General features: G+C 38.1%; 3 protein-coding genes and 1 pseudogene across 3 annotated transcripts; 3 read left to right on the top strand and 1 right to left on the bottom strand.

Moving 5' to 3' along the window:
* The first annotated feature begins 30,821 nt into the window (after window positions 1-30,821).
* Window positions 30,822-32,994, top strand: LOC114303123 (karrikin insensitive 2 receptor CA). Its single transcript, XM_028248272.2, has 2 exons — window positions 30,822-31,320; window positions 32,182-32,994. The coding sequence occupies exons 1-2, from the start codon at window positions 30,950-30,952 to the stop codon at window positions 32,624-32,626; spliced, it is 816 nt and encodes a 271-aa protein (XP_028104073.1). The 5' UTR covers window positions 30,822-30,949; the 3' UTR covers window positions 32,627-32,994.
* Window positions 32,995-41,623: 8,629 nt separating this feature from the next.
* On the top strand, window positions 41,624-41,962 carry LOC145824358 (uncharacterized). Its single transcript, XM_082924000.1, has one exon. It carries the CDS (start codon window positions 41,624-41,626, stop codon window positions 41,960-41,962), a length of 339 nt encoding a protein of 112 aa, XP_082780126.1.
* Window positions 41,963-57,587: 15,625 nt separating this feature from the next.
* Window positions 57,588-66,309, bottom strand: LOC145824357 (3-hydroxy-3-methylglutaryl coenzyme A reductase 1 pseudogene; annotated as a pseudogene).
* An 867-nt stretch (window positions 66,310-67,176) lies between these two features.
* LOC114303136 (uncharacterized) lies at window positions 67,177-71,627 on the top strand. The gene is made up of 6 exons (XM_082923999.1): window positions 67,177-67,593; window positions 67,712-67,886; window positions 67,986-70,643; window positions 71,157-71,245; window positions 71,356-71,465; window positions 71,546-71,627. Exons 1-6 carry the CDS (start codon window positions 67,177-67,179, stop codon window positions 71,625-71,627), a joined length of 3,531 nt encoding a protein of 1,176 aa, XP_082780125.1.
* Window positions 71,628-72,089: the final 462 nt, after the last annotated feature.

The raw sequence follows: 72,089 nt of genomic DNA, 5'->3' as shown, positions 1-72,089 counted from the left end.
CAATCTCATTTGGGTTATTGAAAAATAATAGAATTGGCTCATGCATTGAAATGAATTAAAAGAGAATGAAATGAAATGTGGATTTGGTATTCTATGACTATATAAAAATATGAATGTTTTATCCTTAGCATTGTATGTGCACATTGCACTTATATCTTCGTCAAATCTCATATATTGTGTTAGATTATTCTTATTGGGCTGTGGCTCACCCTATTTGGGAAAAAATATTTTCAGGTATTGATGGCATGCCTCCACTAAGGCAATAGCAGTGGAGAGACTTTTGGAAAGTAAGAGCTTCTTTGTTTTGTTTCACTTTTGTATAGCCTAGGGCTTAAATTGTATGAGTTAGTCTCACTTTTGTTGTAACCAAGCCAAGGCTTGGAAAGGTATAAGCCTAAAGGGCATTTATTTATGCTGAACTCTTTTATACTATTTGAGAGGGTAATTTATGATCTGGGGTTGGGCCGAGATATTGACCGATCAGGTTGAGAGCCCAGCAGCGCACTGGGCCGAGATGATCCACTGTTCGCCCAGAGAAGGGGAGCCAAAACTTGGGCCGGGCAGAGTTTGGACCGAGCGTGTGCCACCCCGGACCGTACAGAAATTGCTCGGCCGGGAAGCGACCGGTCAGACCGGGATGTTCGGTCCGAGGATGGTCGAAGCCAGGCATGCTGAGAGACCGGCGCCCGGAAAGGCGCGGTCAGCCGAGGTAGTTGATTGACCGGCAAGAAGGCCGATCAAAGTAAGTATCCGGGCTAGGCTCGGCCGGGATGCCACTTAGCCCGGTCCTCCGTTTGTTTATCCGGATAGGCGCTTAGGGTATGAAGCATGGTACGACCCGAGGTAGGGCAGCTCGGCTGCCGAGCTCCAGCTGTGCTGACAGGCAGTTGAGGGCAGGTGATGAATGGCATGGCTTATGCTGACAGATGGGATAGCAGAGCCACGTGTCAGGAGATGACAGGGAGTGGATATGGGGCTCAGAAGGTATATAAGCATGTCTGCGCCCCCCATACGCAATACACGAACATATCTGTAAGAAATCCTTACACTAAAACACTCTCTCCATTCTCTCTATTCCCTCTAAGGTGTGTGCTAACTTGACCGTCGGAGGGTTTTTCCGGCCACACACCGCCGGGTAGCTCATCATTATTTGCTCGCAGGTGATCGGACATCGACGGAGCTCGGAAGAAAGGAATACGGGCACGCCGGAATATTTGCTCCCCGTACAATTGGCGCCGTCTGTGGGAATCTTGACAGACAAAACCTTGTCTTCCAGGTTCATCTGATCGCCGTCCATGGCGAACAACGACGAGTTCCCGTTGTCCGCCATCGATGGAGCCACCCCGGAGTATACCCGAAGGAGAGAGGGACCACCTGCCGTCCATCCAATGGCTGACTTGGGGACGCCCACTGGAGGACAGTCAGGAGACGCGCGGGATAAGCGCGGAAGGAGTCATGGGCATTCACGGAGTCCAGACGGTCACCGGCGGAGAGACTCACACGCCAGGCGACTGGAAAGCAAGTTAAGGGACCAAGACGCTGTCATCAGGCGAATGGCGGCGGAGATGGAGGATCTTAAGCGGCATGTCAAAGGGAAAGGTGTAGCTGGAGTGGGAGACCACAGTGAGCGCACCCCATCCCGCCGGTCAGGCGATCAGAGTCAGCGACGTACTCAGTCCATTTCCATCACCAAGAGTTACCAGGTTGGTGATTCCGACATGCGTGCAGAAAAGTCTAGCGCGCAAGACAGCACTTACAAACCCTCACGTCCGGCGACGACGTCGAGGTACTCTTATTCTGCTCAGTCACAGGACCTACGGGCAGTGTTAAGGGAGCGGGCTCGCCGGCGCGAAGCTCAGAGAATACCTGCTTTCCAGCGGCTCTCCTACGGGGTTCACGGCAGCGAGGAGGTCGGAATGCCTCCACCCCGCCAAGCAATGCCAATATTCGAAGATACAGACTTGGCAAGGCTGAGTGCCACTCCTTTTTCCCTGGAAATAGAAACAACGCCGCTTCCGGCAGGCTTCCACCAGCCTAAGTTCACACTTTACGACGGAAAAACCGATCCGTACATGCATGTGAGCCACTTCCGACAGGTTATGGCCGGACATCGGCGCAATGACGGACTTATGTGCCTAATCTTCCCGTCAAGTTTAGGCAAGCTAGGCCTAAAGTGGTTCGAGAGGCTGCCGGAAGGGAGCATACAAAGGTGGCATCAGTTGGCCGAGGCGTTTGTTACGCGCTTCAAAACCAACACAAAAACACCAAAGGAAGTCGATCACTTGCTAAGTGTCAAGATGGAACCGTGCGACACACTGAAGGCGTATAATTCAAGGTATTGGGAAACCTTCAACGAGATCTTAGACTGCCCGGTCAACCTTGCTATCACGCAATATAAGCGCGGTCTCCCGGTCGGACATAGACTGCGGGACTCGCTTACCATGCACCAACCGACCTCCATGGGCCAGCTCATGCAGCGCATCAATGAGCACATCCGAGTAGAGGATGATGCGTCGGCTTCCACCGTGACGGCCACTCCGGTCGGAACAGACAAGAAGACAGCAGGCAAGGTGCACGCAGTTGGGCAAGAGTCCAACCGCTCAAATGACCGAGCAGAGGAATCAGACCGAGGTTCAAATCGAAAAAATCGGGGTAGAGGACGTCGGACAGACCGGGATGATTACCCCCGAGATGACGTTGAGGACGCAAACAGAAGAATGAAGGCAAGGACTGGCATAACCACGGTCTTCAAGATTCCAATCTATCGCATACTTAGTGAAATCCGAGACGAGGAGTATGTCCGGTTTCCTGCTAAGTTGGGCGATGGACAAAAGGGCTACAATCCGGGGTATCGTTGTACGTTTCACCGAGAGAGAGGCCACCGGACTGAGGATTGTTTGCCTTTGCGACAACATTTGGAAGAATTGGTCGCGGCCGGGCATCTGGACCTTTACATTGATGGCGGCGTGAAACCAAATCAGGCTCCGGTCGATCCCAGGGGACAGGATGACCGAGATGCACCACCACAAGGAGTTATTAATGTCATCTACGGCATCGTGGAACCGGAGCGCGTTTGCGAACTCCGGGGCATGATCAAGAAGGCAGAGCATATGAGGGAAGTTTTGTCAGTACAGCCTGCCATCAAAAGGGGGAAGACAGAGGAGAAAGATGTGATTAGTTTCACCTCAAGGGATTTAGAGCGTATCCAGACGCCGCACAACGATGCTCTTGTAGTAACATTACGCGTCAAAGAATTTGATGTTAGACGGATCTTGATCGATCAGGGAAGCTCGGTCGAGATCATGTATTATGATGCGTTCAAACAACTCAAACTCCGTGAGACAGACTTGGCTCCGGCCACTTCGCCACTGGTTGGATTTAACTCGCAGCCGGAGTGGCCATTGGGAAAGATTATCCTGCCGGTCAAAGCGGGATCCGTGGTTAAGCAAGTGGAGTTTTGGGTGCTACAAGTGCCTTCAACGTACAACCTTATCCTTGGAAGAGGATGGCTTCACGCCATGCAAGCCGTAGCATCGACCTACCACCAGGTGATGAGATTCCCCTCGGCTATGGGGGCAATCGAGGAGATTTGGGGTGATCAGGTCATGTCCAAGCAGTGCTTCGTGGCGGTCAACGGGAGCCGGGCTGCCAAAGGATTCATTCAAATGATCGAGGGACCGGAGGACCGGAGTGTCTTGGATGATGTTGGCACCAAAGCAGAAGACAAGGCTGTTGAAGAACTGGTTGAGGTGCGGATTGATGCCGAGCAGCCGGACAGATTCTTCTTGCTCGGTTCAAGTCTCTCGGCCATGGAGAGATCCGAGATGATTGAGTTTTTGATGGCGAACATCGAAGTCTTTGCATGGTCGCCCTACGACATGCCTGGTCTTGACCCAAGCTTTATCTGTCATCACCTCAATGTCTTCCCTGGAGCAAAGCCAGTCATCCAGCGAACAAGGAGATCGGCGCTGCATCACGCCGAGGTAGTAACAGAGGAGGTAAAGAACTTGCTTGAGGCACGAGCAATACAGGAAGTGCACTACCCTCAGTGGATTTCCAACACGGTAGTGGTGCCCAAGAAAAATGGAAAGTGGCGAGTTTGTGTCGACTACAAGACAGTCAACCGCGCTTGTCCGAAAGACAGCTTCCCTTTACCGCGCATTGACCAGCTAGTGGATTTGACGGCTGGACACAATCGGCTCAGTTTCTTGGATGCGTACCGCGGCTATCACCAGATTGCCATGCATGGGCCTGACCAAGAGATAACCTCTTTCACGACTCCAAGGGGACTCTTCTGCTATCGAGTTATGCCCTTTGGTTTGAAAAACGCCGGGGCAACCTTTCAGAGGATGGTGACCAAAATGTTCGCTCCTTTGCTCGGCCGGACAATGGAGGCTTACATCGATGATATGGTGGTAAAGAGTCGACATGAGGCACACCATTTGTCCGACTTAGCCGAGATGTTCGCCATTCTGAAGAAGCACAAGCTGCGCTTGAACGCCTCGAAGTGTGCCTTTGGCGTGGGATCCGGGAAATTTTTGGGATTCTTAGTCACGAACCGAGGCATCGAAGCAGACCCTACTCAGATCAGAGCCGTGCAAGAATTGAAACAACCCAGCTCGGCTAAGGACGTGCAGCATTTGGCCGGGATGGCCGCCGCGCTTAATCGATTTATAAGCCGGTCATCAGATCGCTGCCGCCCTTTCTTTCAAGCATTGAAGTCAAAGTTCTCATGGGATGACGAGTATGACCGAGCTTTGGCCGAGCTCAAAGATTATTTGTCTTCTCCGCCGCTGTTGGTTACACCAGAGCCCGGTGAGGAACTCTACCTTTACCTTGCCGTCTCCCAGCACGCAGTTAGTGCGGTGTTAGTCCGGGCTGAAGGAATTAAGCACCTCCCAATTTTTTACGTAAGTAAGACCCTTCTGCCGGCTGAGACGAGGTACTTGCCGCTGGAAAAGCTTGCGTTGGCACTGATGATGGCTTCGAGGAAATTGGCACATTATTTTCACGCCCATACCATCGTCGTACTGACCGAGTTCCCCCTCAAGGCCTTGTTTGAGCGCGCAGACTTTTCAAGCCGAATATTAAAATGGGCGGTCGAGTTGGGACAGTTCGATGTGAAGTTCCAGCCGCGCACCGCAATCAAAGCCCAAACCTTGGCCGATTTTGTTGCCGAGTTCTCACCTGGCACTCATCCGGTATGCCCGGTCGACATTGCCGAGGCAGATGATGAGACGCCCACAATGCCAACCGAGGAACTACCAGCGGCAGAAGGTCGCGCCGCGGAGTTAGCGCGCACCATCTCAATTCCCTCAGTTTGCACGGTAATACCTCTCGGTGCTGCGATGACGGAGTTGTGTATCACCAACCCATCCACTCTGTCCGGTACCGCATCACCAAGGGGGGAAGGAATGGTTCCACACAGCTCAAAACTTGATGATTCGCCTACGAACTTGGGCATTCTGAACCAACTTGCTGAGTCCGGTGCCGAATCCTCAAGGGGAGGAGTAATGGTTCCAGGCAGCTCAGACCTTGCGGCCGGCTTTACACCGCAACCTGGTGATTCGCCTACGGACTTGGGCATTACGGACCAACTTGCTGAGTCCGGTGTCGAATCACCAAGGGGCACTGAATTTGAACCGGTCAACACCAAACTTGACACCGCACAGCCGAGCAGTTGTGATCCCATTGCCCTTCGCAACTCTCAGGACCCATCTGACTGCTGGAAGCTTTTTGTGGGGGACATGTGGAAGCTTTTTGTTGATGGAGCGTCCAACCGTCATGGTGCCGGCCTAGGTATCGTTCTTATATCCCCGGACGGCCTAACCATTGAGCATTCTATCACACTCGGCTTCCCGGCGTCTAACAACGAGGCTGAGTACGAGGCGCTTCTTGCTGGGCTCAAGAGCGCAATTCAAATGAAGGCTGCCGAGCTTCTGGTATATAGTGATTCCCAACTTGTGGTTAACCAAGTTTCAGGGATTTATGAAGCGAAGGACGACAGGATGGCGAAGTACCAAGCTCTGGTCAGGGACCATATCAAGCAGTTTGAGGCAATCAGAGTCCAGCGAATTGGCCGGGAAGAAAACAGCCGGGCTGATGAACTCGCCGGCCTCGCTTCCATGGTAGATAGCACGTCTCCAAACCCCCTGTTGATTGACTTTCTTCCGCGGCCAAGCATTGAAAACGCCGGGCAGACGGATGTACTCTGCGCCGAGCTAGGTCCTTCATGGATGGACCCTTTGATCTTGTTCCTCAGAGACCGGACTCTTCCAGTGGACAAGAAAGAAGCACACAAAATCCGGGTGAAGTCAGAGCGGTTTTGGCTCTCTCCATCAGGCGCGTTGTATAAGAAGTCCTTCACCGGTCCGTATCTCAAGTGCGTGCACCCGAACAGTGTGGAGGCCTTCTTGTTTGAAATTCATGAAGGCATTTGTGGCAGCCACATCGGGGGCAGGTCCTTGGCCTACCGAGCTATTTCGCAGGGATACTGGTGGCCGTGCATGCAGGCCGACGCGCAAAAATATGTCCGCAAGTGCGAGAAATGCCAGAAATTCGCCCATCAGATCCACCAGCCTGCCAGGGAACTTCTTCCCCTCACCAGTCCTTGGCCTTTCGCCATGTGGGGGCTAGATATAGTGGGACCATTGCCAACAGCACCGGGCAACCGGAAATTCTTCATCGCGGCCACAGATTACTTCACAAAGTGGGTTGAAGCTGAGCCCTTGGCAACCATCAAAGAGAAAGACGTGAAGCGATTTGTCTGGCAGAACGTTGTCACGCGGTTTGGCGTCCCCAAAATTTTGATCTCTGACAACGGCACCCAGTTTGACGGTCGCCTATTCAGAGGATTTTGTGAAGATCTGAAGATAGAATTCTACAACTCCACCCCGGCCTACCCGCAGTCCAATGGTCAAGCCGAAGCATCGAACAAGACTATCCTGGATGGGTTGAAGAAACGGCTGGAAAAGGCCAAGGGAAAGTGGGCTGAGGAATTGCCCAGTGTACTTTGGGCATACCGAACAACCCCGCGACGTTCAACCGGGGAAACTCCATTTGCTTTGGCTTACGGCATGGAGGCGGTCATACCCTTGGAAGTTGAAATACCTACCCTCAGAACCAAGAGTTTTGAGCCCGAGCTAAATGCCGAGGCTATTGCCTTGGAGCTGGACCTAGCGGAAGAGCGCCGGGAGAAAGCCCTCATCCATGTGGCCGCCTACCAACAAGAGCTCTCCCAGAAGTATAACAAGACAGTGCACCCCAGACCGTTCAAAGTTGGGGATTGGGTTTTGAGGAAGATTATGGGCAACACCCTGGTGCCAGGAGAAGGCAAACTAGGGGCAAATTGGGAAGGACCCTACAAGATCACTGGTCTGGCTGGCAAGGGGGCTTATCACTTGGAGGATCTAGAGGGAAGAGCCATACCCCGGCCATGGAATGCGGCTAACTTGAAATTGTATTATTTTTAAGCTTTTTACTTTCCTCTTTTTGTAAAGCAATTTTTTGGCTTGCAAAGCAGAATGTAATTCTTTTTGTCAAATTATAGGAGTCATTTTGCATTAGCACTTGGATTATTATTTTTATGTTACGGACCGAGATGATGTACTCCGGTTGGAAGAGTTGGTGTCTTGCCCAACTTTGGATTCCCAACCGAGATGTTGTACTCCGGTTGGAAGAGTTGGTGTCTTGCCCAACTTTGGATGCCCAACCGAGATGTTGTACTCCGGTTGGAAGAGTTGGTGTCTTGCCCAACTTTGGATGCCCAACCGAGATGTTGTACTCCGGTTGGAAGAGTTGGTGTTTTGCCCAACTTTGGATTCCCAACCGAGATGATGTACTCCGGTTGGAAGAGTTGGTGTTTTGCCCAACTTTGGATTCCCAACCGAGATGTTGTACTCCGGTTGGAAGAGTTGGTGTCTTGCCCAACTTTGGATGCCCAACCGAGATGTTGTACTCCGGTTGGAAGAGTTGGTGTCTTGCCCAACTTTGGATGCCCAACCGAGATGTTGTACTCCGGTTGGAAGAGTTGGTGTTTTGCCCAACTTTGGATTCCCAACCGAGATGATGTACTCCGGTTGGAAGAGTTGGTGTTTTGCCCAACTTTGGATTCCCAACCGAGATGATGTACTCCGGTTGGAAGAGTTGGTGTCTTGTCCAACTTTGGATTCCCAACCGAGATGGTGTATTCCGGTTGGAAGTGTTGATTTGTTCAACTTTGTTACAGCCGAGATGGCTATTTCGGTTCATGAATTGGTCTTGTTCTGCTAAAGTACTTAGACCGTGTTATGTATTCCGGTTCGATGAGTTATACCGAGATGTTTTGCTGAAGACAGAACTGATTACAACCGTGCATACACTTGCAAAAATTTGAATTTTCATTGATAAGAAATTCATTACAAAAAGTGGGGACCAAGCCCGGTTACATCAGCAGTGTTGAAAGCAAAAATACAAAAAAGAAGAAAATTAAACTAGAGGGGATAGATGAGTGAATTCGTCCTCGCCGGCTTCAAGGTCAACGGTTGGACCGGTATCTTGTTCACCGGGCTCCTCATTGCCGGGCTGCTCTTGCACTTCGGCCTCTTCTTCCTCAGAATCTGCCTCCCCGTCCCCATCTTCAAGTCCCTCCTCGGCCTCAGTCTGTAAAGCGCTGAAAACATCGTTGGCATATGGCACGAGATAGACCGGTAGTGAAGCTTTGGGAGGATTGGCAAAAACGTCGGTGTCAGAGCCCTGGCCGAGCTGTTCGCAAGCGGATTTCCAGCCAGCCTTGAAGTATATGTCTTGTGTTGCAAAGACTTGCTTCTGGTAATTCTTCTCGGCCTCGTTGAAACCCGCGTTGTTGGCAGCCCGGCAAGCCTTCCTCTTCTCCTTCTTCAGAGTGTCAACCTCGGCCTGGAGCTCGCTATGTTTTTTCTCGGCTGCATTCAGTTGACCGAACAGCCTGTTATTATCATTGTTGGCCATCTCGAGAGAAGCTTTAGCCCGGCCGAGCTCGGCTTGAAGGCTTTCAACCTGGCTGGCAGTGTCATTGGCTTTCTGCCTAAGCCGGTGGATGCGCTCCAAGACCAAATGTTGTTTCTGAATGGCCTGCACAAAGAAGCAAAGTACATCAGAAAGGGGACCGAGCAAGAAGGACCGAGCAAACACTTGTGAAATGTTAAAAAGAACGTCGACTTACCCTGGCCATGGACTTCACGGAAGATTTTACCAGCCGGGTGTCAGGGACGTGGTCACTGCCTACCACGTCGCCCGGTAGGAGAAATGCTTTGGAGAGATCGAAGGCGAGCAAGTGTTCTTTGTCAGCCTTGATCGAAGCAGTCGCCGGGATGTCCTGTCCCCGGTGCTTCAGCTGAGGACGCCAAGCGGGCACGGGAGCAGGGGTTTCAGCTGGATGTTCCGTTGTCAGCTCGGCGACGAGCTCGGCGGAGGGATCTACCCTTGGTCTTTTTCCAGCCCGGCGCGCTTCTCTGGCAGATTGCCCGGCAGCTGGAACTGGAGAAGCAAGGGCTACCACGGCTGCACTCGATTGACCGGCAGCCGGGGAGCGGGCGGTTACGCTCGGTATCTCGGCTGAGGTCGCGGTTAGAAGGTTTTTGATCCGAGATCTTTTGGCCATTTCTTGCTCGTCGGTTAACCGGATTAATGGGACGTCTGGTAGGGTTGGATCTGGAGGAGGCGAAGGAGCTCTGAGGAAGTCGGTTACTCTACTCCGGCGCGGAGCAGAATATCTGTAAGTCGGTGTGTAGCCGAGCAACTCGTTGCAGTCTCGGTGACGGTACCTAAGCACGGCCCGAATTGCCTCGACGTTGGGGAATTGGTAGTTGGCTTGCAAGGCTTGGATAGCTGCAAAAGAAACAGGGAAACCGGTTAGTTAAACTAAAGAATTAAGTTCACCGAGCAAGTTTGAGTGGCTTACATGAAGAACCGAAGTCCTTGCTTATGAACCAGCCCGGCACCTCGGCTGTTTCGTAATTACCGGACACCCAAAAAAAATCATCGTCATGCATATCTTTGTCAGGGGTGCCGGTTACGATTTTTTCCTTGCCCGGTCGTATTTTCAAGTAGTAAGCTAGGCCGTCACCGGTGTGGACCATTGTGTATTGCCTCAATATCTCGGCTAGGCCTAAGTTGGTGCCTAGCCGTAGGTTCAATTCGTGAACGCCGTTGATTATTCTATAAGTGTTGGTGGACACCTGTGTGGGTGCTAGCCCGGTGCGGCGGAGGAACTCGGTTATAAGAGGGTTGAGCGGGAAACGAAGACCCCCTTCAACGATGGATAGCACGGTGAAGGGGCACTCCTCCCTACCCCAAGGTGTGGTCTCCTCTTCTGCGAGCTGCAGGTGGACATCGGCCGGGACGCCGTAGTCCTCCCTGAACGTAGCCAGCGCAGCCGGAGTATCCACTAGGAAGCGGAACTTCCCCATTTTTGGCCGGCTTAGTGTATCCCGGCTGAGGGGTTTGGCTCTGGGTATTGGATGTTGCCCGGTCCTGAGAGCCTCAGGAATGACAGTGGTCCCCTTGGACTCTGCAGGAAAAGGATGGCAAGTGTTAGCGCGGTCGCGCGAAGGTGCTGGATTTAGCTCGGTCATTAAGTGTGCCAAACCACCTCGGTTTTCTATTCTATCTAAGGAGCCCGGTCGCCCAAGCGGACCAGATGTTAGCCCGGTTGAACGGCCAAGTCCTTTTGTTATCTCGGTTTTCATCTTGGTTGAAACAAACATGTTGTTATCCCGGTTTGGTCGGTTTTTTGGATCAAAAGAAGGCCCAAAGCCCGGTTCACCCCAGTTCTTCAGTGTTCTTCAGGAAGACGAAGAACACCAAGAACAGTTGGGGCGTTTGGGACGGATTCCATGGCCTTTGCCCTAAATGCTACGTTTTTGTGCCCTAATGTGTGTAAAGTAAAAGAAAATAGCAACATAAGAGGGATTGAGTATCTTACCTGTGAAGGGCTGAAGGTGTTCTTCCTCAATACGAAGAATGGGAGAATGGCAGTCGAGCTTGAGCTTCAGAATCGTCAGAGATGGAGGCAGCAGTAGGAAAAAAAAAAGTGGAACGATGGGGGGGAGTTTGTATAGGCGAAAGAGACCGCCCAAATTCAAAATCTGACAAGAACGGCGGGTTGGCTTCTCGATGACCAATGGGAGCACGCCACGTGTCCCCATTTATGGCTACGTCAGGATTGAAGCGACGGGATGAAGAGACGAAGAGCCAGCCGAGCTACTTTCGACGAAAAGGCTGTAAGCCGAGGAACATGACCGGGGAAGGATAGCAGATTAGCTCGGTGAAGGCTTGGCGTCTTGACGACCGGAGAGATGTTATCTCGGTCGAAGTGAATAATCCCAGTCACGCTTCCGCGGACGGAATTAAGGGGCAATTGAGAGGGTAATTTATGATCTGGGGTTGGGCCCGAGATATTGACCGATCAGGTTGAGAGCCCAGCAGCGCACTGGGCCGAGATGATCCACTGTTCGCCCAGAGAAGGGGAGCCAAAACTTGGGCCGGGCAGAGTTTGGACCGAGCGTGTGCCACCCCGGACCGTACAGAAATTGCTCGGCCGGGAAGCGACCGGTCAGACCGGGATGTTCGGTCCGAGGATGGTCGAAGCCAGGCATGCTGAGAGACCGGCGCCCGGAAAGGCGCGGTCAGCCGAGGTAGTTGATTGACCGGCAAGAAGGCCGATCAAAGTAAGTATCCGGGCTAGGCTCGGCCGGGATGCCACTTAGCCCGGTCCTCCGTTTGTTTATCCGGATAGGCGCTTAGGGTATGAAGCATGGTACGACCGAGGTAGGGTAGCTCGGCTGCCGAGCTCCAGCTGTGCTGACAGGCAGTTGAGGGCAGGTGATGAATGGCATGGCTTATGCTGACAAATGGGATAGCAGAGCCACGTGTCAGGAGATGACAGGGAGTGGATATGGGGCTCAGAAGGTATATAAGCATGTCTGCGCCCCCCATACGCAATACACGAACATATCTGTAAGAAATCCTTACACTAAAACACTCTCTCCCTTCTCTCTATTCCCTCTAAGGTGTGTGCTAACTTGACCGTCGGAGGGTTTTTCCGGCCACACACCGCCGGGTAGCTCATCATTATTTGCTCGCAGGTGATCGGACATCGACGGAGCTCGGAAGAAAGGAATACGGGCACGCCGGAATATTTGCTCCCCGTACACTATTAATATTATGAAATAAAAGAACTTTACACTCTGATTCATGCTGTTATTTATATATATTTAGGTTGAACTTATGGTTATATTTTGGGGGCGTTACACAGAAAGGAATCTATACTCGCCCCAAAATTCGGACAATTAAATATTATATTAGGACTAACCACAATCAATATTCCATCATCCAAATCCTAGGGGTGAAACAAAAACAACTAAACGCAAACCAAACCATCCACCATAAATTCATAACTAACCAATACCTCAACTTCAAGGTAACAATAAATAGTTAAAACAACTTAAATAAAGTACGGTTACAAACCATGCCAAATTATTCCAATACTAAAGTCATTAAAAAAAAAATTACATAAATTAGTATCAGCCCTAAGCTCAAGAAAAATAAAAGAACTCCAAACGACATGCCCTACGATCACAGTAAAGCCTCTACTAATCCTGCAAAGGAAGCTCAGTTGCGCTCAAACAGAACGCACCCGAGTTGCCAAGAGACAAAACGGGTCAGTATACAGGTATACTAGTATGAGTACAAGAATTGACACCCACGTGTCCACCAGACACAAACAAAAAGTACATTATTTCTTGTTACGGAACAAGACAAGTAGTTCCAACCGTACCGAGACAAATGTGTAGTTTCTCGAGATACGGTGGCATTTAATTTCTTGTCCATACACAACGAAATATAAATTGATTATAAAATAGACAAAATAGAAATAAAAATATGGTGGGTCAGCCCTATATAAAAAGTTAGTAAGACCCACTATCCTGCAAAAAAAAATAAAGTTAGTATAATTTAATCATAAGTAACTCACAGAATAAGTATAAAAATGCACCGTTTCCTACTTTAATAATTTAAATTGACCAAAACTCAAAGAACGAAAGTTGTACAGAATCAAATTTTTTAAAAGACAAAGCGAACGAATTTAACAGAAATTGAACAGGTTACGAGAAAAACTTGATCTAAAAATCTAGACGGAATTCAATCGAAAAATCTGAAACTTAAAACGAACCAAAACTTCCCTAAGATGATTTTTTTCGAAAAAGTTCAAAACATGAAAAGTGTGCATAATAATGTTTTACTTTAGTTTACGCGAAACCAATAAAAATGAGCTCGTTTCGTAGGTTAAAACAGCCTATAAAATCTGCATTACCAAAATGAATCAAACCGACAATAACCAAGGTTATCCGATTATAAGTTCTAATCAATCTTTTTAATAAAAAGTTACAACACAAAAGTTGTCCAAAATCACGTATACATGCCTCTGCTCAAATTTCATAATTTATTGAGGTCGATTACTATTTTTCAAGATGTACAAATCAATAAACTCATAATTAAATTTTTGTACCTTAACTCCACCATTTCAGCCCTCCCCTTCCAGCCTACACATACATCCCATGTGCCTCCCATATACCTAACACCGCTCCGAAGCCAAACTTGTACGGGAATATCGTCCCGAGTTTGACTCACACTCCCCGGATGGTTAGCATATACGTACGCGCGCAAATCAAAGCACTCGTCTACTCATGAGAATGAGACAACAATATATATATACACAACATCTCACACATGAGAATAAACATAACAATGCTGAGCCTAAGGCATTCAAATAAATCTCATAATTCTCACTTTTTTTTTATACACTCTTTCTCACCATCACTCAAATAAAACAACAATCCATGGAGTCATGGTGGAGTATAAGGCATTTATCTATAGGTTCTTAATTAATTTTAATTTCATATGACCATGAGTGTAATTACAACCATAAAATAAATCCATATAAAAATCCTAAACATGGCATACACAACTAATCAAAATAATTCAAATCAATCCATCATCTACATGTAAATACAAAACCTATCCAACATCAAATAAAAATAAATAAATAAAAACAGCGAATCAATCCAATATCTATGGATTCTAAGTATATTTTAATTTTATATAATCATGAGTGTGATTACAATCATAAAATCAATCCATATAAAAACCCTAAACCTTGCATATACCACTAATCAAAATAGTTAAAATCAATCAATCATCTAAAAGCCCTAAACCTTACATAAATAACTAATCAAAATAATTAAAATCAATCAATCATCTATAAACCCTAAACCTTACATACACAACTAAACAAAATAATTAAAATAAATCAATCATCTAAAAAACCTAAACTTTACGTACACAACTAATCAAAGTAATTAAAATCAATCAATTATCTAAGAACCCTAAACTTTACATACACCACTAGTCAAAATAATTAAAATCAATCTATCATCTTTATGTGAATACAAAATCAAACTAATATCAAATAAATAAGTAAAAACAAAGAATTAAATATAAATCAAGAGAAATGGGTTTTGTACTCACAATACTTTATTGAAGATCAAAGAATGTTTAGAAAAACTACTAGAGTCACCAAAACAAAACCCTAATCTTTCCTTTTCTTCCCTCTCCTCTTTTTTCCTTGTTGCCGCCCCTTTCTTTGTCTTCTTTGATCTCTCTCTCTCTGTGACAACTTGGTCTCTCTCTTTTCCTTTTTATCTCCTAAACTTAGTTGAATACTTCTATGTTATTATATGTATAATAACCTAGGAGCTAGTATAACCTAATAATATTATACTATAAACCTAAATCTCAATATATAATAGCTTAATAAACTATAATATGCAGTAAAATTTATTAATTACAACATTAAATGCCTTAGATAGCACATTAAACCTTATGTAACCACTCAATTAACAATTACATCATTAAATTCATTAAATATTACATTAAATCTCATGTAACCACCCAATTAATAATTACAACATTAAATCCATTAAATATTACATTAACTATCATGTGACCACACAATTAATAAAGTCAAAAATAAAATAAGATAATAATAACCTTAATAATAATAAATAATGACTAAAGAAAATTAGGGTCGTTACAATATACACACCCCAAAAGAATCTCGTCCCGAGATTCAATAGGTCCCGATATACCATTCACCCTGGTGGGACTAAGATGTATCATGACCTGAAGAGAACGTTTTGGTGGGAAGGTATAAAGAAAGACGTAGGAGAGTATGTTTCTCGATGTTATGTGTGCCCACAGGTTAAGGCAGAACATCAACGACTGTTTGGACTGTTGCAGCCTATTGAGATTCCAACTTGGAAATGAGAGTACATCTCTATGGACTTCGTGGATAGATTGTCGCGGTCTAAGCGAGGCAACGAATCTATTTGGGTGATAGTGGATCGACTCACCAAGTCTGCTCATTTTATTCCTATCAGTGTTCACCGAACTGCAGATAAACTGGCTATGCTATATATTCGAGAAGTGGTGCGACTTCATGGTTCACCCGTTTCTATAGTTTCGAATCGTGATCCGTTGTTTGTGGCAGAGTTTTGGGAGAGTTTTCAACATACTTTGGGTGCTAGGTTAGACTTGAGCACAGTTTATCATCCCCAGACAGATGGGCAAACTGAGCAGGTAAATCAGATCTTGGAGGATATGTTAAGAGCTTGTGTCCTCGATCTTGGTGGTAGTTGGGAAGAACACTTGCCATTGGTGGAGTTTGCTTATAATAATAGCTATCACTCCAGTATCGGGATGACACCTTTTGAGGCTTTGTATGGGAGGCCATGTCGATCACCTGCTTGTTGGATGGAGGTAGGAGATGCACCGTTGTTAAGGCCAGAGTTGGCGAGGGCGACTACGGAGAAGATAAATATTATTTGAGAACGTATTAAGACTGCACAGAGTCGTCAGAAGAGTTATGCAGATAGAAAACGTAAGGGGGTTGAGTTGAATGTTGGAGATTTCGTGTTTTTTAAGGTCTCACCGATGAAGGGTATTATGCGGTTCGGAAGAAGGGAAAGTTAGCACCTAGATTTGTGGGACCATATGAGATCATTGAGAGAATTGGTAATGTGGCTTACAAATTAGCTCTACCACCTGCTTTAGCTTTGATTCACAATGTGTTCCATGTATCTTTATTGCGGAAGTGTGTACAAGACCCTTCCCAAGTAGTATTACCAGAAGTGTTAGAGAGTAGTGATGATCTAACGTATGTGGTACGACCGGTTACTATTCTAGATCGGGATGTAAAGCAGTTGCGGCGCAAGAAAGTGAACTTGGTGAAAGTGCAATGGAGCGAAGATGAAAACGATATTACCTAGGAGTTAGAAGAGAAAGTTCGGCATATGCATCCGGAACTTTTTGTTTAGTACTCCTTTCTATCGAATCTCGGGACGAGATTCTTTTGAGGTGTGTATATTGTAGCGACCCTAATTTTTCTTTAGTCATTATTTATTATTATTATGGTTATTATTATCTTATTTTATTTTTGACTTTAATAATTGTGTGGTCACATGAGAGTTAATGTGATGTTTAATGAATTTAATGTTGTAATTATTAATTGGGTGGTTACATGAGATTTAATGTGATATTTAATGGATTTAATGATGTAATTATTAATTTGGTGGTTATATAAGGTTTAATGTGATATCTAAGGCATTTAATGTTGTAATTAATAAATTTTACTGCATATTATAGTTTATTAAGCTATTATATATTGAGATTTAGGTTTGTAGTATAATATTATTAGGTTATACTAGCTCTTAGGTTATTATATATATAATAACATAGAAGTATTCAATTAAGTTTAGGAAATAAAAAGGAAAAGAGAGACCAAGTTGTGAGAGAGAGAGAGAGAGATCAAATGAGACAAAGAAAGGGGCGGCAGCAAGGAAAAAAGAGGAGAGGGAAGAAAAGGAAATATTAGGGTTTTGTTTTGGTGACTCTAGTAGTTTTCTAAATATTCTTTGATCTTCAATAAAGTACTGTGAGTACAAAACCCACTTCCCTTAATTTATGTTTAATTCTTGTTTTTATCTATTTGTTTGATATTAGTTTGATTTTGTGTTTACATAAAGATGATAGATTAATGTAAAGTTTAGGGTTCTTAGATAATTGACTGATTTTAATTATTTTGTTTAGTTGTGTATGTAAGGTTTAGGGTTTTTATTGATTGAATTTAATTATTTTGATTAGTTGGGTATGTCAAATTTAGGGTTTTTATATGGATTTATTTTATTTTTGTAATCACACTCATAGTTATATGAAATTTAAAATTAATTAGGAACCCATAGATAAATTCCTTATACTCCACCATGACTCCATGGATTGTTGTTTTATTTGAGTGATGGTGAGAAAGAGTATATAAAAAAAATGAGGATTATGAGATTTATTTGAATGTCTTAGGCTCGGCATTGTTATGTTTATTCTCATATGTGAGATGTTATGTGTATATATATTGTTGCCTTATTCTCATAAGTAGACGAGTGCTTTGATTTACGCACGTACGTATATGCTAACCATCCGGGGAGTGTGAGTCAAACTCGGGACGATATCCCCGTGCAAGTTTGGCTTCGGAGCAGTGTTAGGTATACGGGAGGCACATGGGATATATGTGTAGGCCGGAAGGGGAGGGCCGAAGTGGTGGAGTTAAGGAACAAAGAATTTAATTATGAATTTATTAGTATAGTGTGTATGGTACTATTACGTACATGATAAAAAAAATAGTAAACGATTTTGATAAATTATGAAATTTGAGGAGAGGCATGTATACGTGATTTTGGACAACTTTTGTGTTGTAGCTTCTTATTAAAAAAATCGATTAGAACTTATAATCGGATGACCTTGGTTATTGTCGGTTGATTCATTTTGGTTATGCAGATTTTATAGGCTGTTTTAACCCACGAAACGAGCTCATTTTCATTGGTTTCATGTAAACTGAAGTAAAACATTATTCTGCACACTTTTCGTGTTTTGAAATTTTTCGAAAAAAATCATCTTAGGCAGTTTTTTTTGTTCGTTTTCAACTTCAGATTTTTCGATTGAATTCTGTCTAGATTTTATATCAAGTTTTTCTCTTAACCTGTTCTGTTTCTATTAAATTCATTCAAGATTTCCTTTAGAAAATTTGATTCTGTGCAATTTTCGTTCTTTGAGTTTTGATCAATTCAAATTATTTAAGTATGAAACGGTGTAATTTTATATTTTTTTCAACAAGTTACTTATGATTAAATTATACTAACATTATTTGTTTTGCAGGATGGTGGGTCTTACTAACTTTTTATACAGGGCTAATCCACCATATTTTTATTTCTATTTTGTCTATTTTATAATCAATTTATATTTCGTTGTGTACAGACAAGAAACTAAATGCTACCGTATCTCGAGAAACTACTCATTCGTCTCGGTGCGGTTGGAACTACTTGTCTTGTCTCGTAATAAGAATTTAATGTATTTTTTTTTGTGTCTGGTGGACACGTGGGTGTTGAATCTTGTGCTCATACCAGTATACCTGTATACTGACCCGTTTTGTCTCTTGGCAACTCGGGTGCATTCTGTTTGAGCGCAGCTGAGCTTCCTTTGCAGGATTAGTTGGGGCTACAGTGGTGACGTGGATTTACAATAGTGTTAGACCTGTCATTTGGACTTCTTTTGTTTTATTGAGCTTAGGATTGATATTAGTCTATGTATTTATTATTCACTTTATGACTTGTATTGGAATAATTTCGCATGGTTTGTAACCGTACTTTATTTAAGTTGTTTTGACTAGTTGTTGGTACTTTAATGTTGGAAGTATTTGATAGTTATGAGATTATAGTGGACGGCTTGGTTGGCGTTTTAGTTTTTTTTTTGTTTCACCTTTAAGATTTGGATGATAGAATATTGATTGGGGTTTAGTCCTAATATAATATTTAATTGTCCGAATTTTGGGGCGTGACAGTTACCAAACTATCACGTCCCAAAATTTAGACAATTAAATATTAAATTTGGACTAACCCCAATAATATTCCGTCATCCAAATCTTAGGGGTGAAACAAAAAAAAACTAAAAAAAAAAAAAACTAAACGCCAACCAAACCATCCATCATAATTCCATAACTAACCAACACCTCAACATTCAAGTAGCAACAACCAGTCAAAACAACTTAAATAAAGTAAGGTTACAAACCATGCTAAATTATTCCAATACTAAAGTCATAAAGAGAATAATGAATATATAGACTAATATCAATCCTAATCTCAAGAAAACAAAAGAAGTTCAAACGACATATCCAACACTATAGTAAATCCACGTCACCACCAAAGCCTCTACTAATCCTGCAAATGAAGCTCAGCTGCGCTCAAACAGAACGCACTCGAGTTGCCAAGAGACAAAACGGGTCAGTATACAGGTATACTGGTATGAGTACAAGATTCAACGTCCACGTGTCCACCAGACGCAAATAAAAATACATTAAATTCTTATTACGAGACAAGACAAGTAGTTCCAACCGCACCGAGACGAATGGGTAGTTTCCCGAGATACGGTGGCATTTAATTTCTTGTCCATACACAACGAAATATAAATTGATTATAAAATAGACAAAATAGAAATAAAAATATGGTGGGTCAACCCTGCATAAAAGTTAGTAAGACCCACCATCCTGCAAAAAAAAATAAAGTTAGTATAATTTAATCATAAGTAACTTGCTAAATAAGTATAAAAATGCACAGTTTCCTGCTTAAATAATTTGAATTGACCAAAACTCAAAGAACGAAAGTTGTACAGAATCAAATTTCCTAAATGACAACGTGAACGAATTTAACAGAAACTGAACAGGTTAAGAGAAAAAAAAAACTTGATATAAAAATCTAGATGGAATTCAATAGAAAAATATGAAGCTGAAAACGAACAAAAACTGCCCTAAGATGATTTTTTTCGAAAAATTTCAAAACACGAAAAGTGTGCAGAATAATGTTTTACTTTGGTTTACGCGAAACTAATAAAAATGATCTCGTTTCATGGGTTAAAACAGCCTCTAAAATCTGCCTTGCTAAAATGAATCAAACTGACAATAATCAAGATCATCCGATTATAAGTTCTAATCGATATTTTTAATAAAAAGCTAAAACACAAAAGTTGTCCAAAATCACGTATACATGCCTCTGCTTAAATTTCATAATTTATCGAGGTCGATTACTATTTTTCAATATGAACAAATCAATACAATTCACACAATATAAATAAACTCGTAATTAAATTATTTGTACCTTAACCCCACCACTTCGGCTCTCCCCTTCCGGCCTACACATATATCCCATGTGTCTCTCGTATACCTAACACCGCTCCGAAGCCAAACTTGCACGGGGATATCGTCCCAAGTTTGACTCACACTCCCCGGATGGTTAGCATATACGTACGCGCGCAAATCTAAGCACTCGTCTACGCATGAGAACGAGGCAACAATATATATATATACACAACATCTCACACATGAGAATAAACATAACAATGCCGAGCCTAAGATATTCAAATAAATCTCATAATCCTAACTTTTTTTTTTGTACACTCTTTCTCACCATTACTCAAATAAAACAACAATCCATGGAGTCATGGTAGAGTATAAGAAATTTATCTATGGGTTCCTAATTAATTTTAAATTTCGTATAACCATGAGTGTGATTACGACAATAAAATAAATCCATATAAAAATCCTAAATTTGACATACCCAACTAATCAAAATAATTAAATTCAATCAATAAAAACCCTAAACCTTACATACACAACTAAACAAAATAATTAAAGTCAGTCAATTATCTAAGAATCCTAAACTTTACATATACCACTAGTCAAAATAATTAAAATTAATCTATCATCTTTATGTAAACACAAAATCAAACTAATATCAAACAAATAGATAAAAACAATAACTAAACATAAATCAAGGGAAGTGGGTTTTGTACTCACAATACTTTATTGAAGATCAAAGAATATTTAGAAAACTACTAGAGTCACCAAAACAAAATCCTAATCTTTCCTTTTCTTCCCTCTCCTCTTTTTTCCTTGCTGCCGCCCCTTTCTTTGTCTTCTTTGATTTCTCTCTCTCTCTCTCTCTCTCTCTCTCACAACTTGGTCTCTCTCTTTTCCTTTTGATCTCCTAAACCAAGTTGAATACTACTATGTTATTATATATATAATAACCTAAGAGCTAGTATAACCTAATAATATTATACTATAAACCTAAATCTCAATATATAATAGCTTAATAAACTATAATATGCAGTAAAATTTATTAATTACAACATGCTTTGGGTGCTAGGTTAGACTTGAGCACGGTTTCTTATCTCCAGACAGATGGGCAAACTGAGCGGGTAAATCAGATCTTGGAGGATATGTTGAGAGCTTGTGTCCTCGATCTTGATGGTAGTTGGGAAGAACACTTGCCATTGGTGAAGTTTGCTTATAATAATAACTATCATTCCAGTATCGGGATGGCACCTTTTGAGGCTTTGTATGAGAGGCCATGTCGATCACCTGCTTGTTGGATAGAGGTAGGAAATGCGCCGTTGTTAGGGCCAAAGTTGGTGAGGGAGACTACGAAGAAGGTAAACATTATTCGGGAACGTATTAAGACTGCACAGAGTCGTTAGAAGAGTTACGCTGATAGAAAACGTAAGGGGGTTGAGTTGAATGTTGGAGATTTCGTGTTTTTGAAGGTCTCGCCGATGAAGGGTATTATGCGGTTCGGAAAGAAGGGAAACTTAGCACCTAGATTTTTAGGACCATATGAGATCATTGAGAGGATTGGTAATGTGGCTTACAAATTAGCTCTACCACCTGCTTTAGCTTTGATTCACAATGTATTCCATGTATCTTTATTGCGGAAGTGTGTACAAGACCCTTCCCAAGTAGTATTACCAGAAATATTGGAGAGTAGTGATAATCTAACGTATGTGGTGCGACCGGTTACTATTCTAGATCGGGATGTAGAGTAGTTGCGGCGCAAGAAAGTGAACTTGGTGAAAGTGCAATGGAGCAAAGATGAGAACGATATTACCTGGGAGTTAGAAGAGAAAGTTCGGCATATGCACCCAGAACTTTTTGCCTAGTACTTTCTTCTATCGAATCTCGGGACGAGATTCTTTTGAGGTGTATATATTGTAACGACCCTAATTTTCTTTAGTCATTATTTATTATTATTATGGTTATTATTATCTTATTTTATTTTTGACTTTATTAATTGTGTGGTCACATGAGAGTTAATGTGATATTTAATGGATTTAATGTTGTAATTATTAATTGGGTGGTTACATGAGATTTAATGTGATATTTAATGGATTTAATGATGTAATTATTAATTGGGTGGTTACATAAGGTTTAATGTGATATCTAAGGCATTTAATGTTGTAATTATTAAATTTACTGCATATTATAGTTTATTAAGCTATTATATATTGAGATTTAGGTTTATAGTATAAGATTATTAGGTTATACTAGCTCTTACGTTATTAGGTTACTATATATATAATAACATAGAAGTATTCAATTAGGTTTAGGAGATAAAAAGGAAAAGAGAGAGACCGAGTTGTGAGAGAGAGAGAGAGAGATCAAAGAAGACAAAGAAAGGGGCGGCAGCAAGGAAAAAAGAGGAGAGGGAAGAGAAGAAAAGATTAGGGTTTTGTTTTGGTGACTCTAGTAGTTTTCGAAATATTCTTTGATCTTCAATAAAGTATTGTGAGTACAAAACCCACTTCCCTTGATTTATGTTTAATTCATTGTTTTTGTTTATTTATTTATTTTTATTTGTTTGATGTTAGTTTGATTTTGTTTTTACATAAAGATGATAGATTAATTTTAATTATTTTGATTAGTTGTAGACGTAAGATTTAGGGTTTATAGATGATTGATTGATTTTAATTATTTTGTTTAGTTGTGTATGTAAAGTTTAGGATTTTTAATTGATTGATTGATTTTGATTATTTTGTTTAGTTGGGTATGTCAAATTTAGGGTTTTTTATGTGGATTTATTTTATTGTTGTAATCACACCCATGGTTATCTGAAATTTAAAATTAATTAGGAACCTAGAGTTAAATTCCTTATACTCCACCATGACTCCATGGATTGTTGTTTTATTTGAGTGATGGTGAGAAAGAGTGTATAAAAAAAAAGTGTGAGGATTATGAGATTTATTTGAATGCCTTAGGCTCGACATTGTTATATTTATTCTCATGTGTGAGATGTTGTGTATATATATATTGTTGTCTCGTTCTCATGAGTAGACGAGTGCTTTGATTTGCGTGCGTACGTATATGCTAACCATCTAGGGAGTGTGAGTCAAACTCGGGGCGATATCCCCGTGCAAGTTTGGCTTCAGAGCAGTGTTCGGTATACGGGAGGCACATGGAATATATGTGTAAGCCGGAAGGGGAGGGCCGAAGTGGTGGAGTTAAGGAACAAAGAATTTAATTATGAATTTATTAGTATAGTGTGTATGGTACTATTACGTACATGATAAAAAAAAAATAGTAAACGATTTTGATAAATTATGAAATTTGAGGAGAGGCATGTATACGTGATTTTGGACAACTTTTGTGTTGTAGCTTTTTATTAAAAAGATTGATTAGAACTTATAATCGGATGACCTTGGTTATTGTCGGTTGATTCATTTTGGTAATACAGATTTTATAGGCTGTTTTAACCCACAAAACGAGCTCATTTTTATTGGTTTCGCATAAACTGAAGTAAAACATTATTCTGCACACTTTTCGTGTTTTGAAATTTTTCGAAAAAAATCATCTTATGGCATTCAAATAAATCTCATAATCCTCACTTTTTTTTATACACTCTTTCTCACCATCAATCAAATAAAACAACAATTCATGGAGGCATGGTGGAGTATAAGGAATTTATTTATGGGTTCCTAATTAATTTTAAATTTCATATAACCATGAGTGCGATTACAACTATAAAATAAATCCATATAAAAATCCTAAATTTGACATACCCAACTAATCAAAATAATTAAATTCAATCAATAAAAACCTTAAACCTTACATACACAACTAAATAAAATAATTAAAATCAGTCAATTATCTAAGAACCCTAAACTTTACATACACCACTAGTCAAAATAATTAAAATTAATCTATCATCTTTATGTAAGCACAAAATCAAACTAATATCAAACAAATAGATAAAAACAAGAATTAAACATAAATCAAGGGAAATGAGTTTTGTACTCAGAATACTTTATTGAAGATCAAAAAATATTTAGAAAACTACTAGAGTCACCAAAACAAAACCCTAATATTTCCTTTTCTTCCATCTTCTCTTTTTTCCTTGCTGCCGCCTCTTTCTTTGTCTTCTTTGATTTCTCTCTCTCTCTCTCAACTTGGTCTCTCTCTTTTCCTTTTTATCTCCTAAACCTAGTTGAATACTTCTATGTTATTGTATATATAATAACCTAAGAGCTAGTATAACCTAATAATATTATACTATAAACCTAAATCTCAATATATAATAGCTTAATAAACTATAATATGCAGTAAAATTTATTAATTACAACATTAAATGCCTTAGATATCACATTAAACCTTATGTAACCACTCAATTAATAATTACATCATTAAATCCATTAAATATCACATTAAATCTCATGTAACCACCCAATTAATAATTACAACATTAAATTCATTAAATATCACATTAACTCTCATGTGACCACACAATTAATAAAGTCAAAAATAAAATAAGATAATAATAACCATAATAATAATAAATAATGACTAAAGAAAATTAGGGTCGCTACAATATACACACCTCAAAAGAATCTCGTCCCGAGATTCGATAGAAGAAAGTACTAGGCAAAAAGTTCTGGGTGCATATGCCAAACTTTCTCTTCTAACTCCCAGGTAATATCGTTCTCATCTTTGCTCCATTGCACTTTCATCAAGTTCACTTTCTTGTGTCGCAACTGCTTTACATCTCAATCTAGAATAGTAACCGGTCACACCACATACGTTAGATCATCACTAAGCTCCAACACTTCTGGTGATATTACTTGGGAAGGGTCTTGTACACACTTCCGCAATAAAGATACATGGAACACATTGTGAATCAAAGCTAAAGCAGGTGGTAGAGCTAATTTGTAAGCTACATTACCAATCCTCTCAGTGATCTCATATGGTCCTACAAATCTAGGTGCTAACTTTTCCTTCTTTTCGAACCGCATGATACCCTTCATCGGTGAGACCTTCAAAAACACAAAATCTCCAACATTCAACTTAACCCCCTTACGTTTTCTATCAGCGTAACTCTCCTGACAACTCTGTGCAATCTTAATACGTTCCCGAATAATGTTTACCTTCTCCGTAATCTCTCTCACCAACTCTGGCCCTAACAGCGGCGCATCTCATACCTCCATCCAACAAGAAGGTGATCGACATGGCCTCCCATACAAAGCCTCAAAAGGGGCCATCCGGATACTGGAGTGATAGCTATTACTATAAGCAAACTCCACTAATGACAAGTGTTCTTCCCAACTACTACCAAGATCGAGAACACAAGCTCTCAACATATCCTCCAAGATCTGATTTACCCGCTCAGTTTGCCCATTTGTCTGAGAATGATAAGCCGTGCTCAAGTCTAACCTAGCACCTAAAGTTTGCTGAAAACTCTCCCAAAACTCCGCCACAAACAACGGATCATGATCCGAAACTATAGAAACTGGTGCGCCATGAAGTCGCACCACCTCCCGAATATACAGCCTAGCTAGTTTATCCGCAGTTCGGTGAACACTGATAGGAATAAAATGAGCAGACTTGGTGAGTCGATCCAATATCACCCAAATAGATTCATTGCCTCGCTTAGACCGCGGCAATCCATCCACGAAGTCCATAGAAATGTACTCCCATTTTCAAGTAGGAATCTCAAGAGGCTGCAAAAGTCCAAACGATCGTTGGTGTTCTGCCTTAACTTGTTGGCACACATAACATCGAAAAACATACTCTCCTACGTCTTTCTTGACACCTTCCTACCAAAACGTTATTTTCAGGTCATGATACATCTTAGTCCCACCAGGGTGAATGGTATACCAAACTGTCACGCCCTAAAATTCGAACAATTAAATATTAAATTAGGACTAAACCCCAACAACATTCCATTATCCAAATCTTAGGGGTGAAACAAAAACTAAAGGCCAACCAAAACATCTACCATAATTTCATAACTAACCAATACCTCAACATTAAAGTAACAATAACTTAAATAATGTACGGTTACAAATCATTCTAAATTATTCCAATACTAAAGTCATAAAGAGAATAATAAATACATAGACTAATATCAATCATAAGCTCAATAAAACAAAAGAAGTCCAAACGACAGGTCCAACACTACCGTAAATCCACGTCACCACCGTAGCCCCAACTAATCCTGCAAAGGAAGCTCAGCTGCGCTCAAACAGAACGCACCCGAGTTCTCAAGAGACAAAACGGGTCAGTATACAGGTATACTGGTATGAGTACAAGATTTAACACCCACGTGTCCACCAGACACAGACAAAAATACATTTAATTCTTATCACGGGACAAGACAAGTAATTCTAACCGCACCGAGACGAATGAGTAGTTTTCCGAGATACGGTGGCATTTAGGTTCTTGTCCGTACACAACGAAATATAAATTATAAGATAGACAAAATAGAAATAAAAATATGGTAGGTCAGCCCTGCATAAAAAAGTTAGTAGGACCCACCATTCTGCAAAACAAATAAAGTTAGTATAATTTAATCATAAGTAACTTGTTAAAAAACAATACAAAATTACACCGTTTCATACTTAAATAATTCGAATTGATCAAAACTCAAAGAACGAAAGTTGTACAGAATCAAATTTTCTAAAAGAAATCTTGAACGAATTTAACAGAAACAGAGCAGGTTAAAAGAAAAACTTGATATAAAAATCTAGACAGAATTCAATCGAAAAATCTGAAGCTGAAAACGAACAAAAAAAAATGCCCTAAGATGATTTTTTTCGAAAAATTTCAAAACACGAAAAGTGTGCAGAATAATGTTTTACTTTAGTTTACGCGAAACCAATAAAAATGAGCTCATTTCGTAGGTTAAAACAGCCTATAAAATCTGCATTACCAAAATGAATCAAACCGACAATAACCAAGGTCATTCGATTATAAGTTCTAATCGATCTTTTTAATGAAAAGCTACAACACAAAAGTTGTCCAAAATCACGTATACATGCCTCTCCTCAAATTTCATAATTTATCAAGATCGTTTACTATTTTTTTTTATCATGTACGTAACAGTACCATACACACTATACTAATAAATTCATAATTAAATTCTTTGTTCCTTAACTCCACCACTTCGACTCTCCCCTTCTGGCCTACACATATATCTCATGTGCCTCCCGTATACCTAACACCGCTCCAAAACCAAACTTGCACGGGGATATCGTCCCTAGTTTAACTCACACTCCCTAGATGGTTAGCATATACGTACGCGCGCAAATCAAAGCACTCGTCTACTCATGAGAACGATGCAACAATATATATATGGGAAATGATAGAGAGCTCTAAATATAGAGCTCTAATTTGAGCTCTAATGATGTGTCAAAGCAAAAAAAAAAAAAAACAAAACAAAACAAAACAAGGCACAAACATCACATCAGGATGGGACCCACATTCTCATTAGAGCTATTAGAGCTCCTATATTAGAGCTCTAAAGCATTTTTGATATATATATACACAACATCTCACACATGAGAATAAACATAATAATGCCGAGCCTGAGGCATTCAAATAAATCTCATATTCTCACCCTTTTTTTTTTATACACTCTTTCTCACCATCACTCAAATAAAACAACAATCCATGGCGTCATGGTGGACTATAAGGAATTTATCTATGGGTTCCTAATTAATTTTAAATTTCATATAACTATGAATGTGATTATAATAATAAAATAAATCCATATAAAAATCCTAAATTTGACCTACCCAACTAATGAAAATAATTAAATTCAATCAATAAAAACCATAAACTTTACATACACAACTAAACAAAATAATTAAAATCAGTTAATTATCTAAGAACCCTAAACTTTACATACACCACTAGTCAAAATAATTAAAATTAATCTATCATCTTTATGTAAACACAAAATCAAACTAATATCAAACAAATAGATAAAAACAAGAATTAAACATAAATCAAGAGAAGTGAGATTTGTATTCACAATACTTTATTGAAGATCAAAGAATATTTAGAAAACTACTAGAGTCACCAAAACAAAACCCTAATCTTTCATTTTCTTCCCTCTCTTTTTTCCTTGCTGCCGCCCTTTTCTTTGTCTTCTTTGATCTCTCTCTCTCTCTCACACAACTTGGTCAACCTCTTTTACTTTTAATCTCCTAAACCTACTTGAATACTTCTATGTTATTATATATATAATAACCTAAGAGCTAGTATAATCTAATAATATTATAATATAAACCTAAATCTCAATATATAATAGCTTAGTAAACTATAATATGCAGTAAAATTTATTAATTACAACATTAAATGCCTTAGATATCACATTAAACTTTATGTAACCACCCAATTAATAATTACATCATTAAATCTATTAAATTTCACATGAAATCTCATGTGCAAATATCAGAGAATGTATTTATAATTTATCCAAAATTATATAACTATGAATCATTGAAATTTTTTCATAAATAATTTATACATAAAACTCAATAAAATAAATTATTCATACCATCAAAACCGTCAAGCTCTCTCTTACCAAAAAAATAAATAAATTAGATCTTAAAAAATAAATAAAAAAATTGTGAAGCCCCCAATTTTTATTTTTGGAAAAATTACAAAAAAAAACTCCAAAATTTAGCGTATCTTTCACGTTAAACCTTAACATTTTAATTTTAATAATTTAAATCTTAAATTTTTAATTGTGTTTCAATGTTGGCCCTCCACCTATTTCTTTTTTATTATGTTAACTTTTTACACTTATTTGATACACATATCATTTTTTAATTCGTTCATAATTATTATAATTATTTTATTCCAACACTTTCTCTCTCCCCATCGTCTTCTCTCTTCTCATCCTATCTTCTCTTCCCTCTGTCGTCGATCAGTCCCATTTTCTCTATCTCTTACTCTGGAAACTATTTCTATAGAAATCATTCTCTCTATCTCTCACTCTTCTCTCTCTCTCTCTCTCTCTCTCTCTCTCTCTCTGTGATTGGATCTGCCATCGCTCCGTCCATGACTCCCACCGTCGCCACTATGACTCCGTCGTCGATCGCTTCCAATCTTAGTCCATCGGCCACTCCTACTAGTGTCGCCGCTTTGAACAAAGTCGCTGTCACTGGATCCGCTGCTATAGCATTCTTGGCCGTAGCAATGTTCCGGTGTTTCAAGGTGGTTCTTGTGAGTATGAGATTCTTCAGATTCATATCTGGAGCGAAGATAGTGCCGTGATACTGAGAGAGAGAAGCCACACCAAATCCCTTTGTCGCCGCTGTCACGTAAGGGAGGTGTCGTCGTAGAAGAGATGAGAGATATGTTACCGTTGAATCTCGATCACCATTGAATCTGTCACAAAAGCTTGTGTTAACCACATAGATTTCAGGTTTCTTGTATATGTGAGAAGTGATACAACTTACAAACACCACATTACAGTACATTCTTTCATTGTGGTGTAAAATTGAGCTTCTGGCAAACTTACATAAAGGGGAAGTTGAGGTGGCTCTCCTGGAAATTATGGCACAACAAGGTACCAAAGCTAATAATGGAAGGTTTCCTCTTGAAATTGTTGAAGGTGTTTGAATAACTATACCTTTCATTTTTCTTCTATTGAAAATTACTTACAAATCTCCGTTGAAGATCTCTGTCCGTTGAAGATTTTTCATAGATCCATTGAATCCACTGAACCTCGTCCATTGAATCTCTTCGCCGATTGTCCATTGAATCTACAGGTCAGCGATGGGGCATCCGGAGGTCGGCCATCGTTCATCTTGGGAGAGAGAGAGAGATAGAGATGTGATAAAAGAAAAAAAAGTAATTTTGGAATAAAATAATTACAATAATTATGAACGAATCAAAAAATAACACGTATATTAAATAAGTGTAAAAAATTAACAGAAATAAAAGAAACAAACGAAACAGACAGAGAGTTAACATTGGGACACGATTAAAAATTCAGAATTTAAATTATTAAAATTAAAATATTGGAGTTTAAAATGAAAAACACGCTAAATCCTAAATAAATAAATAAAAATTGGTAATTTCTCCATTATTTTTTTATGTTTGCAGGCCCCGTGTTTTGAAAACTTAATAAAAAGTTAATTTTTTGATTTTTTTTAATTTTTAGTGATTTTTTATGATTTTTTTTATAAAAAAAATAAAAAATCACAAAACTGACTTTTTTAGCAAGTTGTCCAAATGACCTCCTAATATCAGCAAATATCCCCCCAACAAACAATGTGGTGGTTTGGGAAGTGAGTTTTTTTTGTAAATTTTTTTAGTTGTAGGATATTATTAGAAATTTTTTTTTTTATGTTTGGAAAGATAGTTAAGTTTTTTTATGATTGGATGTAATATTTATGAGATAAAAAGCGAAATAATTATAGAGTTTGATGTAATATTTTATTTAAATTAATTTTTTTTAATTTCATAATCAATTTATTTTTTAGTAAAAAAAAACAAAAACAAAAAAAAAAAAAACGAAAAATCAAACTTCCCAAACACCCCCCAATATCTTATCAATATTATAAATATTAAACCCACTTGTGGTTCATATTGTCCCGCGTCCACACTGTCTCCACTTCCCAACTAAAAAACTCACTCCACGCTTTCAAGTCCCCAAACCTCCTCCAACAGCAGATCAAACCACAACAAAAACCAAGGAAGAAAAAGAAGATCGAGATGGGAATAGTTGAAGAAGCTCACAACATCAAGATCTTAGGCTCAAGCGATCATCAAACAATCGTCCTCGCTCATGGCTTCGGCACCGATCAATCGGTCTGGAAACACCTCGTCCCTCATCTCGTCGACGATTACCGAGTCATCCTCTTCGATAATATGGGCGCTGGAACAACCAACCCTGAATACTTCGATTTCGATCGCTACTCTACTCTCGAAGGCTATGCCTACGATGTGCTCGCTATTTTGGAAGAGCTTCGAGTCCAATCCTGCATTTTTGTTGGCCACTCTGTCTCCGCCATTATTGGCGCTATTGCTTCTATTACTCGTCCTGACCTTTTCGCCAAAATCATCATGATCTCTGCTTCTCCAAGGTAATAATTTCAGCTCTCTCAATTTACGATAATTTTATTTTGGGATTATTTACATTTTTTAATCCCAAAATTTATTGTTTGTGCCATTTTCGTCAGATCTCTAATATATAAAAGTATTTTTTAAAAAATTCAATCTGGTATATCACATAATGTATATTTTTTTAGATGAATTTTAATAATGACACATTATGTGTTTAGAGATTCATAGTGTATTTTTTTAATACTCGGTTTGTATTTGAGTGGTTTCTCCACTCTATTTGGTTTGAAATTTTTAAAAATAATTTTTAATTCGTATTTTTTAATTTTTAATATTTTTTTAACATTTTAATAAATAAAAAATAATAATGATTTTTAAATTTAATCTGGATACAAATTAGAATTAAAAAGTATAAAATTGTTTAAAAATTTTAAAAGAGAATTTGAAAGGTTAAAAAAACTGATTAAAATGTTACAAAAAAAAAAAATTACTAAAAATAAAAAAATTATGAATTAAAAATTCAACAAACTGTATTTGAAAATTTCAAATCAAACAAATGTTTTTTTGATATTTCGGTTATAAGTTAAGTGGGAATTTAAGAGCTTTCTTGTATTATAGGTTTAATTCCTATCTCAAATGATGAGATTTTGTGATAAACATATGGCTTGTTTAGAATTTTTTTATAATATTAAGATTGTTCATTAAAAAAAAAAATCTCACTCAGTTCAATGTTATATAATTTGCTTTCTTTCTAATAGTAGAGGAAATACAATTATTTTTATTTTTGGTAATTTTTATCTATTTTTTATATATATATATATTATGGACTAAATTAACTTGTAAATCAAGTAGCTCAAACGACAACCCTTGATTTTGTGTTTTAGGTATTTGAACGATGTGGATTACTACGGAGGGTTCGAACAAGAAGATCTAGATCAGCTATTCGAAGCAATGCAATCAAATTACAAGGCGTGGTGCTTTGGATTCGCACCATTGGCAGTGGGCGGCGACATGGATTCAGTGGCGGTGCAAGAGTTTAGCCGGACTTTGTTCAACATGAGGCCAGACATAGCGTTGTGTGTCGGGCAGACTATATTTCAGAGCGATTTGAGGCATTTGTTGTGCAACGTGACCGTGCCATGTCACATAATACAGAGCATGAAGGACTTGGCCGTGCCAGTGGTGGTTTCCGAGTACCTCCATCAGAACCTTGGCGGCAAGTCAATCGTTGAGGTCATGTCAACTGACGGTCATTTGCCGCAGTTGAGCTCGCCGGACATTGTTGTTCCTGTGCTCCTCCGACATATCCGTTTCGATATTACTGTGTAATTTTGTTTTGTACTTTTTCTTTGATATGTGTTTGTTTGTTTTTTGAAAAATGTTTGGGGGCCCTAATTCTGTGGCTCAAATATGGCTCAAATGGCCAAAACGACGTCGTTTTGGCCATTTTGATGTTGTTTTGTACTCAAAACGACGTCGTTTTGGCCATTTGAGCCACATTTGAGCCACAAAATTTGGGCCATCTACCATTGCTGTTGTTTTTTTCCCCCTAGTGTTTGTCATTTTGTGTGGTCGTGTACTTGAATCAATGAATTGCTAGGGAAGATTGGGTACAAAATTGGACTCAATAATCTCGTATGATTTGAATTTCACTTTCTATAATTTTATATGGAATGTTTGTGTTAGATTTTGTGATTGATTTCTGTCCAACCATGTAATTAGATTAGTTCACGTAAATGTATGGGTTCGGAGTGTTGATAATTACGCAAAGATTGTTTGTTTCAATTTTTTTTAGGCGTTGACTTCTTTTCAGTTCTTAATCGGACTGGATCATACTGTTGGATCTGTGGAGGTCCATCATGGGTCTCGTTTTGATAATCTGAACCATTCAATGTATAGAACTCGTCGAGTACTATAAGCCTGTAAAAAATCACGTTAATCGGATATTGGTAGCTACGTGATCAAATCAGATTTTTGTCAACCGTTAATTTATTCACCGTCTATTTTTTTTTATACAAAAATGATTTGATCACATAGCTACCGATATCCGATTAACGTGAATTTTTACAGGCTTATAGTACTCGACGAGTTCTACACATTAAACGATTCAGATTATCAAAACGGAACCCGTAGTGGACCTCCATGGACCCAACAGCACGGTCCAATCTGATTAAAGACTGGACAGAAGCCAAGCCCTTTTTTTTAATCTCCTCTTTAGTCTATTTATGTTTATATGGCGTGATATGAATTATGAAATATAGAAGTCTTAGAACATTGATGTAATATGATTTTGAAACATTGAAATTTTAGAACATGATCTTGTAATTAAGATTTTTTTGAGGGGGTAAGATTGGAACGAGTGATAAATTAAATTGCATAATTGCAAAAACTTCTAACTAAACAAGAGAAGAAATAGAAGGGGCCTCTTCTATCAAAGCAAATGCTTAAATGGCACAAAGTTTTGTGTCCATCCTACTTAAAATATGGGCTTCTTTGTTTAGAGAAATACTTAGGAATCTCTAAAACATAATTATTAAATTTATGTTTAATAATGTGTTAGGAGTTATGATTTTAAGTGATTAGTTTTTAATTCAATTAATAACTAACATCATTATGAATAAATTTAGGTAATATATTTTAGGGCATTTTAAGCTTTTTTTTTTTTTTTTTTCTTTCCTGTGTTGAGTTTTGTGGGGAAAAAAATTAATTGAGATTTTGAAACATAAAAATCTTACAATATAATTATAAAATAAAAAATATATTTGGATAGAAGATTCGGCGGCCCAATAGTTTGGGGAGGCGAAAATGAAAAAGATGAGTGCGACACATGTCATACATTTTCCAACTGTGCAAAGTTTCGATCGTTGGATCTCATTTTGTTCTTGTGATAAATAAGAAGTCCTCTGTAGTTGACAATAATTGCTAAGCCCTCAACAACTGACAATAATTGCTGAGTGAGATTGCTACATCTAGCCATATTTGGTCGGTTGTTGATGTTGTTTGGACGTGGATTATGGGTTCCGTTGTTGAGTCCAGATTCCCTCCTTGAGGCCCCTCCTTCATTTCCTCTTTGCAGGGGCCTTCGGATCCACTTTGAGATCCAGTTTTGATAATCCGAACCGTTTATATTTTTAGATTTATTCAGTATATTATACCTGTAAAAAATCAAGTTGATTGGATATCAGAAAGTATGCGTTCAGAAAATTGGGACTACAAACTATTTTTTAATAAACAGTTTTTTGAACACATACTTTATGATATTCGATCAACTTGATTTTTTACAGGTATGATATACTAAATAAATCTAAAAATATGAACGGTTCGGATTATCAAAACTGTGCCTCAAAGTGGACCCGAAGGCCCCTGCAAGGAGAGAATGAAGGAGGGGCTCAAGGGGAGGATCCCAATTCTCCGTTGTTTGGTGTGTAGGGTATGTTTTATTTTTTTATTAGGATTTGAGATTTGTTTTATTATTGACTTGGTATTGGAGCATCTCCAACATAGTTGTTAAAATTATTTGTTAAAATATGTTAGACCATCTCTAACGGTTCATTAAATCTGGTATCAAATTTAAAATTTGATGAAAAAGTCACTTTTTTAAACTCCAACGGTTTCACTAAATCGATATCAAATCGAGAATTCAGCAAATCTTTTACCAAAATGAGAACAGGCGAAGCATTTCACCAAATCACTGTTCTTGATCGTTGGGAGAGATCAACCGGTCAACCAGCCGGTTGCCCGGCCGGTTGACCAACCGGTCGACCGCCTAAAGGTTCAAACGGTTCGAAGAAAAGGTTCAAACGGTAAAAAAAAAAAAAAAAATTGCCTAACCGGTCGACTAGCCGGTCGACCAGTCGGTCGACCACTAAAAGGTTCAAAATGTTCAAAAAAAAAAAAATCAAAAAAAAAAAAAAAATTCGCTTAACCGGTCGACCAACCGGTTGTCTCCGGCACAAATTTGATGAAAGTGTACCGTTGGAGCGAGTGGTATCAAATTTGGTAAAATTGGTTATTTTTTACTCAAATTTGGTGAAAAATCTGATTCACCGTTGGAGATGCTCTTATATGATCAAAAGTAATGAAATGTAAATGCTTCAAAAGTGTTATTAAGATATGTTATGTAAGAACGTAGACTCTTTAAATATATATAAAAATTAGAATTGAGATCCTCTCAATTTCAAGGTTATAATGGAGGATATCTATTACAGCAAGAGACATTTATTTATAAATCCTTGTTAGTAGATTGATAGCCCAATAAATTCACAAGGTTTTTTTTGTGTTTCATCAAGTTTCATATATTTATATTTGTATCTCAAGAGGTCTTTTTTGCCTTATTTATAATTTTTTTTGGGACTGTTATACCCTTTGTTCTATTTTGATAGTAAGTATCATACTCAATAGGATTTAACATTTTTCATATATTATTATTTCTATTTTGGAAGTTTTGGTGATTAGAGATATTGGAATAATCAATAGATATATTTTTATTATATGTTTTTGTAGGAGTTTCATTTACACATTATTGGTGAGAGAACATTTGAATATTTTCTTCTTCCATTGTTGCGGTTCGAAACTTTGATTTGTTTCCATTGTTGCGGTTTTGAAGTTTTATTTTCTTCTATTGTTGCGGTTTTCAAGTTCAAAATTGTTGGACGAAGGTTAGAGAACATTCAAATACTACCTTCTTCCATTGTTGTAGTTTGAAGCTTTGTTTTCTTTCACTGTTGCGGTTTTGAACTCTGTTTTCTTCCATTGTTACGGTTTTGAAGTTCAAAATCATTGGATGAAGGTTAACACCATTTTTGGTTAGCAACTGTATGTTCAATAAAGTTGGATTCAACTTTTTGTTCTGAGATGAATTGATATGGTATTATGTATTAGTGTATGTATGCTTATTGGATGGATATTTCAATGAATGTAAACGTGCACATCCACTAAAGTTTTTGTTGTTATAGATTATCATATTTTAATATTTTGCATTCGATGATGTGAACTTTAACATAAGAAGCATGTGATGATTGCATTACATGCAATGTGGACTAATGATTGCATGGTTATTGTATAATGTGAATGTTTATATATCACTAATTATTGTATTAGTTTTGCATGATTATTACATGGTGTGAATATTCACATTGTAATGAGTCATTGCTTGTTGTGAATTATCACATTGTAATGTGTTGCAATTAGTATTGTGATCATGACATTATTAATCAATGTTAATATTCACATTTAGAAATAGTCATACAAGTGCAAACAACAATGAGTTATTTTACTACTATGCACTTGTAATGTCAAAGTTCACGTTAACATTTATTTATCACAACTCACATTAAGCCAATGGTTGTATGTTTACAATTGTAAGTAACCGCCAGTAATATAATATGAATGTTCACAGCGTTGTTTCATCATGTCAGAGTAAGGTAGATGATTTAAGGTTTTGAAAATGTGAGATATTTTTTTCATAGAATAAATGAGATATTTTCTCCACATAGAATAACTGAGAGATTTTCTCCATGAAATAATAAAGAGATTTTCTCATTAGAATGAGGGAGAAATTTTCTCTATGAAATGAGGGACTATTATTATTTTTAATTGTGTATCTGACGTGGTTAGGCCCACAAAGGTCATAGTCCACTATGAACAACCCAAGCCCATCACTTAGAGCTTAATACATAACCCAACTGATAAGATCCTGAATAGCTGGAAGCCAACATGGCACGAATAACCAATGATATTCAGACATGTGGCAGGTAAAGGACAAGCCACATCAGCAGATAAAGATCTGCAAATTTATTGCCACTGCACATCGCCATTAATGCAGTCCATCACAGCATTTATTACGACAACACCTCTCCGTCGGAACAGCACCCCCTCACCCTGAACAAGGTAAGCTACAACATAGACTTTCGGCCAAGGTAGCAGGTCGGAAGGGACGGTGAAATGATTACCAGAGGATATAAGCAGACGTTGAAGACAAGAAGAAGGTTAAGTTTTTCTATCTCCAATTCATATCTCTACATTACACTTCTCTCTCTCTAACTTGCTCGTCGGAGGGTTCACTGGGGGACTCCCCGTTCCCCAGTTGAACTTGTGTGTAAGTTCTCTGGTGGGCTTGAACACTCAGTTACCGGTTGAAGAGACGTGGATTAGTCCGACCCATTCCACCTGGGACCCGTTGTATAGTAACTGCATCATTAGTTGGCGCCGTTTGTGGGAAAGCTTTGCTCCTCGCGCCAGTTGTGTTCACTATCGCCGGAGACCCCGTTCCAATAACCCTTTCTCGCTACCCATCGAAGTGTATGGTCACGACTAGATCCATGGCTTCTCACCAAAATGCTGCCGATCACCAAACCGACCCCCCCAATCCAAACAACCCACCACAATATTTCATCGAGCTTACCAACAGTATTAACCGCATGGGCGAGCAAAACCAAGCCCTGATCAATGCCCTACTCCAAAGAAACCTTCCTATGCCCCCTCCACCACCTCCCGATATTCCTCTCAACTACGAACAAGGCCCGAGCCATACTATTCTGCAGCCTAATCTACCCAACAGAGAAGGCTTACAACCCCTCCTCCAGGTATAAACCTACCACCTCAGGGCCTACAACCATTGATCCCGCCACCAATCCTTGAAGGAGAGGCTAGCAGCGTCCAGCCCCCGTTGCCCTCCAGAGATGACCACATCCCTCTCTAGGACGCGGAACTCCAAGCCATGAAGCTCCAACTCCAAGGGGTCATGCAAAACATCCAGCATAAACCCTCTACCACAGCAAACTCACCATTTGTCGCCTCCATCCCCGACAAACCTCTACCCCCCAAGTTCAAGATGCCCACCATCGACTCTTTTGACGGTACGACGGACCCAGTCGACCATCTGAAGACCTACAAAACCCTCATGATCCTCCATGCATTCACTGACGAAATCACGTGTCGAGCTTTTCCCGTGACACTGAAGATGTCAGCTCGGCTGTGGTTTAGCCAGTTACCAGCAGACTTCGTCTCCACTTTCCAGCATCTCAGTGACTTCTTCCTCAGTCATTTTATTGGAGCCCAGCGCCAGCGACGCCCCGCAACCCAACTTCTCAACATTCGACAGACCGAGGGGGAGTCACTACGCAGTTTTGTTACCCGCTTCAACACCGAGGCCCAGCAAGTAGCGAAAAATGATGACAAGGTCATCCTCGCTGCTTCCATAGCTGATCTGTGGTCGTCCGACTTCCTGTTCTCCCTCTCTAAAAACTCTCCGACCTCCATGGCAGCCTTACTCTCCAAAGCCCAAAAATACATGAATGCTGAGGATTCCCTAGCCGCCCGGCAAGATCCCATAACCAAAAACCCGACCCCCAGAGAAAAAAGAAAAAACTCAGAACCCAGAAACACCCAGTATAATAGCCAAACACCACACTATACCGACCGGCCTCCCCGAGCTGACCGGTTGGCACCAGTCTGACCGCCCGGTCAGCACCAGCCCGGCCGCTCAGTCGGTTCGACCGGTACACACCCCTTAACTCCCCCATGGAACAAGTCCTCAATCAGATCCAGCGGGACTACCCCCTTAAATGGCCCCAACCATCACGAACCCTTTCCAATCGGAAAAACCAGTCCAAATATTGCCGCTTCCACCAGGACCATGGCCATAACACTGATGAGTGCGTTAACCACAAAGATCAGGTCGAGACCCTCATACGCCAGGGACGTCTTAGCCGGTTCATGGACACCCACCCTCAGCAGAGGCAAAGAACTGAGCCCCTTAGAAACAACCGCCGACGCACCTCCCCGGCAGCCAGCCCAACCTAACTAAGGCCATGATCGGCCGCCAGGCAACCCCCCTCCACCTGTTAGAGAGATCAGAGTCATTGCAGGCGGCCTTGCTTACGGGGGACCATCCCTCTTGGCTCAGAGGGCAGAACTCAAGAAGATAAGGCAGGGCTCAGACAAAGTAGTTGCCACAGTCGATCGACCCTCCAAACAGCCCAAGCAGTAGACCGAGCCTATTACCTTCACGGATGCCGACTGTACAGGCATCCGCCACCCTCATGATGACCCTCTCGTCATTTCTGCCCTCCTCTCCAACTACAAGGTCAGACGAGTTCTCATCGACAACTTCAGTTCTTCAGACATCATCTTTCTCAACTACTTTTGCCAGCTCAAAATTGGGAAAGAAAGTCTGTCTGCTCTCCAAACCCCTTTGGTCGGTTTCACTGGCGACCGGGTCACCTCCATCGGCTCCATTGATCTTTCCATCACAATCGGCGAGTACCTACGGCAGACTACAAAGTTGCTCACCTTCTTTGTTGTCGACTGCCCATCCGCCTACAACATCATCCTTGGTTGCACTGCCCTAAATGCCTTCCAAGCTATCACATCAACTTATCACCTTGCCGTTAAGTTTTCCACCGATCTGGGGGTCAGGACTGTAAGGGAAGAGCAGACCGTGGCTAGGGAATGCTATGTTGCCTCACTAAAAGATCAAGCTAAAGGAAGCTATGATCATTGACAGACTTGACGTTTGAGATGAGGACGAGTTGGTCAGAGGAGAACCTGTGGAGGAACTCGTGGAGGTTCCCATCGACCCCACTAACCCAACGAAAACTGCCAAAATCGTAAGCCAACTATCCCCCCAAGCAAAGGCTGACCTTACTGCCCTCCTGACCGAGCACAATGATGTCTTTGCCTGGACCCATTCAGACATGCCGGATATTGACCCCTCCTTTATAACCCATCGCCTCAGCATTGAACCCCATTTTCGACTTACCGCCAGAAGCAGCGCATCTTTCATCCTGAGCGCAATATTTTTATTGCCGTAGAGGATAACAAGCTCCTTGAGGCCCAATTCATCAAGAACATGGACTGCCCTAGATGGTTGTCAAACGTGGTCCTAGTTCACAAGAACAATGGTAAATGGCGACTTTGTGTCGACTACTCAGACCTCAACCGAGCTTGCCCCAAAGACAGTTATCCACTTCCCCGCATAAATCTGCTGGTCGACGCCACGGCCGGTCACCAAATGCTCAGCTTCATGGATGCCTTCTCTGGGTATAACCAAATTCTAATACATCCATCTGATCGGGAACACACCTCATTCATTACCGACCGAGGCACCTACTATTACCAAGTGATGCCATTTGGACTGAAAAATGCTGGGACCACCTACCAGCGGTTGGTCAACGCCGTTTTCCATCATCAGATCGGTCGGAACATGGAAGTATATATCGATGATATGCTAGTCAAGAGCAAACTCTCCGCTAACCATTTGACCGACCTGCGAGAGACCTTCGCCACCCTACGGAAGTACCAAATGAAGCTCAACCCGGAGAAGTGCGCCTTCGGCGTAGGATCTGGGAAGTTCTTGGGTTTCATGACCAGTCAGCGGTGCATTGAAGCTAACCCTGAAAAGATCAAAGCCTTGATTGAAATGCAGTCACCCAGAACGGTTAAGGAAGTTCAAAGACTCACTGGCCGAGTTGCCGCCCTTAACCGCTTCATTTCCCGCGCAACGGATAAGTGCCTCCCTTTCTTCAAAGTTATTCGGCAAACTTTTGAATGGACGACCGAGTCTGAACAGGCCTTTCAGCAGTTGAAGCAGTGCGTGGCCAACCCCCCCTCCTATCTCAGGCAATCACTGGCGAATCCCTCTTCCTCTACTTAGCCGTTTCAAGCACCGCAGTCAGTGCAGCTCTTATCAAGGAAGACGACTCTGTTCAACGGCCGATCTACTACATCAGTCGGGCCCTCAGGGGCGCCGAGCAGAATTACCCACTGTTAGAAAAATTGTCCTTGGCCCTGGTCATCGCCTCTAGACAACTCCGTCCTTACTTCCAAGCCCATTCCATAGTGGTCCTCACCGACCAACCTTTGAAGAAGGTAATGCAGCAACCAGAGCTCTCTGGCAGACTCATGCAATGGTCAGTGGAACTCAGCCAATTTGACATCTCCTACTGACCTCGAACAGCAATTAAAGGGCAAGCTGTCGCCGATTTCATCTTGGAGTTCACTAATCCTACCCCAACCACGACCACTCCGCTCCCACCAACCCCTACCGAGCCAGAGGACCCTCATTCTTGGACTCTCAATGTCGACGGATCATCCTGCAGAGAAGGCAGTGGGGCTGGCCTCATCCTCACCGCCCCTGAGGGTGGTTATTTCAAATGTGCTCTCCGTTTCTTATTCGATGCCAGTAACAATGAGGCCGAATATGAGGCATTGATAGCAGGGCTCCGCCTAGCCAGGGACATTGGTGTCGGCCACATCCGGGTGTTCAGCGACTCCCAGCTCATTGTCGGACAAATTACGGGAGAATTCGATGCAAAGAAGGACACAATGCGGGCTTACAGGGATATTGCCCTTCCCCTCGTTCACCTCTTCAATACCTTCCACATCCAGCACATTCCTCGGGCAAAAAACTCAAAGGCAAACGAGATGGCTCAGTTGGCTTCTGCAGACCAGTCCGACCTCAGCCATGGTGTCCATCTCGAATACCTAGCCCACCCTGCCATTTCTCCTGATCAGCAAGAAGTGCAGTTCCTCCAGAATGAGCCCATCCCTTGGGCGTCAGACATCTTTCTATTTTTGACAACGGGAGAACTTCCAGATGACCAACAGCAAGCCGCCAAAGTTAAGGCCCAGTCGTCCAATTACATCCTCGTCAGTGGTGTCTAGTACAAACGTGATTTTTCACGCCCGTATCTGCGATGCCTCAGTCCAGCTCAAGCAACCTATGTGATGCGAGAAATCCATGAGAGTATCTGCGGTAATCATTCAGGCGGCCGGTCCCTAGCCCACAAAATACTTCGCACTGGATATTTCTGGCTTACCCTCAACCAAGATGCGACCGACTTCGTGCTCAAATGTGATAAATGTCAACGCTTCGCCAACATCTCCCATGCTCCTCTCACCGAGTTGATCACACTTTGCAGTCCTTATCCGTTTGCCAAATGGGGGATCGATTTCGTTGGTCCACTTCCCACCGGCCGAGGCCAGACCAAGTTCGCAATTGTCGCCATTGATTACTTCACCAAGTGGGTAGAAGCAGAATCCCTTGCCACCATTACCGAACGAAACACAAACAAATTCATCTAGCAGTCGATCGTATGCAGGTTTGGCATCCCTCAAGCCATCCTCTCCGACAACGGTAAACAATTCGACAATGCCAAGTACAGGAAGTTCTGTGCAGACCTCCAGATCCAACCCTGTTTCTTCTCCCCAAGTCATCTCCAAGCCAATGGCCAAGTCGAGGTCACCAACCGTTCTCTTCTGAAGATCATCAAAACTAAGCTAGAAGCTGCTAAAGGACTTTGGGCTGAGGAATTACCGAATGTACTCTGGGCTTACCGTACTATCGCTCAGACTCCCACTAGGGAGACCCCCTTTCGCTTAACGTACGGCGCTGAGGCGGTCATCCCAGTGGAAGTCGATCTGCCCACCCCAAGAGTTTTGCACCCAAACCCTGAACTGGTCGAAGAGCTCCGTTGGGCAGACCTTGACCAAATTGAAGAGCTCAAAGAAACCACTGCTGTCAGACTGGCCTCCTACCAACAGAAAATGAGAACACACTACAATCGTAGAGTCCGACCAAGGGAGTTCGCCGTAGGGGACCTTGTTTTATGCGAAGCAACCCTCGCCACCAAGAATCCAGTTGAGGGCAAGCTGGCAGCTAAATAGGAGGGACCTTACGTTGTTAAAGCCAGACCTCGCCCAGGCACTTACCGACTTCATGACATGGAAGGTCGAGACCTCCTCCATCCTTGGAATGCTGAGCATTTGAAGCGCTATTTTCAATAAAACTTATATTTTTTGTATTGTCCAATTGATGTATGTTCTTTCTGACAATCTGTACACATGAATGTTCTCATTTTCTCCACATATGGTGTAAATTTATGATCCACGAGCTACACTTTGTATAACAGCAAGCTTATATCTCAACTATCTGTGGTATTCCAATAACGCTTTGATTGTACCCTCAGCCAGACTGAGCATAAAAAGCCTCAGCCAGACTGAGCATGAAGAGCTCAACCAGATCGAGTCACAAAAAGCCTCAGTCAGACTGAGCATAAAAAGCCTCAGCCAAACTGAGCGTGAAGAGCTCGGCCAAATCGAGTCACAAAAAGCCTCAACTAGACTGAGCATAAAAAGCCTCAGCCAGACTGAGCGTGAAGAGCTCGGCCAGACCGAGTCACAACAAGCCTCAGCCAGACTAAGCATGAAGTGCTCGGCCAGACCGAGTCACAAAAAGCCTTAGCCAGACCGAGTCACAAAAAGCCTCAGCCAGACTGAGCATAAAAAGCCTCAGCCAGGTTGAGCGTGAAGAGCTCGGCCAGACCGAGTCACAAAAAGCCTCAACCAGACCGAGTCATAAAAAACCTCAGCCAGACTGCATTGCATTGAACATGTAGAGCTCGGCCAGACTGCATTGCATTGAATTTTTTCTTACAAGTTAAAATTCACTCTGCATTGAGTTCTCTCACTTTCACTCTGCATTGAATTTTTTCTTACAAGTTAAAATTTACTCTGCATTGAGTTCTCTCACTTTCACCCTGCATTGAATTTTTCTTACACGTTAAAATTCACTCTACATTGAGTTCTCTCACTTTCACTCTGCATTAAATTTTTTCTTACAAGTTAAAATTCACTTTGCATTGAGTTCTCTCACTTTCACTCTGCATTGAATTTTTTCTTACAAGTTAAAATTCACTCTGCATTGAGTTCTCTCACTTTCACTCTGCATTGAATTTTTCTTACACGTTAAAATTCACTCTGCATTGAGTTCTCTCACTTTCACTCTGTATTGAATTTTTCTTGCAAGTTAAAATTCACTCTGCATTAAGTTTTCTCACTCTCACTCTCTCAACTTAAAATTCACTTTACATTGAGTTTTCCTTACATTTTTACACTTCACAATAATTTATACATTCCAGATGTACAAGCAAAAATAATGGACTGAAAACACAACTCAAATTTTATTTATTCACCAACTGGCACATAAGTTCATAACAACATTTCAAAAATAAAAAACAAAAACAAACACACAAAAATAACTCTAAGTACAAGGTCTTCTCCTTCTTCTTCAATTATTCCTCCTCACTGGAAACGAGGTCCTCTTCTTCAATCCCCTCATCCAGGGGGGTCTGGGCCACATCGTCTTCATCAATTTTTACACTACTAAGGTCTAAGCCTGGGAATAGCTCTTCAGCTTTACGCTTGAACATTTTCCAGCCACTGTCCCAGAACTCAGCCATTTCGTGCTTATAGAAGTCTGACCGTTAGAAGCTCTCAATAACCTCCGCCTCAGTCCTGTCTCCAGCGGTCGTTCCAGAAGAGCCCACCCCCCCAGACACCTCCCTCGCCACGCTGCTAGCGACCGCGGCATCGATCGCCATCTGAAATTCAGCAGACCCCTTGAATTGTTCTATTGCTGCGATATACAGATCGGGGTATGATGCCTTTTCAGAGGCTGCCTTGGTCCTCTCTTCCTCCAACTCCTTCTGCAGGCTCGCCTTTTCAGAGGCCGCCTTGACCCTCTCTTCCTCCAACTCCTTCTGCAGGCTCGCCCTCTCCTCCGTTGCCTTAGCACGCTCGTCTTCCAGCTCCTTCTGCAGCCCAGCAATCTTTACGTCTGCTTCATCATTTTCTTTGATTTGCTGGGGCGTGCAGTTCTTCATTGCTGGTCATAGCCTCTCCATGCCGCTCAATGACGACCGCGCAGGCCCTTTGAGCCTCCCCCAGCTTCTTCTGCTCGCCAGCCAGCTAGAACTTGAGCGACACAACCTGGCGGCATTCGTCTTCTAGCTCCAACTTGACCGTGATCAGCTCAGCTTGGGCTCGGTTGGCAACATTGCGGTGAACAATGGCCAACACTTGCATCTTTTTAGCTCTTTCAGCTTTCTGCCAACCTCTGGAGCACGCGCTTCGCGCAGCCTTCTTCCACCCTGCACTCTCCCTTGTGAAGTTTGTAGGTTGAGCCTTAGCCTTATCCGACTTGACCTTTGTAGCCGCCACCTTTCTCAGCAGAGCCCCAGCTAAGGTGGTTACCTCTATTTGGGCAGAGCATAACCCCCTTAGCAGCTCAGCCTCATTGAACCTGGCCACCGAGCGAACGGTTGCATCATCCACTATCCCCACAAGGCGATCTGCAGCTACCCTGGCTGGGCCTTCTTCTCCCTCCAGCTGCCCAGTCACCGCGCGGGCGTGGTAGATAGCAGTCATCAGCCTGGCCCCCCTCATTGGGGGGGTTGTTCCTCTACCCTTGGCTCAAGGCCAGTTGCCCCATCCTCTACTTGAACTTCTTGGGCGATCGACACCACTACGGGGACGACCTCCACGGCCTCTAAGGCGACCACCACCATTCCTAAGGCAACCACCCCTCCTAGGGCCTCCCCCACTCCCTCTTCCTCTGCCTCCTGGGCCATGGGGGTCTCCTCTGCCATCATCTCCTTCCTCCTCTTCAAGGCAGGCTCCCCCTTACTCCTCCTCACCTTTCTTTTCTTCTTTCCCACACTGCCCATCTCCTTAGCCCTCTGTTTCAAAGGATCAATCGGGGGCGGTCGTGGCTCAGATTCACCCAAGTCTTTTTCCTCCAGCGATTTTGGGCGCGGTCGGATCCTCTCCCGCGCGATCGGCTTATGCAGTCGGTCTTCCTGCACCCCCTTGAACTTACTGGCTTGGGCGAGGATGGTCCTATCCTCTGGCTCTTATGCCTTCCTTCTCGCCTCTAATTCCGCCCGGTCGAAGTCTCCACTGTTCGGTTGAGGACCCAACCCTGCCGCAAACAAGGCTGACGGCTGAACAAGCTCGTCCCACTTGGCCCCCTCCTTCTCCCTCCATTCCTTCACCCTCTTTACCCTCTCCTCTGCTGCTGCCCCCAGTCTTGGTTCCATTGATTTAGTGGGCACTTTCCAAATTGTACGCACCCCAACCCCTTCATTAGTGGACATATAGAACCACCGCGACCTCCACCCTTTGATCGACGACGGCAGCCCAGCCACCAATCCCTTCCTTACTGCTGCCTATAGGGTAACCCAAGTCTCCTGCTGCCCTGACGCCTTGTAGCACGCAAAAAACTTGTCCACTGTCATGTCAGCCCCCTCATTCGCCTTCGGCCACACACTCGTACAAGCCAGCAAGATCTTCCATACGTTGGGCATTAGCTGGCCTGGGGCTACCTCCAACCGGTTCAGTACATCCACCATTATCTGGGAGAGGAGCATTCTTAACCCTCCTTTCAGCGCCTCCTCGTGCAGGGCGAACTCCCCCGGTCGAGCATCAGACGTCCTGTCCTTTGATTCCGGCAACTTCAACTCTACCTCTGCAGGAATCTGGTACTTCTCCAACATTTCCTCCAGCTCTTTCACGGTAATGATTAACTTATCAGCCTTTGTATGCCAATGATCTGGCTCCACCTAGCTTATCGGCGTTGAGGCCACCATCGTGGTGGAAGAATGAGATCGTACCGCCGGCTCCCCTACCCTCTCCATTTGCCTCTCCGCCCTGTACTGCTCCGCCAACTCCACCGCATCGTCATCCCCAAGTGGATCAACCCTAGCAATTCCAGCTTCTTCTTGGGCCATCTCTGTGGTGTGTCTGCGAATAGCTTCGGATGCGGGTGCAAGGAAATTCAAAAAATGTCGCAGAGGTGTGTCGTCAGCAACAAATGAGTTAACACTTGAAATGTTTTGATTTTTTGCAAAGAAGTAGGTAAATCGAATAATACCAAAAGCCCAAGACTTGCCCGTATTCCAAGGGTCACAATTAATTTTTGCCAGTTTGAAAACTTTTCAAAACATCCGCCAAAACTGTCTTTTCAACACCTATCATGACCTATCGTTTCATTTTTGGCCCAATGCCTAATCTCCCTCCCCCACGAGATGCTGCCACGTGTACAATCACGATTCACTGTCACCTCCCCTTATCCTGTCTTTTCCACTTCAAGTCATCACGTGACACGCCGCCTCTTGAGCCCCGCACCCCCACCTCAACCTTCACGGTCGGTTCTCCTCATGGTCGGCCCTCCCACTCGGCCACCCTTCGCGGTCGACTCTCCTCATTATCGGCCTATCCACTCGACCACCCTTTGCGGTCGGTCCTCCTCATGGTCGGCCCTTCCAGTCAGCCACCCTTCGCAGTCGGCCCTCCTCATGGTCGGCCCTTTCACTCGGCCACCCTTCGTGGTCGGTCCTCCTCATCTTCTCCATTAGTATTTCCTTCGTTGGGCTAAAGCTACACTTGGGAATGGAGGACTGCTGACGTGGTTAGGCCCACAAAGGTCATAGCCCACTATGAACAACCCAAGCCCATCACTTAGAGCCCAACACATAACCCAACTGATAAGATCCTGAACAGTTGGAAGCCAACATGGCACGAAGAACCAATGATATTCAGACATGTGGCAGGTAAAGGACAAGCCACATCAGCAGACAAAGATCTGCAAAGTTATTACCACTACACATCGCCATTAATGCAGTCCATCACAGCATTTATTACGACAACACCTCTCCGTCGGAACAGCACCCCCTCACCCTGAACAAGGTAAGCTACAACATAGACTTTCGGCCAATGTGGCAGGTCGGAAGGGACGGCGAAGTGATTACTAGAGGATATAAGCAGACGTTGAAGACAAGAAGAATGTTAAGTTTTTCTATCTCCAATTCATATCTCTACATTACACTTCTCTCTCTCTAACTTGCTCGTTGGAGGGTTCGCTGGAGGACTCCCCGTTCCCCTGTTGAACTTGTGTGCAGGTTCTCTGGTGGGCTTGAACACTCAGTTACCGGTTGAAGAAGCGTGGATTAGTCCGACCTATTCCACCAGGGACCCGTTGTGTAGTAACTGCATCATCAGTATTGATTTCAAAATAAAAAAATGCCCAACAAGTTTGAAAGGGTGATTTTATCATATTACATTAAACAGGATCTAATGGAATATTAAAAAAAATATATGGGTTAAATGAAATGTAACATTTAAGAATATGACTTTCTAAAAAATGACCCTTATGTCATCTAGGGTAAATTATAAATACACCTCTTGAGATTTGCTTAAAGTACAGATTGCCCCCTGTAGTTTGAAAAATTACAAATACCTTATTGTTAGTATTTTTTATTTAACAAGATTAATTAAAACAAATGAAATTCATAATTACTCTCCTATATAATAATAAAATTACCTAAATTATTAACTGAAACATATTTCTAATATCATTAAAAACTGTTAATTGACTAGATAATTTATTAATAAAATGGACAATTTTTTATAAAATTAGAAACCTCAGGGGGTGGAATGTAATTTTTAAAATCACAAGAGACAATTTGTATTTTAAACAAATCTCAAAAAGTGTATTTATAATTTACCCTATCATCTAATATTAATATTTTAAATTTAGAAAAAACTATTTCAAACCCTTAAATAATACAATAAAAAATTTCCACTACAATTTGTGAATGCAGATGATCGCAATCTTAAAAAATGTGCATATATAATTGAAAAAAAAAAAAAAAAAAAAAAAAAAATGTGTCCAAGCCCCTTCCTTTTCCCCTAACTCTCTCTTTCTAGTAAGTAATGATCCATCTTTCTAATTTTGAAACTCTAATTAAACTCTAATAATATAACAAAAAAAAAAAAAATAAATTAAAATTAAAACATCATATCACAATAAAATTCACTCATATCAAAACTCATTAGGACTCTTTTATTAAATTTCCCAATCATTTTTCTATACTAATCGACACATCAGGCAGCCATTGTCCCATCTCCTCCTCTTTTGCTGACTCTCTCTCTCTCTCTCTCCCATGTGAATGCTAGGGCTGAGTAAGGAATCCGTGAAATTCGTAATCCGATCCAGTCCAGTCCAATCCGATAGGTTTGGATTAGTTTTTTGAATCCGTGGTTCAGTTTCGGATTGAAAAATTAAAAATCCGTAGTACACGGATTGGTTCCGGATTGAACCCCATGGTTCCGGATTGGAACCGATCCGGACCGTATACAAATAGTATATATTTTTATTATACATCCTCCCTCATAGTATCTTCTTTTATTCTATATAAAATCTAAACTCAAACCTAAAACCGTATAATATCTTTTTTTATTACTTTTTTTTGTTAGTTTTTAGTTTTAATTTGTAATGGTCTAAATATTTATGGTGAAATCAGTTTTCTCATGGTTGTTTAAATTCTAGCACAGTATGTCGCTATTATAGAAATAGATGTTGCTATTGTGGAACTAATATAGTGCTATGTTTATATTTTTATGAAATTAAAGTGTTATATATATTTTTTTGTTATTTAATTATGTGAATCCGTGGTTCTAAACCGATCCAATCCGTATTTAAATGGATTGGTTCGGATTGGTTCCATGATTTAAACGGATTGGATTGATTCCAATTTTTCAAGAACCGTAGATAACGGATTGATCCTAGTTTTACTCCAATTCGATCCAATCCGAACCATGCTCACCCCCAAGTGAATGCTAACAAATTCTCCATAGTTAACAAGTCAACAATACTATTGGAGCAAAAAAGATAGTGCTAGCTGTTATTGTTAGGTACTGGCTGATACTATCAATAAGGGGCACTTCGGAAAAGGAAAAAAAAATCAGTTTTTTAACTTTTTAATTTTTTTAGTTCAAAAAAATCAATTTTTTTTATCCAAAAGAATCCAAATTTTTATCAAAAAAATCACTAAAAAAATTAAAAAATTAATTTTTTATCAACTTTTCAAAACACCACTAAAATAAGTTTGACAAATTTACTAGAGATGCACTAAGTACAACAACACTTCCTAGTGGGTTGTAATATGTTAGTCCTCAAACTTTTTGACATTTTGTCTTAATATATTCCTCGTTATTAGATTATAAAAAAAAAAGAATTTGTCAAATTATATGTATTTCAAGACATAATTTAATAATTAAAAATGCATTAAGATAAGAAAAAAATAAAAAAAGAAAAGACAAAGGATCCCATGCCTGCGTATGAAATGAAGTAAATTTATATAAAATGGTGTGATTAAATTGTGAATTTATTATTTTAATACGACGAATCCATCAATATAATTTTTAATTATATAAATGTCATCACTACATTATTTTCATGAAAGATAATGTATATAAGTTATGTAAGTAAATACTTCTTTCTATGAGAAATTAATCGATGGTGAACTTTTGAAGAGGAATGAAGGAAAATATGTTAGGATTGTTATAGAACTAAGAACTCCAATGAAAATTAGAATTGTTAGAGTTGAGTCATTCGGCTCAAAAAACATTGTTTGGGTCGGGTTTGGCCCAGGTCTAAATGCTTGGAAACAAAAAGAAATTTTTGGGCCTAAACCTGGCTCGTGCCAACATTGGACCTAAAATCTAGTTCAAGCCCAGTTTTAAAATTTAATTACGATTCAAGTCCACCCAATAAATTTATATATTAAGTAAAAAACAAATCAATTAAAATAAAAAGTTAATAATTTTGTTTGGAACAAACATTTGTTTGGTTTGTGTTTCTCAAAAGTTTTTGGGAAAAATTCTCTACAAATAAGTTTTTAAAAGTAATCAAACCAAACAAATTTTCTTAAAATTTTTTTCCAAAATTTATTTGGTTTACAAGTTTTCCAAACAAATCTCTCTCTCATACACATCAAATCAATCACTTTTTTCAAAACTCTCTCTCAAAATAATTTTTCAAAACATTTTTTAAAAAAAAACCAAACCAAACAAATTTTCGTACTTTTTATCTCAAAACATATTTCTCAAATACAAACCAAACAAGCCCTCAGTTTTTGTTTATTAGATCATAAGTTCAAAATTTGGTAGCTGTATTGAATAATGCTATGGACGAGCACACAGAAAGTAAGATGTGTCTTAGAATTTAATTTTGGACTCTTACCATAAAAGAGGATTCTATTTGTAAGAGGGGTTAATTTGAGCCCACTAAATTATTTAGGCCCAATAGCCCAAGATTAGTGGGCCCGAATTTATCGCAAGTCCAAGAATCGGTGGGCCCAGATTTATCGCCATCAAACGGATTGAATCGCTGTAAGCCTCGAAAGGGTTCGGGTCCACGAACCTAGAGACTTACTCGGTCCCGGACTCGAAAGGGTATTAAGCAAGCCTAGAGATCCGAGGCACTCGGACTCGAAAGGATTCGGACCCACGAATCTAGAGATCCGAAGTACTTGGCTTCGAACGGATTCAGACGCAATCTAGAAGTCGCTCCGTTAATGAGTCCCAGAACACTTGCGGGCTCGGAGCTTTCCGGGATCTACGCACCAGAACCATGGGCGTAATGGAGTTCGAACAAAGGACCCGATCCCGAGGACGGTGAGTGGAGATAAATTCACTCTTCGGTTAAACTAGCCTATACCCGGGTCGAGGTGGCACGACCCCGGGGAGTCCATGAGACTCGGCAATATTTTGCGGCAGGACGTCCTCTGGGACTACCCCTGACCCTTTGGGATGATTGGGGATCATTGGTTAGGTGTGGCTAAGAAGAAGGGTTCGCCGAGGGATTGATCTCCTCTTCGGGGTTTTCTCATCCTCGGAGAAGTCACCTCCTCGGAGAAGTCACATCCTCGGAGAGGTCACTTCCTCGGACAAGGTGGTTAGAGAGAATATCCCCCATGTGCCTTGCACATGGGCTCCATCCTACATCATGAGGTGCCTATAAATAGCACCCACCCATAGCTTTACAAGGGATGAATTTTGGAGATTTTTGAACTCTTGGGAAAGAATTAATTTCCCCTCTCCATTATCAACCTTGAGAGTGAAAGTGGGAGATCCATGGGAGAGTCTTGCCATTATTCTATTCTCTAGCCATTTTGCCTTCTTCTTCACCCAATCTCTTATCTCCATCATCTCCTTTGTTTTTGTGTTCTTGAGTTAAGACCATTGAAGAATCTAAGCCTCTCATCATCTTCTAGAGAATTCGAAGTTGTTCTTCAAGGATCTTCGAAGATCTTCGAATTTTCTAACTCTTTTCCTTGAACCCTCACCTACACTATTTACACCCAAAAAAATCGTTTAATACTTCCAATTTTTAAATACATCCTATTCAATTATTTAAAATCTTATTTGACTCTCATTACACCCTATTATTTTTTCTAAATTACCCTTAAGGTAAACCTAAATAATAAATAATAAACAAATTAAAAAAATTTAAATTATTTCAAAAACTTTTCAATACAAAAAATAATTCTCAAAAAAAAAAAAAAAAAACATATAAACACATGAGCATTATAAATACAGAAAAAAAACTAAACTTTTACACAAGTATTATAAAACTTTTCAATACAAAAAAAAAAAATTTACATTATAAATTATCCACAAAAATATTTGTGAAAAAATAAAAATCAAACTTATAAATATATAAGTATCAGACACTAATAAGAAAAAATAATTATCAAATAATGTACAATTTGATCTTCTTCTTATTTTTATTCTTCATGGTCCCCGTTTTCTTTCATACTTGTTTGTTAATGCGTGAGTGCTTCCCCTTCTCTTTGGTTTTCCCGCCTACTTGTTAACTTTGCATTCCTTTATTTGATTGTTACTTTCGTACTTGTTTGTTAAAAATTATTTTGATTATTACTCTCATTTATTATTTGATTTTATTAAAACTTTTTATTAGGATTTAGAGTTTCAAAATAATAAAAAATAATAATGTTGATGATGATGGTGAGTTTTGGTACGCTGGATTGGAGTTTTGGAAGGAGGATGAAGAAGAAGAAGAAGAAGAAATAACTTTGATCTCTTGGAAAATAAGATACAAAGATTTGAATAGAAATAACTAATTATAGTGTACCATGAGAAGGAAAAAAAATTTATTTTAAGATTTAATATGTGTTGTTCTTATTATTAAATTTATATTAAGATATAATAAGAATTAAAATTTATAAATTTAAATTAGGTATACTAAGATATATTTTGGGTTCAAATAGAATCCCCCAATCTGAACATTGTATTTGCCATCTTAAATGTCGTTTCTTTGTTTTAAACAAAAATGAGATCTAAATAAATTATAAGTATATATTTATATAATATATATTAATAATTGAATTGGGCTGGACTATTCACAGGTTCAGGCCATTTAATAAATGGATTATTCACAAACAATTGCATTGGTTATTATTTCCTCAGATCATATGTCGCATTCAGCCCAAATGATAACAAGGCCCCGTTTGTTTGGGTTATAGGAAAGGAATTGGGACTATTAATACATTGGTATTACTAATACCTATTTGTTTTGAGAGATGACCTTGGGACTACTAATACCTTGGTATTACTAATACCCTTGGAAGGGGGATTCATAGTGAGGAGGTAGAGATGGTATTAGAAAAATAGTGAGGGGATTAGAAATTTTTTTATTTTTTTTATTTTTTATATATTGGGAATTTTTTTTAAAATATTAATGTTTAATTTGTATATTTTTTTATTTGTTTTATTATTTTATATAAAAATAATTTAACAATTTCTCATTATTAATCCCCTCACTAACAATTCCCTCACTATTAATCCCCACCATTTTATCTCTGAAAACAAATGGGCTTAGGGCACAATATGTAGAAAACTCCAGAATATAGGTCTGGTTGGTTTGATTTTGGTTCTTAAAATTATTAACTCAATAACATGACTATTTATGATTGTTGGCTTGTATTCAATTTTTAAATAATATTTTGTTGTTCTTTATTTGTGTTAGGTTTAAAATGTTTAAGAGTTAGTTATTTTAATAATTTATTACTAATTAATTCAATTACTTTTAGGTCATGTTTGATTCACAAAATTAATAGTGAAGTATTAATAATTCTATTAAATTAGTGTGATATTCACTATCTAATTGGATTAATATCCATTGGATTAATAATCCCACCCCTACCCCATTACTAATAATCCTACAAATTTGTTGGATTAATTATCTATTGGATTAATTATCCTAAACCAAAATGTTAAAACAAACATAGGATAATTGGGGTCACGGATTAATAATCTCAATCCCATGCTCTAATCCACCCAATCAAACATACCCGGCCATGTTTGATTCACAACACTAAGGCCATGTTTGTTTGGGCGGATTGGATTAGCATTCCCATGACTAATAGTCCTAGGGGTACAAATCCATTGGATTATGTATCCTATCTTAACTAATAGTCAAGTTTAAAATAATTAGTCCGTACTTCAATTGTTTAATCAAACATTGGATTAGTAATTTTATTGGACTATTAGTCCAATCCCAAGCTCATGTCCACCCAAACAAACATGACCTAATAGTGAGGTATTAATAATCCTATCAAATTAATGTGGTATTAACTATCCCACCCCTACCCCATTATTAATAATCCTACAAATTTGTTGGATTAATTATCCATTGGATTAATAATCCTAAACCAAAATGTCAAAACAAACATAGGATAATTGGGCCAACGGATTAATAATCCCAATCCCATGCTTTAATCCTTCCAATCAAACATGCCCTTAATGTACTGAAATTGTGATTTCAACTCAAATCAACCCAAAGTTATATTATTGTGTTGGGTTGGTTTGATTTTAGCACATGATTGGTTCGATCATGAATCTAAAAAACAAGAATCATTCAAGATTTGTTTGGTTCTAAGGTTAGTGCTAACATGAACTACAGAGACTATTGTGCACCCCTAATAAGATCATGAGGAAAAAGCCTCATCATTGAATAATAAATATTTTTTATGTTATTATACCCCCAAGTCAAATTATCAAAATAAAGTCTCTCAACCTATCACAACTCCACCTCGTTTTGTTACGGTTGTTACAAACTACCATCACCCCTTTTCGCAAACCCTATATATGAGAAAAAGAAATAGATGAGTTGGAGGAATGGGTTGCATGTATATAGAAAGGGGAGAGAGAGAGAGAGAGAGACAGGGGGGGGTCTATGCACCCTACACAATGCAACACACCAAAGCAACACACCTACATCCACAGCACTTGATTTTAATACTGAGGGCAAGTTTGGGATCTTTAAAAAAAGATAAAAAGGTAAAAAGTTACTTAAAAAGTTAAAAAATTAACACTATTCACCAAAAGTCAAAAATTACGGCTGCACAACTCCTAATTCGAATTTTTCCCTATAAATTAATTTTTACAATTTTTTATTACACATTTTTCCATAAAAAGTCAAAAAGTTAACCCAAACATCTATATTTTCAATCTCAATTTTTTAGTCCAAAAAGACAAAAAGTGCACTTATTTAGGACACCCCAAACAATCCCTTAGTACTTGGCATACACTTCGTATCGCATGTACACTGATCTCTAATCTAAAATAAAATGTAGAGAAACAAAATTAAGACCTTGTTTGGTAACAAATTTTTTTGATAACTATTTTAGCTTTTCGGTTAAAACATAAGGCAAAAAAAATAGTATTTTCGAATGATTTTTTAACTTTTTATAGAAAAAGGGAAAAAAAATAGAGTGAAAATAATTTTTTTACCTTTTTTCTTTTTAGTTTGTTGGTTTTTTTACTTATTTAGTAATTTTTTAACTTTTAGACTAAAATTCAATATTCCCAGACAAGGCTAAAAAATAAATGAGATAATTTTAAAATAATTATAATACAGATGAAATTCTGTTTAATGCAAGTCTAGCGGATAAAAAAAAAAGACTTTACACTATAAACATAAGAGATTTGCATGCATGCAGTACCATAAAATAAAATAAAATAAAATAATTACTTTCTCACTATTCAACTGAAATGTAGTTTTTATCTATGAGGGTAAAAATGGAATTTTGTTACTCCACGATTCTTCTTTACTTGCAGTGGCAGGAAGGAACCATGTAGGAGAGTGTTCACGCGTAGTCATTGTTGTGGGGGCTCATGTGGTTGATTTTTGTTGTCGTCCACTCCACTTTATTATATTTTTGCCTCTTGGTTTTTTTGGCAGTTCCTTTTTTTCCTCGATGGTTCATCTCTTGCATTACGTCGCTGCTATGGGATCCGTCTCCTTTATTTGTGTCACATGTAATAATAAAATTAATTTATTTGAAATAAAAGCAAAAAGTATGGGTGTAGGTATAGCGGATATGGGAGCGTGTTGTGTCTTATGACGCATTATACATATTGTGAGGTTCTATAAAGACATATCTTAAACCTATGTTAATGATTTGAATATTTCATAAAAATCAAGTTAATCCAACATGTTTAAACCCATAATCAGGACTTAATTGTTTTAAAATAAATTATTAAAATTATGCTAACTGTTTATTTTTTGAAAACAGATATGATCTTATTATGAGACTACAGATATCCAATTAATTTGATTTTTTTATTTATTTTTATAAATAATTTATTTGACGAATCCTACAATATAAACGATTGTGATTATCAACATGGGCTCAGGATAAAGCCCCATAGTCCTCATAACACGGTGATATGCTTTACTGGCACAACACTAATCTCTACCCCTACTAGATAAATGTTACTTGGATTTTTGTGAGTCCATCTTAGGAGCCTACTACAAGGGATATAAAACGTTTATCTTGTTAGACCTATTAAACATAACATTTATACAAAAATCAATTAATGATATATTAAAAACTAGTGCATGCCCGTGCCTAAAGACACGGTATAAATAATGTTAAGATCCAAATTTATTTGTAATTTATACGTATAATGTTGAAATTTGTGAAGTTTGTGTCATTTTTTGATAAACATACTAAAAAAATATATATATATTGAAATATAAATATAGATCCGGTTATATGTCAGATAGATAACAAAGTTCTTGGTGCTTGGATGGGTTTAATAAACAAATGACCCGTGAGAGACCGATGAGAGAAAGAATGAGATGAGTTTAATTAATTGTGAAGGATGGGTTGTAATTAATTGTGGAGAATGGAATTCAAATAAAATGTATTAGATTGATTCAAAAAATTGTGGGTTTGGGAGAATGAAATTCTAAAAATGATAACAACTTTCTTAAAAATGAGAATGGAATACCTCACAACCTTCTTAAAACTGATAACAAAAAAATTCAAAAAACACCCAAAATCGGTAAAAAAAGCAGTTGCATTAATAGCTGAATTACCAAAAAAAAACTTAATTAACAGTTAAAAAATGGTAAAAATTAGAACATAAAAAATACAGAAGCTGAAAACAAATTATTTAAAATCTAAAAACACCCAATAAAACAATAACAAGAAGGCAAAGTTGTAAGCAACAACTTAAACATTAGAACCCCAAAAATAAATAATTAAATACATAAACTGAAATAAATAAATAAATAACTAAAAAACAGATGAATTAAGAGCTTAAAACAATTTAAAAATTAGAACATAAACAAAACTTGAAAAACACCCAAAGTGTTTACTCATTAAAACAATTATTAAAAACAAAATCATGCACACAAAATCAATTTTACATGGAAAATTGATCTGAACAAAAGGAAATTTCTTTGCATTACACAATCATTAAAAACTATAAAATAATCTCCCAAAAGAATCAAATCAACAACAGATCCGATTATATGGCGACGGTGATGATGAGCAACGGTGGTGGTGATGAGCAGCGGTGGTGGTGATGAGCAGCAGCGGCAACGATGAGCGGCGGCCGATCTTAGGTTAGAGCACAACACCCATCATCTCTCTCTTTCTTTCTAGAACTATAAACAATGACTTGAAATTTGTCGACCATAGAGACCTCCCTGTGAACCTTTGTAACGCCTTGCGTCGAATCGATGCCACACGGTAACAATCACCAAGTTTTGATTCGAGCAAATAGGAAGGAATCGAACCAAAAACCACCGATTTGACAATTTCTTCGTCCGAAAACACAGGCAATGGATCCATCAGTTTGGGCATAGAAGGGGGCTACGCAATTAACAACAACAAAGGCAAAGAAGGAGCAAGGAAGGAGGCGGCGACGTCCTGAGTGTCGTGAGAAGCAGGGGGTGATGAATGATTGGATGAAACCAATGCCGGAGAAGCCAAGAAGGTAGATGAAAGAAGCAATGATGGAGGCGATGGCGGCAAGTTTGGAAAGAGTGACGACGTGGAGAACGATGAAGGACTAGATCGTATCACGCCAACGGTAGAGGAGGTAATAGGCCACAGAGAATAAGAGCGTGAAGAAAATGTCGTTGGTTAGGTATAGAGTGAGAGGTAAGACATCAGAGGCTTTTGGGGATGAGGAGAAGGATGCTGATGATGATGATGACGATGACGAACTTAATAATTTTCAGGTATCTTTTATGAGAATGTGGGAGAGAACGTGTTGACAGGGAGTTGCAAAGAACGTGTGTGGTACTGAAAGCAGATGTGTTTGGAAAGATGTGAGAGAGATAGGGTAAAGAGTGTTTAGGCGGGAAAAAAATTGATCTTAACCGTTAGATATTGATTAGGAATCATTTCAACCATTCAAATGAAATGTATCTCTGATACATTTTGACATATTTTCAAAAATCCTTTTGTCTTATTATATAGATTATAAAAAATATGCCCAAGTATTTGGCAACTGACTGCGCCACTCTCTAGTTGGAGAGCGATTCAGTTTTGTCCAAGTAGTGTGATCTAATATTCATAGCAACGTAGTTTATCAGATTGGCCTTAACAAAATGGGTAGTCAATTTTAAAATCATAATTATTTTTTTAGTCGCTATTGATAAATTTGATAAAATTATATAATTACGATTATCAAATTAATATATTTTTTGAATGGTTTACACACAAGAATTTGGGAGGAGTACAAAGAAGAATTTCGTTTCTATTTATGTGATCCAATTAAAAATGATTGTATAATTCAATAATCATTAAATTCTAATTTAGTAAGTAAATCACATATAAATTTTCAAAGAGTTGGCATGAGTCAAATTCAAATAAATTACAAATTTTTGCAAGAAATTATTAAGAACAATATATATTAATTAATTAATTAAAGATAAAGAGAAGGGAATGATTATATAGAGAACTATTACACGTCATTAATTTTTATATCATTAATTGTATGAATATTTATGACTGAATATTCTTATTTAAAAATAATTATTAAAAATAAAGGGGTATATTAAAAATAAGCTATTTTAGATTTATTTAAAACATGAATTATTCTTATAGTTTTGAAATTACAAATACTCTTTTGTCAAAATTTTTTATTTAACAGAATTAAAAAATATATATAACTACTCTATTATATGACAATAAAATTATCTAAATTATTAATTAAAATATATTTATGATATCATTAAAATTATTAATTAATTTAATAATTTATTAATAAAAGAATTATTTGTTATACGGTTAGAAACGAGTCCGGATCGTCAGTCGCCCTTTCCTACGGCGCGTCCTGCGGCACCCCCAAAACGACGTCGTTTTGGGGGGAAATTTCAATTAAAAAAAAAAGAAAAAAAAAAGAGGCAAACCAGAGACGGAGGAGAATGAGGGAAGGAAGAGATCAAAGACTTTGCCTGCTATGTTAATCTGATGAAACAGATATATAAATATATATATATATATATATATCCATTATTTGTTATGTTAATCTAATCAAAAACTTTGTATATATATCCTTTGTTTGTTATGTTAATCTGATCAAAAACTTTGTTTGTTTTGATTTATATATATATATATATATATATATCTATTCTATTATTAAAAGGGAACAGTGATTTTGGTGTCATGAAGCCACTTCTCAAAATTTTTTTCCAATTTTCCCTAAAATGACCTTAATTTCTTACACTTACATGAGCTTTAATTTGGAGTAAAATCGTAAATTGAAACAACCAATTCACTTTCCCACTTCCCACGTCTCCAGTCCTCAGGCAGTTATAGCATCATTGCATTTTCCATTTTGTTCTGAATTCACTGAAATATTCTTAATAACTGCACTGTATTTTGCAAAAAAAATTCTGCAACTTCATAAAAAATTCTGCAACTTCATTGAAAGCAGCCTGTGGATATGATTGGTTGTGTGATTCTATTTGGTAAGTTCTCTTATGTATGAATTTGTATCTTCACTGTATTTGGTATCTCAATTGTATCTTCGTTGTAGCTCTCTTCCTCTGTATGAAGGTTTAATCCATTTTCAATCTATAAATGTTAGGTAATGTTGATAATGCCAATATTACCACAATGCAATACACCATGACTAATAAATTACATCATTGCATTTTCCATTTTGTTCTGAATTCCCTGAAATATTCTTAATAACGGCACTGTATTTTGCAAAAAAAATTCGGCAAATGGCTTCTCTGCAAATGGACAGACAGAGAGAGAGAGACACGTTTTAAGATGGTGGTGAGTGGGCGTTGATAATGATTATGGGTTCTCTTGACAGATTAAAAATGGATTTTCTCAGAGGAAGGTGCAATTGTCACATGCACTAAAGAGGTGAGTGTTTGGTTTGGTAAAAGTGACTTTTCGCTGACAATAGTATGGGAGCATGACTAATAAATCTAATGATTATGCTACTTACGCCCACCCTGGCATTTTAGAGGATAGAATTTACCATTTATTTTTTTTATGGGTTTACATGTATTAATTAATTAGTAATATATTAATATTATTTGATCTATTTCACTGTAATTGTTATTTTTCTTTATGTAAGTCAAATCTTTTTTTATTGTAAATATTCTTTATTTTTTGGCTACTATAAGTATTGTAAGAGTATTAGGTTTGGGTATCTATTGTTTTTTAAAAATAAAATTATTAAAATTTATTTAAAAAAAACAGTTTTCCTTTTTTTTTGGGAATTTTTATTATTTTATTTTTTATATTAATAGTTTATTATTATTTTTATTGTATATACCAAATCTTTTTTTATTGTAAGTGTTCCAAGAGTATGGCTTTGTATTTTGATATTTTGTGTGTACACTGTTATGTATACATTTTATTTTCTTAATTAAAAACGAAAATAAAAAGTTCCATTATGTTATTAGTTTCCTCTGAGAAAAAAATAGACTATTACCTTTCTAAGTTTATATCAAATCTATTTCACTGTAACTGTTACATTCCTTTATGTAAATCCAATCTTCTTTTTTTTTTTTTTTTTTATGTGTGTGTGTGTGTGGCTACTATAAGTATTGTAAGAGTATTAGGTTTGGGTTAAGTTTTTGATTTTACAATCTAGATTGAATGATACTGATAGTTTATTCTGTAAAATCTACTAAAACGAGTATCCATATACAAAAACTAAGTTTATTGAACAATGAAATTCATATAATTGGATTACATTTATCTTATAAAATAAATAAATAAATAGATTACCTATATTAAAAATTTTATTATCCATTCAATTTTCTAAGAAAAATTTGATCAAATTAATTAAAAGTTTTATACCAACTATTTTGTGGATAAACCCTACAAATGAATGGTTGTTTCAAGCACTAGGTGGGCCTCATAGTGCCATGTTAATTAAGTAAACCAACCTCCTGCCTATGTTTGGTAGAAGTTGTAATTTTTTTTTTTATTTATTTTAAAGGTATTATTTGAGTAGTATAAAATGTGATTGTTATAATAGGGATTAAATTGACATATCGCGTGCAGCACAGAGACTATTTATATAATTTAACTTCAATTATTTATTATTTTTTATTTCGACCGGAAATTGATAGTTATTTATTTTATTTTTTTTATAAATAGGTGTTGGAGTCAATTTATATGGTGAAGTTAAGTATTAGACAAATCATAATGAGTCTTCAAAGAGTAAGATGAATAAATCTGTTTCATAATTCTTTGGCTATTTAATTCTGTAATTTTTAGTTTTCTTTATGTACATCAAATATGTTTCAATGTTACTATTTATTTTTCATTATGAGTATTCTAAGTCTCTTGGGTTTGTACCTTTCTATTTTGTGTACTTTTGTATATACTTATGCGTAAATAGTTTTGGGGTTTGCCCTGTTTGGTATGTTTTGATTTTGCATTTTTTTCGCTTATTTTTATTTTTTTATTTTTTTTTGGTTTCTCCTATTCAATTTTTTGGTTTGGCACAAGTGTAGAGATCTATCATGATCCAAGAGGATATGTTAATTAAGTAAACCAACCTCCTTGCCCATGTTGTGTTATTTTTTGTTTCTCTTATGTGTTTTTTTTAGTAGCAACCTCCCATAATTCAGTTTTCAAAAACCTTTGGGCTTTTAGGGGCTTTTTCCCATAATTCAGGGTCTTGCAGATATGTATTTTTGTTTTTTTTTTTTTTGTAATATTGTTAATTATACTTTCTGTAATACTAAATATTCCAACTAAATCAAACATTATTTTGCGTTGTATCTTTTCGTGTAATAATGTAAATTTTTTTGCAGGTTGCTTTATGAGTTTGTGTTTTTCAGAATAAACAACTTATCAGGTCATTCTTTATCTACACTTATCTACTTTTACTGTAAGTATTCTAGACTTATTGATGGATTATTGTAGAGTTCCCCCCCCTAATATAGAGTTGAGTATGCTTTATTTTCGCCCAAAGTTTCTCTCTCTAATTTTCTTTTTATTTTTATTTTTTTTTAATTATGATATATCAATTGTGATGAATCAATTCTTCATTGTTTTGTCCAATTCTCTCTCAATTTTTATATATATACATATATATCTATATATATTTCCAAAAAAACACACACACACAAATTTAAGAATAAAGAAAAACCCAAATAAGAAATCCAAATAAAAATAATAGAACATACAATAGATAGACAAGGAGGACACCAAAAGTTATTAATAAGTTAAGAATGATCAATAAATTTATATGAATGATCAGTATAAAAATAAAAATTAAAAATCATTCAGTGGCGTGTAATAAGTTAAGAATTTTGGGTTTTGGTCAGTTTATTTGTTTTAAATGATTTTGTTCTGATTTCAATTCTATGTTAAAGGAAAAGGTTATTATTGTTTGGCATATTTAAATTTTCAATCTTGAAACAACATAGGGTCATTTTAGCTGGACTTAATGTTTGCAAGTTCTTTGGGTTTAGTCAAATTGTTTGGATTTGTATAGATATCATCTTTTGTGCCATTTTCTTTATTTGTAACTATTCTTACAAAAAAACCTTTGTGTTTTTCATATGGTTGTTTTCAACTGTACGAGGAAAGAAGCACCACCACCTCTTTTAAATTTTCTAATTTTAATTAACTATGTTTTTTGTGGTTTTATCTATGATTTGTTGATCTGTGAGTATATCAACTATATATCCTAAATAATGTATGTGAATTTGTGTTGTCTAGGTTGACTTTATATTTGTGTTTCTTTGATTACTGGGTCTCTTTTACACTACGTCATGGTGCCAAATTATTCAAAGAAGCTTGCATAAATATGAATTAAGAACCTAAAAATTATTTAATGAAAATACAAAAAATACTGCTTTTTTTTTCACCAAAAATACACACACACAAAATTAAGAACACTGAATTTTTTTATTTATTTATTTTTTTTTCAAAACACACACAATGAAACTTTTTAATGAATAAAAAAAATACATAATAGTGTTCTCACAAAAGTAAACAAACAAACAAATGAAATTATAAAAAAGCTGAATTTATACACAAAAAAAAAACAATAGCTTAAAAAGTGAAAGAGGAAAAAATCCAAAACTATTTAAGTCTCTAAAAAATTGCACATACGTGTCAAACTATTTAATTAAAAACCTATAAATTAAGAACCTATAAATTAATTTAATGAAAATACAGAAAATACCGTTTTTTTTCAAAAACAGACACACACAAAATTATGAGCAATGATTTGTTTTTTTTTTTTTTCTCCAAAAACACACACAATGAAAGTTTTTAATGAAGAAACAAAATACATAATAGTGTTCTGAATCAATATATTTTTTTGTCCACTGAACCTAATTACATAATGAAACTTTTTATTGAAGAAAATAAAAATATAATTAACAATACTACACTTACATTGTAAGATAAGCAGTAGATATATATTCTGAATAAAGAGAATCATAAGATTGCAATGTTCTTGAATAGTATTTCTCCCAACAAAAAATAAATAAATCATTGAACAAATAAAAGGGAAGATTTTATAGTAAATAGAGAGAGAGAGGTGAAGATGAAAGAATTTTGCTAACATGATACCGGAGATTTTATGCAAGTCGTTATCAATTTATATTTATGACAATATGGAGCATATTCTTCGGTCTCATGTTACCAAGAGGGGTCAAATATGATTTCAGAGAGGGGTCTCAATTTTGATATCAATATTTGTGTTTGTGTGTTTACAATTTATGTTTTCAAAAAATTAGGTTGTTTGATTACTTAATTTTTGTGTGTGTGTTTTTCTTAAAAACAATTCAATGTTCATAAAAATTGTTTTATTTCAAAAAAATTAAAAACAAATAAGTCTTTTTTTTTGGGGTTTATTATTTACTTTTTATTGCAAGTGTTCCAAGAATATGGGTTCCTGTTTTGTTATTTTGTGTGTACCATTATTACTTACACTTTTTATTTTCTTCATTAAAAAGTAAAATAAAAGAAAATATGTTAATCGATTTGTTGGAGAGAAAAACTGACTATTATTTTCCTTCGTTTATTGATTCAGAAGGTTACTTTATAACTTTTTGTTGTTCAGAATAAAATTTTCGGATTATTCTTTATCGACACCTAATTGCTTTGACAGTAAGTGTTCTATTGCTTCAGTTTGTAATGGCTTCAAATATATAACTTCTTTTTCTACGCTTGAAAAAATCAAATATGTAATTTTTTTATTCAATCTTTATTTTTATTTTTATTTATATGTAATTTTTTTAATATTTATTTGTATGAATTTTTGTTGTATAATTTTTTAGTTAAAATTCATGAAAGTTTGGCCAAATCTCATGAAATTTGGAAAAAACCATGGGTGGCCAAAATTCAAAGAAAGTTGTAGGTGTCTAATCTTTTTTATTGTAACTTTTCTAAAAAACCCTTTGTTTATTCATATGTTTGTTTTGAAATGTATTTTTTTGATAAGAAAGAATTCAGTGGTCCCAAAATCTCATATGATTTTTTTATATTTATTATGTAATGAGTTTGTGATCGTCAGAACAAATAACTTCTACAGTCGTGTTTTATTAATACTTATCTTCTACTTCTCTTTTGACTGTAAGTATTTTTAATTCTATTTTTTATTTATTTTTATATTTAATCGAATGTTTGAAAAATTTATATTCAGTTTGTTTTTAAATCACATCTCTAGTTGCACACGCTTTGGCTCATCATTACTAGGTAATCTCTTTCACTTGCAATTTTATTTAATTCTCCACAAAATGAGATTAGTACTTAAAATAATATGCATTATAAAAATATAAAAACAAACATATGAAAACACTTACATAAAAATATAAAGCTTATTATATTGTGAGTATACGAGTCGCATTGTGAATATACTATAACTGCCTCTTACATAATTTTATATAATGTAGGCACATTTTAAAGATAGTCAGATTTCATCTACGTACGTGTTAGTTTGCTTACAATCTTAGGAAAAATGAATCACGATTACCCTGACACATCAAATTTGAGACATGTACAACAACAAAATCGTGAACGACGTCGTTTATACCTACAATAGAGGAGGCAACGCTCAGCTTCAGAACCAAATGCTCAAACTGAACAACCACAAAGAGAATTCGAACAGTTACGCCTTCAAAACTTAAGCACTGAACAACGCTCAGCAAGATTGGAGTTCGCAAAGAAAGTGCGACCTCTAATGTGCAACAAAGAGAAATTCAAAGGGAAAGTTGGCGTAATTATGCTAGACAAAGAAGGGCTGCTTTGACTATTGAACAACGTGAACAACAACTTGCAAGGCGACGAACAAATTATCGACAAAGAAGGCAAATATCTAAAAATATCGAACAAACTTCTCATCCAAATCAAGTACATAATATGACGAATGCACAAACAAGTAGTAAGTGTTCAAATGTTATAAACATTTTTTTTTTTTGTAAGCTTTTACACTTTTGACATTAATATTCATTTCATTTATTATTTATAATTTTAACTGCTAGGATGCATGTTAAACTTTTTCGATGCAATCCCAAGAAGAAATAGAACAGGATGGCGTAGGCCGCGAGCAACAGTTTTGCCAACCATTCACGAAGAAGGCAATTTGGTTGCGACTAATGTTTTTAGACGGAAAAGTAGAATGACTGCACTCGCACGTATCGACTTACCCCGATATGCACCTACTCATTCGACGTATGAGCATAGAAGCACAAGTGGCAACAGACAAGATCTTCGCGAAGTTCAGATAGAAGGTACAAATAATTTATTTAGTTTAAGTACTTTTACAAAATAAACAACCTTTACAATAAATGTAAAAAATATGATCATGCAAATATGATATGCAGTACAATTACATTTAATATTCAGCATGAAACTCAAACACTTTCAAATAAATACTATTGTGTTAATAATAAACCCATACATCATACATGTATTGTTGTAGGAAATATCCCTCACGTCGACCACAATCAGGATGCTTTGAGTGATGAAGATATTCCAAATAATCGATCATTTATCCATAGGAGATATCATAATTGTGCAAATTTTCATGAAAGTGAAAGGTTCCAAAGAATGCAGTTTCCTGCTCCAACTACATGTAGACATTACAACGCAAGATTGTTCCACCGTGAAACATCTACCATGTGTTGGAATAATGGAACAATTATTTTGCCACCAGTAACAGCTCCAAATGAGATGATTGATATTTTCTCTGACCAAACAGTGGAAGGTCGTCATTTCAGACAAAATATTCGAACCTACAATCATGTTTTCTCATTCACTTCAATGGGTGTTCATGTTGATGAAAACTTAGCAACAAGAACTCGAGATGTGTACACGTTTCGTGCACAATGAGCCATATATCATAAGATTGGGAGTCTCTTACCAAATTCTAGCGACAGACCGAGATATTTGCAACTGTATGTTTATGACACTGACCACGAGAATGAGAATCGAATGTCTGAAAATGAAGAATTGCACTTGGACTTGCTTGACAAGATAAAGAATATTTTAAACACTCATAATCCATTTGTACACACGTTTCGCCAATTGGCTCAGCGTCCAGACATACATGAATGCAGACTTCAAATCAAAGAGCAACCACGTAATAGGCCCCAATACAACCTTCCTACTGCTCCTGAAGTTGCTGCAGTTTTAGTAGGTGGCGAAGAAGCTGGAAATTTAAAATCAAGAGATATCATTGTCCAATCAATCAGTGGTCACCTCCTAAATATTTCTGATATTGTCGGATACTATGATCCATTACAGTATCCTCTGTTGTTACCCTACGGTTCATATGGATGGGATGTAAATACCAGAAGTAATGATGGCAAAAAAGTAACATGTTGTGATTTCTATTCTTATATGCTACAGGTAACGACGTATACATAATATTAAAAAATTACTTCGTCAAAGTTATTCAATCTATAATTATTTCGTATAAAATCTTTATTTTTAATTATTTATAAGTATTGAAATACTATCAATTTAGATTCGCCCTGGTGATTTTCTTCGAGGAGGTCGTCTCTTACAGCAGTATGTTGTAGATAATTACGTGAAGATTGAGTCCAACAAATTAAGATGGATACGTACTCATCAGAATCACATTCGAGCAGATTTTTATCAAGGTCTTCTAGATGCAATACATGCTGGTGAAAATTATGGAGGTACAAATTGTCACGTAGGATATTACAATTACATGTACGCATGTTTGTTTATATTCATACATATAATTTCTTTTTTCCTTTTGTGAAATATTTGTTTAGGTAATGTTGGTCGTAGAACAATATTGCCATCGTCATTTGTTGGTAGCCCACGAGACATGTATCAGCGATATCAAGATGCAATGGCTCTGGTCCAAAAGTATGGAAAACCTGATCTTTTCCTTACGATGACCTGCAATCCAAATTGGCCTGAAATTAAAGCTGAGTTGCTACTTGGACAGTCACCACATGATCGTCCTGATTTGCTAACAAGACTATTTCATTCAAAATTTGATGAGATAAAGACCGACATTCTTACAAAACATGTACTCGGAAAGGTTCTGGCATATGCACATGTTATTGAGTACCAAAAAAGAGGCTTACCACATGCCCACATGGTCATTATTTTGGATGAAAATGGTAAGTTACGCACTCCTGATGATTATGATAACATTGTCAGAGCTGAAATTCCAAACAAGAGATTAAAGCCTAGATTATACAGTGTAGTTTTGAAACACATGATACATGGCCCATGTGGAATGTACAATGAACGGTCCCCGTGTATGACAAATGGTCGGTGCAAAAAATGTTTCCCAAAGCCATTTTCTTCAATTACTACACTTGGAAACGATTCATATCCTATTTATCGAAGAAGAGAAGGGGAGTCAGTTCCTGTAGAGAGTAATCCAAGCGTCTTGATGGATAATAGTTGGGTCATTCCATACAACCCATGGTTGCTCTTGAAATATGATTGTCATATCAATCTTGAAATTTGCAGTAGTGTTACAAGTGTGAAGTATTTATACAAATATGTTTATAAAGGGCCTGACCGTGTTGCACTAGAAGTTCATCAAGGTCCTAATTATGACGAAGTACAACAGTTCATAGATGGAAGATGGGTTTGTGCTCCAGAAGCATTGTGGAAAATATTCAAATTCTCAATGACCAAAATGACTCATAGCGTAGAACGCTTCCAAATACACTTACCAAATAAGCAGCAAGTGAGGTTTTATACGTTCCAAGACATCACAAATGTTTTAGGCGATGAGTATTATTCCAGAACAATGCTTACCCAATTCTTTCAATTAAATGTGGATGATGAAACTGCAAATCGATACTTATATCGAGAGATATCGCAACACTATAGATGGTGCAATAGCGCAAAGATTTGGCAGTTAAGATTGAACCATCAAAGAGTAATTGGTAGAATTTACACAGTTTCGCCATCAGAAGGGGAGAGATTTTACTTGAGAATTTTACTCAATCATATCCGAGGACCAAAATCATTCGATCATTTGTTAATGGTTAATAGAATTGTGTACCCAACTTTTAAACAAGCAGCTGAACATCATGGTTTGTTAGAGCATGATGATAGCATACGACAATGTTTGTTAGAAGCTGCAACCATGCACATGCCATCAGCTTTAAGGAGATTGTTAGTTACAATTTTGGTTTACTGTGTGCCAACAGGGGTGCGAAGTTTGTGGGATGAAATTTATCCTTACTTGATTGAAGATTACATATCTTCAAACAGTATGAATAATATGTATATCCTTAACAAAACCATGCAAGATATAAACCGTCTCCTACTACAGCATAATAAGAACATATCAAAATACGATTTGCCTGAGATGACAATGAATTTGGATGATAATTCAACAGTTCCAAAGGTCATACAAGATGAGTTTTCCATTGTAACTCCTCGAGAAGACTTAAATTCTATTGCCACATTAAATAGTGATCAACACTTAGCTTTCAATTCAATCATGGAGGCTGTGGAATGCAATACTGGTGCAATCTTCTTTGTGGATGGCCTAGAAGGAACTGGAAAGACATATTTATATCGTGCACTATTAGCCTCAGTGAGAAGTCAAGGGAGAATTGCCATTGCAACAGCAACTTCTGGAATTGCAGCTACACTTTTACCTGGTGGAAGGACAGCCCATTCAAGGTTCAAGATCCCCTTAAATCCAGAGGCTTCGTCCGTGTGTTCCATTACTAAACAATCAGATTTGGCAGAACTGATTAGATGTGCAACAATCATCATTTGGGATGAAACTACAATGACAAATCATTATGCTTTTGAAGCCTTAAATCGAACACTCATAGACATCACTGGTGTTGATTATCCATTTGGTGGCAAAATTATGGTGTTTGGTAGTGATTTTCGACTAGTACTTCCAGTTGTTTCTAAAGGTACAAAAGCTGAAACTATTGCTGCATTGATAGTCAAATCACCTCTTTGGAGTCACATTCAAATACTTCGTTTAAAGCAAAACATGCGCTCTATAAATGACCAACAGTTTGGTGAATTTCTTTTATCTATTGGAAATGGTGTACAACCTACCATTATAGATGAAATGATCAAAGTACCAACATTGATGGCAATACCATGGAATGGTGAAGAATCAATAATTCAACTATTAGAAGAACTTTATCCTGATATCATAAACCATTCTTTTGACGCCGAGTATATGGTTAGTAGGGGCATAATAACTCTTCACAATGAAGATGTCGACAAGCTCAATGAGAAAATCATTCAGAGATTTCTAGGAGAATCAAGAGTGTACCACTCATTTGATAAAGTTGAAAATGATACCCAAAATTTGTATCAACAAGAGTTTTTAAATTCCATTTCACCAGGAGGAATGCCCCCACATGCATTGCATTTGAAAGTTGGAGCCCCAATTATGCTTTTGAGGAATCTTGACCCTTCTTCTGGTTTGTGCAATGGCACAAGGCTACTGTGTCGAGCTTTGAACGATAATTTCATAGATTCAGAGATTTTAACAAGACATTTCAAAGGCACGAGAGTTTTCCTACATCACATTCCATTAAAGGCTCCGGAAAACTTAAAACTTCCATTTGAAATGACTCGCACACAATTTCCAGTTCGCCTTAGTTTTGCTTTGACAATAAATAAATCACAAGGTCAAACAATTCCACATGTGGGAATTTACCTTCCGGATAATGTATTTAGTCATGGGCAACTATATGTTGCTTTATCTCGAGGGGTGTCAGATCAAACAACGAAAGTCTTGGTTAAAAAGGGTTCAGTTAATAATGAAGAAGGAGTGTATACCTGCAATGTAGTCTACAAAGACGTTTTGTTACCAAATTATTGATACATGAGGTATGTACTAAATATGTTCTTATTCAGCTTATATTATGTCATTTCTTAAAATCTACAATTAGTATACTTATAATATATCTTCATATAATTATTGATTGTAGAAATACTTGAAAAAATAAAGCTACTTCAGCTTTGGGAGAATTATCAAGAGGAAGCAAATATGGTTGCAGATAAGGAAGTTAAAAATCAGGTATTGGCTTCACTTATGTTCAAAAAATAATGTTTGTAAAATTTTTTTTATTTAATCTGACAATATTCGCATATATTTTGAGTTTGACTATACCTTTTAAATTAATGTAGGTCAAACAGTTCTCCATGTACAGTCTTGGATGGAAGGTCTCTATTAAAGTTGATAAAAAACAATTGGGAAAATTAATTGTGCGAGAGCTTTTGAGGCAACGACAACATCGGTATGATAATGTGTTTGTGGCATTTTATATGAATAATTTCAATTTTTCATTTGCTAATAGTTATTGTAATCTTTTTATAGAAATCCTATCATATCTGATAGAGCAAGTATATGCAGCAAAGACAATATGGACATATATCTGGTAAAAGATCAAGTCTTATAAACTTTACTACTACGCTCCACATATTCATATTTGTGAATTTACAAATTAATTTTAGATTTTATAAATTTGTCAAACAATCAACTTACATGACTGTAAGATATTTTTCCTCAGTTTTATAGGCAACGAATGATACAAAAATTGAAAGCATACAAATATATGTGCAACATTGTTACAAGGTAATCTACTTATAGGTTTATATGTATAACTAAAGTTACGTACTTCATTTTCGGTCAATTCCATCTTATTTTTTGTAGTTTAATGTTGTCATAGATCTATGGCAAAAATTGCATCAAAACAATTTGAAGAGATCATTGAACGTGACATTTGATATGAACGAAGTTAATCTATGTCGTTATGTAAGTTTTTAATTTTTAGATTTTGTTTACAAAAAATTAACACAATAATTACCTTTTGTGTCTTTATACATAATAAGCCAATTATAAAACCAAACTTATGTATAAT

Source organism: Camellia sinensis, chromosome 4, assembly GCF_055761805.1.
Source record: "Camellia sinensis isolate YWXY chromosome 4, ASM5576180v1, whole genome shotgun sequence".
NCBI lineage: Eukaryota > Viridiplantae > Streptophyta > Magnoliopsida > Ericales > Theaceae > Camellia > Camellia sinensis.
Note: the sequence above shows the minus strand (reverse complement) of the source record. Positions and strands in the feature narration are given on the sequence as shown.

Coding starts and splice junctions, on each gene's coding strand:
- LOC114303123 (XM_028248272.2), top strand. CDS start 30,950: ATGGGAATAGTTGAAGAAGCTCACAACATCAAGATCTTAGGCTCAAGC. Junction 31,321..32,181: donor ATGATCTCTGCTTCTCCAAG/GTAATAATTTCA, acceptor TTTGTGTTTTAG/GTATTTGAACGATGTGGATT.
- LOC145824358 (XM_082924000.1), top strand. CDS start 41,624: ATGCGGGCTTACAGGGATATTGCCCTTCCCCTCGTTCACCTCTTCAAT.
- LOC114303136 (XM_082923999.1), top strand. CDS start 67,177: ATGTCTGAAAATGAAGAATTGCACTTGGACTTGCTTGACAAGATAAAG. Junction 67,594..67,711: donor TCTATTCTTATATGCTACAG/GTAACGACGTAT, acceptor CTATCAATTTAG/ATTCGCCCTGGTGATTTTCT. Junction 71,246..71,355: donor ATAAGGAAGTTAAAAATCAG/GTATTGGCTTCA, acceptor AAATTAATGTAG/GTCAAACAGTTCTCCATGTA.